General features: G+C 44.2%; 1 protein-coding gene across 1 annotated transcript; it reads left to right on the top strand.

Annotated features, from left to right (window-relative positions):
• The first annotated feature begins 13,448 nt into the window (after positions 1-13,448).
• On the top strand, positions 13,449-53,843 carry LOC138582820 (myosin-4-like). The gene is made up of 41 exons (XM_069654484.1): positions 13,449-13,468; positions 14,200-14,252; positions 20,521-20,737; positions 20,832-20,975; positions 21,837-21,993; positions 23,085-23,112; positions 23,198-23,312; positions 24,598-24,690; positions 26,280-26,343; positions 26,436-26,534; positions 26,653-26,756; positions 28,155-28,293; positions 30,174-30,292; positions 30,386-30,535; positions 30,648-30,818; positions 31,623-31,926; positions 34,863-34,930; positions 35,029-35,116; positions 35,364-35,481; positions 36,344-36,467; positions 37,065-37,201; positions 37,691-37,946; positions 38,670-38,912; positions 39,608-39,784; positions 39,898-40,043; positions 41,019-41,109; positions 42,271-42,660; positions 42,763-42,889; positions 42,978-43,096; positions 43,577-43,773; positions 45,189-45,372; positions 45,952-46,117; positions 46,585-46,709; positions 46,858-47,166; positions 47,259-47,462; positions 48,486-48,611; positions 50,700-50,870; positions 52,134-52,238; positions 52,345-52,440; positions 53,059-53,190; positions 53,711-53,843. Exons 3-41 carry the CDS (start codon positions 20,534-20,536, stop codon positions 53,723-53,725), a joined length of 5,805 nt encoding a protein of 1,934 aa, XP_069510585.1. The 5' UTR covers positions 13,449-13,468; positions 14,200-14,252; positions 20,521-20,533; the 3' UTR covers positions 53,726-53,843.
• The last annotated feature ends 18,246 nt before the right edge of the window (positions 53,844-72,089 follow it).

Raw genomic sequence — 72,089 nt, 5'->3', positions numbered from 1 at the left:
ATTAGCATGGGTGGGCAAGGAGTGGATGGAAGAGAAAGAGTGATGATGGAGAAGGGAGATAAAGTTGGTGGATGTGGCCAAGGAGCGAGAGTAAAGGTTAAAGTCATCTAAGACAATGAAAGGCTGAATTGGAGTGAGTGAGTCAATTAGTGGGAGAGATGGTCAAAGAATTGGCCTACCAGAGGTAAAGTACAGCGATAGCAGAGGTAGTGTATGAGGGAGGATTGATAGGGGATTGGGGTGAAGCAGCGATATGAACTTTGGAATATGAAAATAGAGCCAACCACCACCCCTAACTATGAGGTGGGGAGCATTGCAGAAGTAATAGAGGGGGTCATTGAGGGCAGCAAGTGTAGCAAAATCAGAGAGAGACATACAGGTTTCAGTGAAGGCAATCATTTCAAGAGAGGGGGAATGGGAGTCCGAGTCTCTCCCTGCGAGTTCCCACTTACCGCCACTGCTAGAGGAATATTGTGTAGCGGGATCACCTCCTTAGCCGCACAGAGAAGGTCTCCCCTCTGGGGAGAAGTGATGAGATTGTGGGAATCGTTACATCTGGTAATACCTGAGAATGTTGCAGCCCCATAAACACATAACCTTTGTATTCAGTACTTATGTTCCCATATCAATAGAATTCCTTCTATGATTTTTTTAAGGTTTATGAGTACCATGAAGTACAGGAATGAGAGCTCTGCCACCAGACACTTCGGCATAAAAACTTAAAAAAGGACATTGTGTTCCAATAAATATTGCAGTTTGCCAATGTTTGTAAACCATTGACTAACCTCAGTTTTGCAACTGTTTACAAAGCTCCTTTAAACATTTCAAAAACTTAGTGTTAACTAAAGTTTGCACAATATTTAAATGAGTGTGCACCGTGTTTGACAATGTTTTACAAAAATGTAAACTTCATGCAATACCTTACATTTACAATGTTTACTCTGTTGTAAACCTAACCAAAATTATGGTTTGAAAGGTTTACACATTTTTGTGAACCATTAAAACAAAAGATATGCTAAATTGTTGTAAACTATGTAAATCTTGTGTTTATGGTTTACAGAACATTTGTAAATCTTTCAAACCATAGGTTTGGTATGGTTTACAAACAAGCAAACCAATGTAAACACAAGGTTTTGCATACAGTTTACATTGTTGTAAACTGTTTGCAAACATAGTGTACACTGATTCAAATGTTGTGTAAACTGCAAGTAGACATTATGTTTGCAAAATGTTTACAATAGCTGTGTAAACTGTTGCAAAGTTGAGGTTACACAATGGTTTACCAATCTGAGAACATTGGTAAACTATCATTTTCATGCAGTATCTGTATACCAATGAGGCCCCACGCATTTTTTAAATCTTTGAAGCTGATTACTGTCACTGACTCACAGCCTTTCCGTTAAATAAGGTCTGCTTCAATCGCAGCATATTTTGCCCTGTCTGCTGCAGCCACAATCCCTGCATTGACCTCCTTGAAACATGTGATCAGAGCTGGAAACATTCTCTAGGTACGTAGCTTAATAGAAATTAAAAGAATTGCTTGGAGATTTATTCGAAATAACCCTCATCTGTACTTCTGAATGAAAAGGATATTGATACTTTGGACAACATGACCAAATAGACACAGCACAAAAGTAAAAGCAACAGAGAAACTGCCATAAACAAAACGTTTATTTCATGTAGCAGAACACAATCACATTTGTTTGCAATGCATTGCAAAGTCAGATGGAGTTTTCAAACCTAAGTTGCAAAAGGTCCTGTGGTAAACATCATTTCTACCAACTACAGCTAGGTAAATGTGTGTGCAAGTGCCTGGGTTCCAAACTGGTCTCATATCTGGATTTTCCAGTTAGCCAAAGTGTGTGCTCCTGGGCAAATCATTTTCTCACCTTTACTTGCCTAACAAAATGAGGAGTCTCTATAAGTGATACAGCTCACACTGTCTGCTGTTCCAAAAAAGCCTTACTCCTGATATTGGCAGATATGTCATCACTCATAAACTGAATATCATACTTTATTTGTCTGGGGGCTTATTCCTGTATGAAACGTTACATGAACATGTGGAGTACTACAGACGCATTCTGTGATGTAATTGAAAATGCAAATAACGGGCCTCTACATAGTTTTTGCCACCGTCTCCCAACACATCCTAGGGCCCTGTTTGTTGGCTCAATCAGGTTCCAATTTTGGCAGCTTTTTCTTCTTCCACACATTTTTAATTCGTATTTACTAATATTATTTATTGATTGCATTTAAGTTTATTTTATTCTGATATTAGTTCTTTATTGCGATACAAAATGATGGGAACCGACATACGGCTGTGGTTCAAACTAGTAAGAATGCATTCCGGCTACAAAGAAGTCAAACCAAGCATTTTTAAGGTTTATATCTCTTTCAGGGGCCGCTCGACGCACTCATTATTTGAATGACTTGAAGCTTGGCTCCATCGAGAACCAGTAGATTCCCCCAGCGCCCCCTCCGATCACTCAACCTGCAGGCAGGATCACAGCACCCTCATAGACCGAGATGATTGAGGGCACAGACGACCTTTGGAGCGCGGAAAGGGGAATTGGAGATCTTGTTTCTCCTTTACCAAAGAAGCCACTTGACTCCCTGTGACCTCCATGATAACCTTTAAAATGCAGTGCCAACTTCATAATTCTATTTGCGGTGCCACTCTCAGGCCTCCATGGCGAAAGTGTGCTTGTGAATTCCTGCCAGTGCTCTGTGTTCCTAGGAGGAAGGTTTTTCAGGGTCTGCTTTGCTTTCTTTGCTGCTGGGAGCAGGCTCGGGGATATTTTGTGGGACGGCTGTAACCTTAATTGTAAAACTCCTTGGACTTTCAATGAAAAGGCGCTATCTGGGGATCAGGAGACCCCACGTCATTCCTGATTAACACTGCATTGTAAAGTGCCCTTTTCTGGGGCCTGTGTCTGGTGTGCTCGATCTCTGGCTTTGCTTCTCTGTCATTTTCCCGCTTTCTGAAAGTCGCACAAATAAAGACTCATTTGTTTCCATTGATTTAGAGCGGTCCTCAGGAAGCTGGAAAACGGACATACCTGTGGTGTTTTTTTTTAAATTCATGGCGTTTCACCCCCATCCCCCCCTAAGCTCCCCTCTGCTCATTCCTGCTGTCTCCCCCACACCCTTTTCGTGCACAGTCACACACACAGTCATATACTACCCTTCACACCCGTGGTCCATCCTCTCCGTCTCGCCCTAACTGTGGGCCCTGCGTGCACTCGTGTGTGGCAGGGGCGGGACCGTTCCATTTAGAAAGACCGATCCACGCAAGCAGTCTTTCTAAATCGATTACTTTTCCTGTTAGGAAATTAAAAAAGGGAATGACCTAAGACACTTGGCTTTGCATCTAGTAATCACTTGAAGTGATGACAGTTCAGTATACAAATGAGTTCCTATTTTTCTTTGAATGTGTGTTGAGTGAATGTTTCTGAACGATGCTAGACTGGAAACAAACAGAACTTTGGCTCATGGTGTCCTATTTTAAGGCTAGATCTCAATGGTCTCTTCTGCGGTACAAACTATCCAGTGTGATACACAAACACTCACGCACACACCTGACAGGATCCACCTTGTGGAAATGCAGTTTGGTCTTTTCATATGTTCCGGTCGTTTGTCTATGCCTTCGGTGCAGCACAGCGAGGACTATGAGCAAATGAATGGGTGGATGAAGTGCAGTTTTAGATCAAGGCTTCACAGCACAACATAAAGGGGTTGTATTGTAACTGTTGCAGCTATCACCCTCCCATTCATCCATTCCATTGTATTAATAATATAAGACCAAAAAAGACTTGATTCATGGAACTGTGGAAAGTGTATTTTTGCCTTGCAAAGTCCGGCAAAGTCAGCGCATAGTCATTTTTGCAGTACAAAATAAATGTGTCTGGACTTTGCACGGCAAAAATACACTTTGCACAATTCCATGAATCAGGGTTTGTGTCGGCAGTGCAAAGTCACTTTTCAGCAGTGCAAAGTCACTTTGAACTGGGGAAATATTCCATGAATCAGGCCCTGAAAGTTGAGGAGGCCTGAATACTTAGACCTGCCTGCCATGAAACTGTGATGCAAGTGCAGGATGATTTAGAAAAGGACAGATTTTGAAGGAACTTTTGGGTTGATATCACTTAGAACCCTCGCGACCTGATTAAATGCAAAAATGTGAACTGTCGCATTGGTGTGACATAGAACGGAGACTTCGAGTTCCTCAACTCCGTTTGTTTAATTAGGAAAACAGGTGCTGTAGTGCACCAGAAAAAAATTATGCTGGAGACTGAGTCCAATTAAACTTCCTTATCACACAACAGCAATTGGACTCAGTCTCCAGCATATTTTTTTTCTGGTGCAGTAATAAGGTGTGACCACAGCAGCCTGGTTTCCTGATTTAGAAAAGGCATATCTTTCATGGTGGTGCACGTATTAGCGTGGAGCCATAACTCAAAGTTCCCTCCAGTATTTGTCTTGTGTTCTGAATAGTGACCCATTAGCGCTGGTCGCCCAGCTAATCACCAGGACTCCTGCTTTACTTATGTTCAGCCATATTCCCCTACCACCATGGCAGCTACGCCGTTGAATGGGGCCGGTTACAAAAAGAAAATATTCTGGGGACACCCACTATAGTTTTAAAGTAGTGCAGTGTCATTAAGGGGCAAATGTGTAATATATGTGTGACTCTCACCTGGCACCATCAAGTTAGACTGTGGGTACATGTGATAAAGCATGATTCGTCAGTATGACTACCAGAGAAGGGACATGTGCCCCCTTCTGCAAAGGCCTCAAGCCCTGCCAATGTGTCCCCTGGCATAGCTCCCAGGCCTCTCTGATCCTCAGCCATGTATGTCTGTATTCCTCAGCGGCCCCACACACTAATATCCACCCGGCCCTGCACAAAACTCAGGTACACTCCTACATGATATTCCCACAACGCTGCATATCCACTCGCCGTGCCTACTCAATGTATCCTACAATCCACAACCCCACAGACACCCCCAGTCTAAGATGTTAGATGACACCTGAGCCATGCATACCACCGAGGCCTGAAACCCCGTCGTCCTCAGATGATCCCAGACTCATATGTATCTTCTCGCATTACCACCAATGCTCCACGACTCACAACACATCAGGTTCTAAGGCCACAGCAGAGGTACCCGCCTAAAAAAAGCCCCCTTAGCCTGTATGATCACAAGCCCTTCCTCACTCTGCATGCCCTGCACGAATATCCCAGAAATGCCTACCTCCCCCAGCCCTGCACAAACACCCCAGACCTGCATGCCTCCACCAGCAATGCACAAACACGTCAGAACTGCATGCCTCCACCAGCATTGCACAAACACACCAGAATTGCCTGCATCCCCCAGCCCTGCACAAACATCCCATCCCTGCCTAACTCTGCTAGCCCAGCACAAACGCCACAGCCCTGCCTGCCTCTATGAACCCTGCACAAAGAGCCCAGAGTTGCCTGACTCTCCCAGCCCTGCACAAACCCCCCAGCCTCTTCAGCCATGTATTTATTTATAAAAAGTCAAAGGGAAAGCAATACATTTGTGCTAAGTACAAACAACGCAGCCCTGCACAAGCCTCAGGTACACTCCTACATGATATTCCCACAACGCTACATATCCACTCGCCGTGCATACTCAATTCATCCTACAATCCACAACCCCACAGACACCCCCAGTCTAAGATGTTAGATGACACCTGAGCCATGCATACCACCGAGGCCTGAAACCACGTCGTCCTCAGATGATCCCAGACTCATATGTATCTTCTCGCATTACCACCAATGCTCCACGACTCACAACACATCAGGTTCTAAAGCCACAGCAGAGGTAAACACCTAAAAAAAGCCCCCTTAGCCTGTATGATCACAAGCCCTTCCTCACTCTGCACGCCCTGCACGAATACCCCAGAACTGCCTACCTCCCCCAGCCCTGCACAAACACCCCAGAACTGCCTGCATCCGCCAGCTCTGCACAAACACGTCAGAACTGCATGCCTCCACCAGCATTGCACAAACACCACAGAACTGCCTGCATCCCCCATCCCTAAACGAATACCCCAGAACTGCCCGCATCCCACAGCCCTGCACAAACACCCCAGAACTGCATGCCTCCACCAGCAATGCACAAACATCCCAGAACTGCCTGCTCCCCTAGCCCTGCACAAACCCCCCAGAACTACCTGCCTCCCACTGCCCAGCAAAAACACCCCAGAACTGCCTGCATCCGCCAGCCCTGCACAGACAGCCCAGAACTGACTGCCTCCCTCTGCCCCACACAAACATCACAGACCTGACTGCATCTCCAGCGCTGCACAAACACCCCAGAACGGACTGCCTCCCTCTGCCCCACACAAACATCACAGAACTGACTGCATTTCCCAGCCCTGCACAAACACCCCAGAACTGCCTGCATCCTCCAGCCCTGCACAAACACCGTAGAACTGCCTCCATCCACCAGCCCTGCACAAACACCCCAGAACTGCCTGCATCCGCCAACCCTCCACAAACACCCCAGAACTGCCAGCATCCGCCAGCCCTGCAAAAACACTGCAGAACTACCTGCCTCCCCGGCCCTGCACAAACACCACAGAACTACCTGCCTCCCCTTGCCCCGCACAAACACCCCAGGACTGCCTGCATCCCCCAGCCCTGCACAGACACCCCAGAACTGACTGCCCCCTCTGTCCCACACAAACATCACAGAACTGAGTGCATCTCCCAGCCCTGCACAAACACCCCAGAACTGCCTGCATCCCCCAGACCTGCACAAACACCCCAGAACTGCCTGCCTCCACCAGCCCTGTAAAAAATACCCCTGAACGGATTGCCTCCCTCTGCCCCCACACAAACATCACAGAACTGACTGCATGCCACAGCCCTGCACAAACACCCCAGAACTGCCTGCATCCCCCAGCCCTGCACAATCACTCAGAACTGCCTGCCTCCACCAGCCCTGCACAAACACCCCAGAAAAGCCTGCCTCCCCCAGCCCTGCTCAAACACCGCAGAAATACCTGCCTCCCCCTGCCCCACACAAACATCACAGAACTGACTGCATCTCCCAGCCCTGCACAAACACCCCAGAGCTGCTAGCACCCCCCAGCCCTGCACAAACACCCCAGAACTGCCTGCATCCGCAAGCCCTGCACAAACACCCCAGAACTGCCTGCCTTCCCCAGCCATGCACAAACACCCCAGAACTGCCTGCATCCCCCAGCCCTGCACAAACATCCCATCCCTGCCTAACTCTGCTAGCCCAGCACAAACGTCACAGCCCTGCCTGCCTCTATGAACCCTGCACAAAGAGCCCAGAGTTGCCTGACTCTCCCAGCCCTGCACAAACCCCCAGCCTCTTCAGCCATGTATTTATTTATAAAAAGTCAAAGGGAAAGCAATACATTTGTGCTAAGTACAAACAACGCAGCCCTGCACAAGCCTCAGGTACACTCCTACATGATATTCCCACAACGCTACATATCCACTCGCCGTGCATACTCAATTCATCCTACAATCCGCAACCCCACAGACACCCCCAGTCTAAGATGTTAGATGACACCTGAGCCATGCATGCCACCGAGGCCTGAAACCACGTCGTCCTCAGATGATCCCAGACTCATATGTATCTTCTCGCATTACCACCAATGCTCCACGACTCACAACACATCAGGTTCTAAGGCCACAGCAGAGGTAAACACCTAAAAAAAGCCCCCTTAGCCTGTATGATCACAAGCTTTTCCTCACTCTGCACACCCTGCACGAATACCCCAGAACTGCCCGCATCCCCCAGCCCTGCATGAATACCCCAGAACTGCTTGCATCCCACAGCCCTGCACAAACACCCCAGAACTGCATGCCTCCACCAGCAATGCACAAACACCCCATAGCTTCCTGCATCCCCCAGCCCTGCACAAACCCACCAGAACTACCTGCCTCCCCTTGCCCCGCACAAACACCCCAGAACTGCCTGCATCCGCCAGCCATGCACAGACACCCCAGAACTGACTGCCTCCCTCTTCCCCACACAAATATCACAGAAATGACTGCATTTCTCAGCCCTGCACAAACACTGCAGAACTACCTGCATCCGCCAGCCCTGTACAAACACACCAGAACTACCTGCATACCCCAGCCCTGCACAAACACCACAGAACTACCTGCCTCCCCCAGCCCTACACAAACACTGCAGAACTACCTGCCTTCACAAACACCCCAGAACTGCCTGCATCCGCCAGCCCTGCACAGACACCCCAGAACAGCCTGCATCCCCCAGCCCTGCACAAACACAGCAGTACTGCCTGCCTCCACCAGCAGTGCACAAACACCCCAGACTGCCTGCCTCCCCCAGCCCTGCACAAACACTGCAGAACTACCTGCCTCCCCTTGCCCCACACAAATATCCCAGCACTGCCTGCATCCTCCAGCCATGCACAAACACCCCAGAACTGCCTGCATCCCCAGGCAGGCACAAACACGCCAGACTTGCGTGCATCCCCCAGCCCTGCACAAACATCCCATCCCTGCCTAACTCTGCTAGCCCTACACAAACGTCACAGACCTGCCTGCCTCTGTGAACCCTCCACAAAGAGCCCAGAGTTGTCTGACTCTCCCAGCCCTGCACAACCCCCCACGCCTCTTCAAGCCATTTATTTATTTATGAAAGTCAAAGGGAAAGCAATACATTTGTGCTATGTACAAACACCCCTGGCCTGCCTGACTCTCCAAGCCTTGCACAAATATCCCAGCCCTGCCTGACTCTGCTAGCCTTGAACATACACCCCAGACATGCCTGCCTCTGCACACATACCACAGCCCTGTCTAACTCTCCGAGTCCTGTTCAAACAACCCAGCCTTAATGCCTCCCCCTGCACTGCCGAAACACCCCAGCACTGCCTGACTCTGCCAGACCTTCACCCCTTTCCCAGCCCTGCACAAACACCCCTACCCGCCAGCCTCCCCCAGCCCTTGAAAAGACCCCAGCCAGCTGGCTCTGCCAGTGCCAACCCTGCACAAACACTCGTGCCCTGCCCACCTCTCCCAGCTCTGCACGAACACCCCAGCCCTGCCTGCCTCTGCAAGCTCCAGATGCTCCAAATCGTCAGCCTCCCTCAGCCGTGCATGCATCAACCATCAATGATCCGGATTCTTAGATGCCCTCCAGTTTCCCGTTCCCTGTCAGACCTGGTAGGGCTGAGGATGCATCCTTTCATGGGGCAGACACTGCCCCAGCTGCCAGCATTTCAGTATCCGTGGTAAGTCATAAGAGGGCGTCAGGGCCTTTCAACTTTTTCAAATGAAAGGGGAATCAAGCTTCTGGGGGGACCCTAGCAACTGCCCCCATGTTTCCAGTAAGCAGTGTTGTAACACAGCAATATATTCCTTTCTCTATTTTTGTTGCAGGGGTTAAAATTGAACTTTGCAGCGCTCATATTAAAAGCTGCGTTTCCTGGAGCCTTTCCGACATCACTTCCCACGGACGACAGTGTTACCACCTCATTGCCATTTAACACTGGTTCCTCCACATCAGCCATTTGCTGACAAAGAAGGGTTGATAGCTCTTCAGTGGGCATTTAGTGGTTAAGAGAGCTGCTGGCTGGCCGTCTAGTTTCAACGAATACCTGGCACTTCTTGCCCACTGCATCGCCGCTCTCTGCTTCAACTTTCAGTGCTAAGCGGATGACACTCAGCTCGTTTTCAGGCTCCACTCTGCCACCTCTTCTCCTTCTCTGACTGTCTGTCTGCTATCCAGGAGTGGTGTGCCGCCAACAATCTCTGCCTTAATGTCAGTAAGACGGAGATTCTCCTCATCGGCACACCTGCACCCTCCTTTCCTGTCACTCTCTGGCTGGCTTCCCTTGGGCCTCTTCCTGCTCCCATCTGTGAGAAGAACCTCTGGGTCATTTTTGACTCTACACTCTCCTTTTCTCCTCACATTTCTGACATCTCTAAGAAGTCGAACTACTAACTGCACCTCCTAAGAAGTATTCTTCCATTCCTCCCCTTTTACTTCCCCCAGAAGCTCACTGCACTGTCTCTAGAGCTCTGGTTCTCTCTAGGCTTGACAACTGCAACAGTCTCTTTCTAAATCTGCCTGCTGCTACTCTCAGCCCTCAGCAACTCATCCAGAACACAACAGCAAGACTTCTCCTTGGTCTCAAGCCTAGAGATACTATCTCTCCAGCACTGAAATCTCTGCATTGGCTCCCAGTGGCTGCAAGGATTAAGTTCAAGACCCTCTGTATTGTCCACAAGGCCTTCTGGGGCCTGGGTCCTCAATACCTCCAACCCTCTCTTCGTAAATACCTTCCTACTCAAGCTCTTCACTCCTCCACCGCCAACTCCCTCAGGGTCAGTCACTTCTCCAAGCAACGAGTTGGTGGTAGATCTCTTTCCTCGGCTGGGGCCTCCCTTTGGAACAGCCTCTCTGCCTCTGTGAAACTTGATCAGAACCATCTCCAGTTCTGGAAGCACCTCAAGACCTTCCTCTTTGTTTCTGCCTTCTCTCTTCCTCTTCCCGTCTGATTTCCTGTCTGATACTGCACTGATCACCTGGTTACCCTTTGATTTCGGGCCCAGGTCCCTGCCCGCCCAGTTGCACACCCGCACCGCCTCCCGGCAACCCTTGCACTTGGGTCTGTAGCTGTAACCCTGCAGTCCCTCTACATGCACTTATGGTCATGTGTTCTGCACTTACTCTTGCACTTGCCACCTGCTGGCCACACTTCTTGTTATTGTTTTGATCCCATGTACAGCACTGCTCCCCCAGGCGCAATCTCAATGTCACTTGGCTTAGTAAGCGTTGTCTCAGTCCTCCCTCTGTTCCCCCTTCCTTGCCTCGTTGCGCCTTGAAACACTTGTGTATAGGCGCCTTACAAATGCCACATCATATCATATCATAATCAGCGGCTATTAAGCTTATCTTTGTCGCCATTGCAATGTATGCACAGTGATATTCGGTGGTGCGGCTTTTGATGACAAGTAGACAGGAGGTTTGCTGGTGACTCTCCTGTGCTTTCCCTCCTGCGGCGCTTCAGTGCAAGCCATAAGTGCTCCTAAGAATCACAGTGTGTAGGTGCAGCACTGCATGTGCCATGGTGCACATATCAGCCTGTGGGCAGGCACAGGTCTGCGGCAGGGCAGTTTGAATAACATTTGGCATCAGACACGGGGATCAGGAAGCATCCTGGAAAATAACAGCTGCGTTATTAGATAATTTCCCTAGCCTCGACCCTAAAGCAAATGCCCAACGATGCCATAGGGCTCATTAGCCCACAATAGCCCCAGGTCAATGCGTGGCTACCCAAAACCTTAGCCTTCAGGCACGCCCCTCCCATATGCATTGGCGCCAGGGACCCTTCACCTCCAGGAGTCCCGATTAAAGTGAAAGGTGCAGACAGTGGGGCCATCTGGACCCAGGTCAACAGCCACCCACACCTACCTGATAGCATTAGGATGTGTTCATCTCCCTGCTCTGCGCGCATGGCACCTCTCATCCAGTCTAAGTGGCCTGTGCAGTGATGCATACGCCCCAGTACTCACATGGGGTACGGTGTGTAACAAACCGAGAGACAGAACCTGTACCCCAATGAAAGCCTTGGCTGTGCCCCCCGTCCCCCCGCCCTGTCAAACTTAAGTGGCTGGCGTTTTCACCTGACGTTGGTGGCCTCACTTTTGCCTCGTTATATAAAGAGGCTTGCTCCTCTGCAGACATTTCTTCGATGTGGACGATACATTTGAGCCATGTACTTTAAAAAGCACTCCCCTTACTGTAGTACTGTAGCACTCCCTGTAACACCCCTCTGGACACAGGCTCATGACGAGTGTTGTTAGTGTTGTCATTCTAGTTTATTCCATAATCACAGTCATTATGTTCTGGCCTCCAGCTGCACCATGATATGACAAGTGGGAACCCTGCTAAGGGGGCAGTGACAACTGATATATTAGGTCAGATTGAGTTCCAATTAACGACGCCTTCCTGTACGACAAGGCAAGCTGACGCGGTGCGCGCTTATACACACATACATTCATACATTGGAATGCAATGTTGAATGGCAGTGCAGGCAAGCCCATTCCAGAAACAATGTTGATTAGTTCTGTGAAACTCTGTGTCTGCATCTTGGAAAGTCAGTGTGCTTAAAATAGTCTCCGGATCTCAGCCAGTTATTAAAAAAACATAGAACTGGTGAGAATGGGACGGGGAGACGCTGATCAAGATACGTCTCATACCACATTTCCATTCCTTGATCTTCTGTCCCAAATCTACCCTGTGGCTGGAGTAAGAAGACACACACTGGCCCAAGGAAACATATAACTATGGTGATCAGACGGCAGTTCTCAATCTGGAATTCCACTGCCGTCTCGATACATCCATAAGCAATGTTCACATTTATAGTATGCGGCTTACCCTGATGAATATCCATCTATCCTCACTAAGGATAGAAACATGTTGGGCTTTTAGGGAATGCAGCGGACTGAATGATGGCGAACAGGTGTATCAAAAAGGGACGAGCACCAGCAATCTACATTTCATTCAATCCCAGGCATGGTAACGACTATCTTCATAAATGTGAAAAGATGTTAATACATCAACTAGAGAATGGCCCATGATGTGCAAGTGGCACTACATGTATACATTCACCACTGTGGTAAGAAGCACATGGCACACTCCCCTTTCACAAGCAGGCACACGCATTCTCAAGTAGCAAAAGGTTGCCCTGCCCTGCTGCTCAGTGTTGCATAGGGGCTTCACCTGGGAAATGCGCACTGTTTACAAAACACATTAAATAAATGAAATAAACTCCAAGGATAAGCGCATTCAAACTTAAATACACTTTCCACTAATACAGACTTCTGCAGCTGCTTGTTTACAAAATGCACACCCGTCGCGTTAAATTGCTATCAGAAGCTGCAATCTTTTTACCTTCGACCCATATAACATTGCTGCCCATCCCATTAGGCAAGACCCTTAAGAGTGAAAATCGTACTTCCTAGGAAATTAATAAAATAACAGAAATAAGAACAAAGAATTGGCAAGTCCTCGATGTTTTAGTTGAATCCCCGGTCTGTTTCTTCTTGGATTCTGGCTCTTGCTGTGTTTCCTGGGCTTTCTTAGTTTTCCCTGGTAAGTCTTCCCCGCTCCCTGATCACAGATGCACTGAAGAGAGGGAGGGCGAGCATCTCCCACGACGCTCCCCGCCAGACTGCTCCATGTGGTCGAATTTCAGAACAAGCGAACGCAAAGCATCCATTGGTGCCCAGCATCCATCTGCCAGCCAATTATATCCCACGATGACGAAGTGAAGAGAAATCAAAGCCTTGGGAATTTGATAGACGGATCCCTGGACACTATTTGACCAAATATAGAAGGCCGCCCTGCTGAGTTGGCAGGTCTCAGCTTATAAAAGAGCACCCTTTGGGATGGCCTTTAATCCGCCTGCAGCCCGGCTTCCAGAGGTAATTAAGGACCACTTGTGTGTGTGTGTGTGTGCTCCTTGTGTCTCACTAGTCTGGTGTGTAAGGAGTGGATTCTACAGGCAGTGCCTCCCTGGTACTTTTAAGCTAAATATAATTTGAAGCAAGCCTGCATGTAACCATTGAACTGAAATCATACGCGTATGGGACCGGTCTGCATCCGCGCCTTTCCCATGCCCGGCATGCCTGAAATAATGTCACTGAAACCCAACTCCCAAACACGATGTGCCCGGTCTGTGCCCAGGAGCCGGGAACTCAGAAATGCCCAGTGATGAATGTTAAATGTTAAAGGTATTTGTACCGCGCACCTTCACCAACGGACTTGGTCCACAGGCGCTCTGGCGGATCTGCAAATGAGAAGGTGGGATGGGTTAGTAGGTGAATCGGGAGTAGGGTAGTGAGAGGAGTGGTGTTCTGTTGGCAGCTTCAACTCGTTATACACCGGGTGCTGAGCTTTGGTGCGAGTATTGGATCTGTGTCAGTCCACGTGTGCTGTTGGTGTTGCTTATGTATTGTTGCAGTGTTGTGAATTGCGTGCGGGTTGTTGTGCGAGAGATGGTTGTGTGAGATTTTGAGTGAGATAAGTCTGCAGAATGCTTCAGATGTTGCTGCTAAGCCTCCCTTGGCATGACTCAGTTAAATAAGGATTCACAACAATGCTTGAGACTAATTAGAAAACACCCTGGCCTACACCTGTTCTCTCTCTGCTTCAGTTTTCAGTGTGCCTCGAGGCCCTACGATTTTTCCACCGGGGGAGTAAGTGAAGGTAAGTGCCTTTGCAGAACGCTGCTTATTTTACACAAGTACGCAAACTTTGGATGCGCTGACAATTTACCGAAGTGTGGGCCTCTTTCGAGTTGGGGGGTAATTCTAGATCAGTTACCCCCAAACTCAGTTACCAATGCTGCCACTCGTTCCTGCAGAATTCATGTCAGGTTACATGTGGAAGTATTGGGGAGTTACCCCTGCACCCCCATTCATAGAGTCCATAGGAATCCAGGGGGGGCATTGGTGGCAATTCCACCCACGGTAACACGGTAACTCCTCCAGTTTATGCTATTAAAGTGGGGGAGCTTACTCCAGAAAATTGCTGGAGGAAAATCCCCCACTTTAAGGGTACATTTGTAATTTGATTGCAATAAAAATGGCGGTAATTCCATTCCACCGAAAAAGCTGGTAAGGGAAGTAATGCAATTTTTTTGCCGTACAGTCAGACTCAGATTCTACCTCTACGGTGGGGGAGGGAAGAACATTCAATTGAGGGCCACATATTTCTTTGTTAACATGAAGCAAACTTAAAGCTAAAGATAAAAATGATGCCAGCAGAAGTGGTCATGTGTCCTACTTCAACGGGCACTGGATTCCTACTGAGTTGTGCTGACTTCTCCTTGAGCTAACATGCTATTTCTATCTCTGCGTCTGGGCAGAATCATTTTTTTTGCTGCAATTCCTTTCTTGACATTCCTTTATCGGTATACCACTATAACAGGCCCAGTGACAGTTGAAAGCCATCAACATGCTCGTGTTTTGAATGGCAGGATTGTAACTCTGTATTGTGACCATGGCCGAATTGGTTTTGCTGGTCAAACTTCTTTTAGATACAAAACTATCCCTGAGCGATGCGAGGCCTATGGCAAAATGATGTGTTGAGGGATGCATGGCCTCTAGCCTTTGCAACAACCTTCTGTCTGGGCTTTGACCAGCAAGAAGAACTCATGCCCACCTAGTCATTCATGTCTGATGCCTGGTCAACCCCGAGTACCCGCCTTACACTCTCTGGCTCTGTTTGCTCAACTTGCCTCCCAGCTGCTTTCCACATGGAGTACCATGGCTTAATAATACTCAGCGACTTGCAACCAAGTTTGGAAATGAAAGTATGCTACGTTACCTTATATTTGCATAGCGCCTCCTGCCATATTTAATGGTTTCGAAGTCCTGCATTGAGTGGCATCTTTTCTGAAAGGGATGGCAAGCAGGTGGCAAACTTGCTGCTCGCCCTGTCTGACTCTGATCCCTACATATCGCGGAAACGTACCCCTGATTATCGCAAGTTTGTCCGTCTGGGTTCCTCTTGGAACCTGAACCCACCTGATCTCCAATCTAAAACCCTGGTCACCAAAGCTCATCACAGACATCAATCTACTTCTCTGCTTCAGAACTGAAAAAGATAAATCCGAAAGGTCCTAGTGGGTCCTCTAGGGATCACAATTCCCATTCTAGCTTTCAGGAAGGAGAAACAACAACTTACCTGGCACCGTAAGTGGTTCCTTTCCTGCAGCCCCTATCACGGGTGTAGGTGCCTGCCTACCCCATAAACTGGAAACATACCCTTCGTCTTCCCTACTTGTGTCGAGTGCTGATGCCAGGTGCTCCACCTAAAATGATCAAATATCATGACATCACTTACTGGCAGAAGATACTGAATGCAAGGACCACCTTGCACTGCCACTACATTCGTGTCTCTGTAGTTTTTATTGTTGTTGTTTTAATTCCAACTTTGACCCGGGCTCTGTCTATTTGGGGTTATTGTTGTGGCAACCTGATTGCCAGAGAGCACCATATGCATATACTTTCACCCACTCATCTCTCTCTCTCTCTCTCTCTCTCTCGCTCTCTCTCTCTCTCTCTCTCTTCTCTCTCTCTCTTCCCTCTCCTTCTTGTGTTGCTCTTACTTGACTCTCTCTTTCTTCCTCTTCCTGTTTCTTGCTCTGACTATGTATGCCTTTCAATCTCCCTTCCTTTTCTCTTCCTCTTGGTTTCTTTGCCCTGCTTTCTCTTTCTTCACCTTGCATCTCTTCGCTTCTATCTCCATTTGCATCCCCAATATTTTCTATCTCCCCATCTCTAGCTCTCTCTGGCTTATCATTTCCCTTTTATCTCTTTCATTCATTCGTTCATTCGGTTCTCTCACTCCTTCTCTCTCTCTCTCTCTCTCTCTCTCTCTCTCTCTCTCTCTCTCTCTCTCTCTCTCTTTCCCTTGAGCCCTCCCTCTCTCTTTCTCTCCCTGACCCTCTGTCTCTCTGTCTCTGTCTCTCTCTCTCTCTCTCTCTTTCTTTCCCTTTCCCACTCCCTCTCTCCTACCCTCTCTCTCTCTTTCTCTCCCCACCCTCTCTATCTCTGTCTGTTTATTTCTCTCATTCTCGGTTCCTTGCCCTCTCTCTATCTCTCTTCCTCTCCCCCACCTTCTCTAACTCTTTCCTGTTGCGCCCTCCATCTACTTTCCCCCTCTCTCTTTCTCTCCCCACCCTCACTCTCTCCCTAGCCCCTCCATCTCTCTCTCTCTCTCTATTTCCCTCTCTCTCATTCTCTCTCCCACCCTCTCTGCATCTCTCCATTTCTCTCTCTCTCTACCTTTCATTGCCCCCTCCCTCTCTCTTTCCCTCTCCCTCTTTCTCTCCCCCATCCTCCCTCTCTCTCACTTTCCCTTGCCGTCTCCCCCTCTCCCTCACTCTCTTTCTCGCCCCATTTCTATCTTTATCTGTTTCTCTGTTTCTCTTTCCCTCTCGCTCTCCGCGCCCTCTCTATTTCTCTCTCTCTCTCCCACACATTCCCCTGCCCTCTCCCTCCCTCTTTCTCTCCCCTACCCCTCTCTTTCTAACTCTTTTTCTCTATCTCTCTTTCCTTGTACCTCTCTCCCTCTCTCTTTCCCTCTTGCTTTCTCTCCCCCATACTCTCTATCCCTCTTGTTCTCTCTCTCTCTTTCCCTTACCTCCTCTTTCTCTTCCCTTTCTCTCTTTCTCGCCCCCACCTTCTTTCTCCCTTTCCTTTTTACCTCTCTCCCTCGCTCTTTCCCTCTCTCTTTCTCTCCCACCCCCTCTCTCTTTCTCACTTTCCCCTGCCCTCTACCTCCCCCACTCTTTTTCCCCCCAACCCTCTCTGTCTCCCCCTCTTTCCCTGTTCCCTCCCTCTCTCTCGTCCCCCCTCTCTTTCTCTTCCCCACCATCTCTACCTCTCTCTATTTCTCTCTCTCTCGCTTTCTCTCCCTTTTCCTTGCTCCTCCTTCTCTCTTCCCCTCTTCCTCTTTCTCTCCCCCTCCCTCCCTCTCTCTCACTTTCCCTTGCCCCTCCATCTCTCTCACTCTCTCTCTTTCTCGCCCCACCCCTATCCCTCTCTGTTTCTCTCCCTCTCCCTCTCTTTCTATCCCCCACCCTTCCTTTCTCTCTCTTTCCTTCGCCCTCTCCTTCTCTCTTTCTCTCGCCCACCCTCTTTATCTCCCCCTCTTCCTCTCTCTGTTTCCTTTGTCCCTCCCTCCTCTCTTTCTGTCCCCAACACTCTCTATCTCTCTCATTCGCTCTCTCGTTCCCTTGTCCCTCCCTCCTTTTTCCCCTCTCTCTCGTTCTCTCACCCCTCCCCCACCCTCTCTCTCATTCCTTTGTACCCTCCTCTCTACCCCTCTCTATTTTTCTCCCTGACCCTCTCTATCTATCACTTTCTCTTTCTCACTTTCCCCTGCCCTCAACCTACCTTCTCTCTCTCTTTCTCTCCCCCACCCTCTCTATCTCTCTCTGTTTCTCTCTCTTTCCCTCCCTATCTCTCTTTTTCTCTCTCTCTTTCTCTTGTCCCTCCCTCTCCCTCTCTCTCTTTCTCCCTCCACTGTATCTCTTTCTCTCCCTCTCTTTCCGTGTCCCTCTCTATCTTCCCCCTCTCCCTTTCTCTCCCTCACCCTATCTCTCTCTTTCTGTCTCTCACTTTCTCTTGCCCCCTCCCTCTCTCTCTCTTTCTTCTCCCCACACTCCCTATCTCTATCTCTTTCTCTCTCCCACTTTCCCTTGCCCCCTCCCACCCTCTCTCTTTCTTCCCCCACCACCTCTATCGCTCTCTGTTTCTCTCTCTCTTTCCCTGGGCCCTCCCCCTCTCTCTTTCCCTCTCTCTTTCTCTCCCCCCTATTTCTCTCTCTTTCTCTTTCCCTTGCCCCCTCCATCTCTTCCCTCTCTCTCATTCTCTCTCTCCCCCATTCTCTCTCTCTCTCTCTCTCTCTCTGTCTCTCTCTCTTTCCCTTGCCCCTTCCCTCCCGTCCCCCTCTCTCTCTTTCCGTCTCTTTTTCTCTCCCCCACCCTCTCTATATCTCTCTGTCTTTCTCTCACTTTCCCTTGGCCCTCCCTCCCTCTCGTTCTCTTCCTCTCCCCCACCCTCTCTATCACTCTGTTTCTCTCTCTCTTTTACCTGTCCCTCACTCTCTCTTCCCCTCTCTCTTTCTATCCCGACCCTCTCTCTCTCTCTTTCTCTTTCCTTTGCCCCTCCATCTCTTCCCTCACTCTCTTACTATTCCCGACCCTCCCTATATCTCTCTCACTTTTCCTTGCCCCCTCTCTCTCTCTCTCTTTCCTCTCTTTGTTTCTCTCCCCACCCTCTCTATCCCTCTCTCTTTCTCTCTCTCACTTTTCCTTGCCCCCCCTCTCTCTCTCCTTCCTCTCTTTCTTTCTCTCCCCCACCCTGGTATCAGCTGGGGCAGTTGTGGTTGCTTGGATCTGCCTAGGTCAGCTAAGGAAATCACAAAAAGAGTAGGACTAACTATACCTTTGTTTCCCCCCTCACTGTTATGGGCAGTTCATTTTTTTTTTACTTTTTTATACCTAGCTTTACTTTTTTTAGGACTCCCTTTTGCCATGATGACGTTCCTCTGACATGGTTTAGTCAAAATTAAAACAGCCCATAATATCCCCAATGAATATGGTAGACTTCAAAAGGCAGACGATGGTTGTCGGCAATATTCTAATGTGAGAAATACAGCGGAGGTTGTCTGGGTGTTCAGAACAGATGTTATAAGAGTCCAGTACAGGACACGTAGGCGAGCAGTGCAAACAGAACAAGAGCTCTGGGTGTAGAATATACGGGTGCTGGGTGTATAGAGCACGCTCTCTGAGTGTACACCACACGGGATGTACACAATAAGCACAGTACAATGGCTCTCAGCGTACAGAAGGAGCAGCCTGAGTGCACCGTACAATGGGTTTGAGTGTCCAGAAGAAGCACTGTGAATGCGCCATGCAAGGGCTGGCTCGACTCTAACCGCTTCTGTGCAGGCAGATAGCTGCAATGTGAAACCAGGCCAGGTGTTTGATGCAAGCACCTTGGAGGCCCTGGTGAGGACTCTTGCAATATGTCAGGCAAATGGAACCCATGTATTTAATGGCACACGTGAGATCTAGACATTCCCACAACGTGAATATTTAGCAGAATATTACGCTGAAAAGCAACCTAGAGAGCAAGTGAGAAGTCATAGTCCACCAGTAATGGACGGCCCACTGAGTGAGGAGCTTCAGCCAAGCACGGGCCGATAGCCATCATCCCTCCATTCAGAGACTGGTGGATTGTTGACGAGGGTTCTTTTGACCCAACTGAAGCTCATTGAGTTTCATATCACTACCAGTTGAGATGCAAGAGGGGGAAGTGTTCCCTTTCTGTGCACACCCTTGACGTGGTCTCCATGCTATCATGATAGATATATCAGAGGTCGCCTGAACATTTTACAGTGTCCCTTTGTAGAGGCGGGTAGAAATCACATAACAATGCTATGCAGTGAAGCTCTCGCTGACCAAGGCATCCAGAGTCTTCCATTATCGAAGATATCAGAATGATCAGTATTGGTGGGGACAAGTAGGGTCACACTTCTGACACCGTTACTGACGGTCCACAAATTAGGGGATTGTGACCGTTCCTATCCAGGATTTGGCCTGTTTCAATATTCCAGGAGGGCAGAGACCAAGTTATTTAGAAGCTGACTTTGGTCCATGGTCACTGACTGTGTTGTTTAAAAGTTAGGAAAGGGCAGTTTAGCAGTTGGGCACTGTTTGCTAGAGGGTGCTTTGATCCCAATTTTCTGGCAGCACATATTGTGTACTTGCTAATGTTATAACTTATGATATTCATGGTGGCATTTCCTACATCACTTAATATGATGGCACCGGTGTTATGATTATGTGGCACCTCTAAACCTTCAGCTTTTGTGCGATAATGATCTTTTCGCTGTTTATATACGAATGTAAAATCATTGCTCAGAACCACATTCAAATTGTATCTCCTTGATGCTGCAGGAACTCTCCAGCCATGAGTTCAGACGCTGAAATGGCCGTCTTTGGCGTGGCAGCTCAGTTCCTCCGAAAGACTGAGAAGGAAAGAATTGAGGACCAGAATCGGCCCTTTGATGCTAAAACCTCCTGCTTTGTGTGTGAGCCAAAGGAGTTATTCGTAAAGGGTGTAATCCAGAGTAAAGAGGGTGGCAAAGTCACAGTAAAAACTGAGGGCGGTCAAGTAAGTAGAAATTGATTTAACTTAGTCAATATCCTTTAACAAGGCTCAACTTCAATCCAATATTAATACATCCTATACCTCAATTCCTTCAAAGACTCTCACTGTCAAGGATGACCAAGTCTTCCCGATGAATCCCCCCAAGTATGATAAAATTGAGGACATGGCTATGATGACCCACCTGAATGAACCAACTGTGCTGTATAACCTCAAAGAGCGCTATGCAGCCTGGATGATCTATGTGAGTACACTGAAAAGAATGCAACTCTTCGTGGCATTAGTGATGTGATCGTTTTCATTTTCTACACACATACTCTGGCCAGTGGAACAATCAACTGGCTGTCTTCTTATATGTCCAGAGAAAAAAATGTAAACTGTCTTATTTTATTGCTTAATAAAGGAAATCGAGATTAAATCCTATCTGTATTGTTTGGGAGATTGCTCAATAGCATGCAGTGACTACATAGGTAACGTGAGTTAGTAAGTTACTATCTGGCAAGAGCAGCAGTTGTAGAACTTACTTTTGGGCCCTTAACACCACTCTATCCACAATTCAGAGCCTACTGATAGCTCTACAAAAACCTTCTGTAACATGATCGTGAATTGGTTTACGAGACTGGTTCTGCTGCAGGATATTTTGTAGGACATTTTACACGAGAGTGTGCATAGTTGGGACATTAAGGGCACTTGGTTACACTTCTTCCACACTGCCAACTGGGTCCCAGAATCTTTTGTAGTTTGAAATGTGGGCCCTTGACTAATATGGCCCCGGGGTAGGACAATCCTAGCAATGTGGCTACTAGAAGTGTCGACGTAGCCTAGGAGAACCTAATATGATCCCCGATACATGGACCACTGTGCTTGCGTTCTGCTTTGTAGCACTCTAACCAGTATTCTAAACACTCCCTGTTCTCAGATGCATTGTGGGGCAGCAAGGAATTAGCATTGCTTCTCAATCTTATATGGTACATGCCATGTTGTCTCTCGTGTTTTCAGTTATGACACCAAAACTCTGCTTGTAACCTATATTATGAAGTAGTAGCATTTTCTACAGGGTCGTTGCCCAGGTGGACGATGATAAGCATTTTCTTGTGTTTCCCAGACATATTCAGGTCTCTTCTGTGCAACTGTCAACCCCTACAAGTGGCTACCAGTGTACAACCCCGAAGTGGTGACCGGCTACCGGGGCAAGAAGCGCCAGGAGGCCCCTCCACACATCTTCTCCATCTCTGATAACGCCTATCAGTTCATGCTGACTGGTGAGTGAGTCACGCGATGGACATTGCCTTGGGCAAAATGACCTCAAACAACGTAGCAGAGTCACACAAATTTCTCAAATTATCGAATGGGGGGAGGGGCTATCAATATATTTATTTCTAACATTTAAGAGTTATGAATTAACACTGGCCAAAAGAAAATGCAACGCAGGAAACAACAGTTTATCTCGTATTGGAATTCTTTTTCAAGCTATACAGCAGAGACGTGCCCTCCTCTTGGCAGGGTGTGGGCTGTTAAGAGGGCACAGTGTGCAGCCACCTAGAGAATGCTTAACGCACACTGGGAAACAGCGCTTTCACGAGGAAAAAACACGTGTATGCTGCTCTCATGGTCTGATTCCTGTCATGGGCTTCTGATTAAGCAGCCGGGTGCCCCTGTTTCCCTGGAGACTGGCACAGTGGCCCCGTAGGCTGGGCCTGGGAGTGTCATATCTAGTTCTGTGGCTTGCCATCTGATGCCGGCTGCTCATACCCTCGCGAAGAGAGAGATGTCCCACCGGTAGGTCACACAACCACCTATATACATCAAGTCCTGGAGGAAAGTTCAACATCAACTTAAAGTGAGTGTTAGAGTTCACATTAATGGGAAATACAAACACAGTCAACAAAGGACATATACACAAAAAGCCGGGCTAAACGCGTGCCTAAAAGACCCCTTCCAACCTGTGTGCAGTGCAAAAAATGTGGCTTCCTTGCATTCGATAAGACGGGTGCATGGTGCCCCCCCATATCCTGTTCTTCTGCTTTCCACTTTACCCCCATATGATCTTTGCTTCTCCTGACCTTTACTCAGAGATGCCTCTTGCCTGCATTGGCTAGCAGGATGCTAGACTGGTGAATCAGTCCTGCTAAATCTGAGGTCCGGGGAGTCAAAGGTCGAGGGTGACAACATATAAGGGTCTGAGTTAAGGTGTGGAGAGGTGTGGGATGTCCCCAACATCTGGAGGGCCACACAATGAGTGACCCCTCTGAAACAAGTAGCAATGATTTGGGGTACCATCTATGAAGCTGTCAAATCTGTCTTTTAAGTATTCAAAATGTCATCTGATAAATCTGGTTCTCTTCTTCCCCAGACCGGGAAAACCAGTCCATCCTGATCACGTAAGTATGCGTCCAGGCCTTCCTTGTATTTGCAATGCTTCGCATTGTCCATCAGGATGCAACATGTGTGCGCTTCATTCCACAGCGGAGAATCCGGTGCTGGGAAGACTGTGAACACGAAGCGTGTCATCCAGTACTTTGCATCAATCGCTGCCTCCGGTGACAAGAAGAAGCAGGAGCCGACACCTGGGAAAATACAGGTATTGTAACAGCAACCCCTTTGCCAATTGTAGGTCTGTGATTCTTTAAAAATATGTAGTTCTTGAGAATTCTGCATAGGAACATATTGGAAATATATTCTGTGTTCTTGCTGATAAACCGTTTGCAGCCCTCCAAATTCTTTAGTTAAGTAGTTGGAAATACAGCACCTAAAGGCAATTTAGTTGTTACCCATTCACGGTATATTTTATGTTATGTTATGTTGAATTATACCGCACACCGCTACCATTTGCATGGTCTCCAGGGGCTAGATTACAGAAACCTTGCACTGGTGCAAGTGCAAAGTTTGCACGGTATTAGCACTAGGGCAAAGTTTGTCCTATTTCTAAAAACACTTGAATATGTTAAAAAACCATTGCACCATGACAAGTGCAATTTGGCATGGTATAAGCACCAAGGCAAACATTTCCCCAGTGCAAAAAAGATACATTTATGATGCTTATGTTATGTTATGTTACTAGTGCTATTCAGTATCAGCACTAGGGCAAACTTTGCCCTGGTGCAAAAATGCAGTGAAAAAGTATCTTTTTGTTCACATGGGTAATTTTTTCCCCAATGCTTATGACATGCCAAAATGCACTTGTCATGGTGCAATGGTTTCCTCATATTTCCAAGTGCAAACTCTGCCCTAGTGCAATCTTTGCACTTGCACCAGTGCAACACTTCTGTAATCTGGCCCCAGGTGCTCTAGATAAATAAATAAACACACACATAAACATTGTATATACACATATGACCTCCCCCATATATGGATTTGTAAAAGGCAAGGTATCCAGTATACGAGCATAGTTAACTTAAAGGATAAAGACATGTACCTGCTTAGCTTAAAGTGGGGCCAGCGTGTTAAGAGTACTCTACGACTGGTATTTAAAGGGTGAAGTCACAGTGGGCCTCAAAACCCAATCATACACTGCCAACCATCAAGAAAAATGATATTCTGGAAAATATTTTGATGATGATTGTGGATTGTGGAAGAATAACTTGGTTTTCACAATGGCACCTCTGCCACTCTAACTACTATGCTTCTTATAAAGTATAAATAGGCACAGAATCCTGGGACGCCCTGGATATATGTGCCCAATATATACCCCTTTACTAAAACAAACAAACCAGCATGCAGAGGGTGGTAGAGACACATGTGCTGGTGGTTGCGGTCCGCTCCGTGCTATTTACGTATCACACAAAGCGATCGATTCTATGTGTGTTGACTAAATAATCGATGAGAGAACTTGGGAAATTAACTTACTATGTTTATTTCGGCCCTAGGGCACCCTGGAAGATCAAATTATCTCAGCCAACCCGCTGCTGGAAGCCTTCGGCAACGCCAAGACCGTGAGGAACGACAACTCCTCGCGTTTTGTAAGTATTGATATTCCTCAGCTCTAAAGTAGACAGCAAGAATAAGTGATTTATAAATGCACCCTACACATAAAAGACTTCAAAAACAAAGGGCCGGATTTACAACCATGTTTAGACATGTGGAAATCCCATTGAAAACGTTTTGGTAAATCAGCCCCAAAGACTGGTTAACGTATTCGTGTAAGGAGCTAACATGCAGCATGGACCATGTCCAGCAGAGAGCCTTGCACTCAGTACACTATTTGCATATCAAGAAGTTGTTCCATGTACAGGACAAATTCTATTAAGGAGAGAACATGCAGCATGGACCATGCCCAACACAGACTCTGGCACTCAGTAGCACTATTTGCATACCAAGAAGTTGTTCCATGTACAGGATACATTCTATTAAGGAGAGGACATGCAGGATGGACCATGCCCAACACAGACTCTGGCACTCAGTAGCACTATTTGCATACCAAGAAGTTGTTCCATGTACAGGACATATTACAGGACATATTCTATGAAGAAGGGTCATGCACTCAGTAGCACTATTTGCATAGAAAGATGTTTTTCCATGTACAAGACATATTTATATAATGAGGGGGCATGCAGCATGGACCACATCTGATGCAAAATATTCCACTTAGGAGCACTATTTTCATAGCAAACAGTTACTCCAGGAGCAGCACATATTTTTAAAGGAGAGGACATCCTCTTAGTTGCACTGTTTTCCCACAGCAAAGTTGCTGCAGATAGGCGAGAAATTGATTCAGTGGAAACCCCACATCCATAGGTTGATCTCGTGATGCATGTTGATTGGGGGCCTGATTCAGATGTGATAAAAAGTGTGTGGAAAACCGACATTCTCCCCTCCAGTTTCCGGCACCATCACTCTGAGGTGGGTGGAAATATTGGAGGGGATATGTTGTGCTTTCCAGCAGCAAAAGATGCTAAAATCCCACTTGTGGGGGAAACATGTGCCCTGGTGACATTGTGAGCCTTTCTTAATAGACTGCCACTTTTCTAGTTAAGAAACTTTTTTTAAACTTTCATTAAAATATAAAACTGATGCTGCAGTCTGAGAAATGCATTGTTTAAAGGGGAACAAGTGTGCAGTGGAGTTTAACGGCACCTCATAGTTACCGTATTTGTACTCCTTTTTTATGGTGCTAACCCATTGCTACTGGCAGGAAAATCCCCTCCATGTGGCTGCCCTGCATTCCTGATGGTTGTTAGGGCTGTTGTCAAGCCATAAATCAGGCACCTGCAAAAGCCGAAGCCTTAGTGTCCCTGCACCACATTCGTTCTTCATCAGAATATGGTGTTTGTAAGTAAAGTATTCCTCCATAATGGAAGAACACTTTCTTACATTTGCACGCACCTTAGAATCGGCCCATGGGTGTATTGCTTTAAGTGTCTAATTGTGATCATTTGATTTTGCAAACGCTTTATTATACTTTTCTTTTACTCTACGAGATTTAGTGGAAAACTGTGATATTAGAAATGTGTATATTATTCAACATTCCAAAGTAAACCAATTCCTCCCAATTCAGGATCTCTGAGGGAACATGACACAAATTAAAATATGCCTATTTTTAATTCCACAGGGTAAATTCATCAGGATTCATTTTGGCGCTACAGGAAAACTGGCCTCTGCTGATATTGAAACATGTAAGACCCAGCGAGTCACTTAATCACCAGAGCCGCTTATCTTCCAGTACCATGTTGTGCATTAAATAATTGATGCTATTTATTGTGAACAGATCTTCTGGAAAAATCCAGAGTAACATTCCAGCTGTCAGCAGAAAGGAGTTACCACATCTTTTACCAGGTCATGTGCAACAAGAAGCCGGAGCTCATTGGTGCGTAGGCAAAATGACACAAAAAACAAAAATTGCTTGCATGATTATGACCATTCTGTATAATTTACAACACATGCACATTTCAAATTTAAACTTGACTATAACAATTTCCCCACAGATATGCTCCTTATTACAACCAATCCCTATGATTTTGGATTTGTGAGTCAAGGCGAGATCACCGTGGCCAGCATTGACGACGCAGAGGAGTTAATGGCTACAGATGTAAGTACATTTAGTCCGGCTCTGTCACTCGGCGGTGTGCATGGGGAGCTCTGGAAATAATGCAGGGATGATTGCATCCACACCGTTCAGCCCATGCTATTCAATACCCTCTCTCTGTAAGGGATGGGCTGAAAGGCCCATGAGCTTCTGACTTGGGGCATTGCATTTCACCAGCCTCACTGCAATGCCTCAGATACATTAAAGATCCTTAATATTCCTGCAGGACATTTGCTCAGATGCTCATGCCTGGAAAGGGAGTCCTTTGTATGAGTGCATGCAGTCCTTTACCACCATGCATGTCTCCCGTGCTCAGCCTTTTACCATCATGCTTATATCTCTTGTACAGCCCTTTACCATCATCCATACCTCTCTTGTACATCCCTTTACCATTATGCATATATCTCTTGTACAGCCCTTTACCAACATGCATACCTCTCTTGTACAGCCCTTCACCATCATGCATATCTCTCTTGTACAGCCCTTTACCATCTCGCAAATATCTCTTGTACATCCCTTTACCATCATGCATACCTCTCTTGTACAGCCTTTTGCCATCATGCATATTTCTCTTGTACATCCCTTTACCATCATGCATACATCTCTTGTACAGCCCTTTACCATCATGTGTATAACTCTTGTACAGCCCTTTACCATCATGCATACCTCTCTTGTACAGCCCTTTACCATCATGCATACCTCTCTTGTACAGCCTTTTACCATCTTGCATACATCTCTTGTACAGCCCTTTACCATCATGCATACCTCTCTTGTACAGACCTTTACCATCATGCATATATCTCTTCTACAGCCCTTTACCATCATGCATACCTCTCTTGTGTAGCCATTTGCTATGAACAACAAATTCTGCCTCATATCATCACCAATTACCAAACTTTCAGGCTATAAAAGATCTCTTGGGTTTCAAACGTCATTATATTGAAGAAATTACACTAAAATGATGTATATATTTTTTAAGTTGCCCTTTAGTAGTATACATTTCAAAATTCGACTAACAAAATGTATTTGAACTCCACCTGAGAGCTTTGACACATTCACCATAAAACATTCATATGTTTACTTCATGCAGCTATTTTAAGTGATGGCAAATGATGATTGATAGGTTTACCCAATTAACATAAGAAACTTTGCTAAATCAGGAAGTAATGCTACCAGTATTCTATTTCTGGAATTATGAATTAATTTCCCAGGAAAACGTTCAAGTGAATAGTCACCACTGAACTCAGACACTATAGAACTTGATATTTAGGCATACAATATGACAGCCATGCTGGAAAATGTGTCTATTTGGTATATTAGGTGAAAAGAATAGGTCTAGTTATGTATATTTTTATTGCGAAATCAAAACAAAATGTCTAAGGGTCTTTTTGTTACACCCAGAGTGCTATCGACATCCTGGGCTTTAATTCAGAGGAGAAAGTGGGTATCTACAAGCTGACCGGCGCAGTGATGCACCACGGCAACATGAAGTTCAAGCAGAAGCAGCGCGAGGAGCAGGCAGAACCTGACGGCACGGAAGGTATAAACTGTGGAAATAAGTTACAGTATTTGTCTCTACTACCACTGGAGACTAGTCACCTGCTTTTGATCCGTACATTCGGAGGGGGAAGGCATATGTGACAGGAATTGAAAATGGGCACTCTGATTGCTCTATGAGGCATTTGTAGCCAACGAATGTGATGGGTGCAAGTTTGTGACAGGCATTGCTCTGGGCCACCTCCCACATCATTGTTTTTAAGCCTGTCTGCGCCATCGCTGAGTGGAGCAGCCGTATGCAAGGCAGTCTTAGTCTTGCTACCAATGGGAGCAGTCTTGTCCGAACTGCTAGACCACCCCCCCTCTGCACAGAAACACAAGCAAATCCAGGCGTGTTTCAGCCTGGTTGGGCCTCATCAACGAGGTGCAGCATGGTTCTCGAAGATTAATTCAAAACTTTTCAAAACTTTTCAGCCATCATTCCTTTTGTTTTGCTATAAGGAATTTGCAACAGCAGAATTTAATGTGGACTGGATTAGAGGGAGCTACTAGGCAGTAGAGATGTGCTGTGCCCGTTATCAGGCACAGCTCACCATCATAATTTTATGGAGGATACTTTTTTATGGCCCAAATATATGTGATGTATACATCTGAGATACACTGTATATTCACAACACCAAGAATGTTATGGTGGATTTAAAGAGGTTTGAAAAAAACCTTTCACCTGAAATTTGAAAATAGGAAAGTCCATTTGAGCCAAGTCACACATTCCACAATGCCACATAGTAGCTATCACTCCAGTTCTGAGCCACAACAGCAAGAAATTCTGGGTATGCAAATTAGCTCAAATGCAACCTTTTTCTCCATACAATTGTCTCTGTCTAAGAGGGCAATGCTACGTTATACATGGTATATATTATATATGTCACACATAACATATATTAAATACCAAATAAGGTCATGTACATATGCAGCACGCATGTATCACCGATATTAAACTAATTGAAATGTATGATATATGGGGGCATGATTTACAGAAATGTTTTCAATGGGACTTTCATTTTGAAAATCAGGCCCGTATGTCTTTTAGGTTCTTATATATGTACTACCAGTCCTTAACTGCCAGCCAAAACTCAGCACTTCTGCCACATGCAATAAGTACAGGATTTGTAGTAGACAGAAAAGGAAGCCACAGAAATGCATGGCTTCTTTAAAAGTTGGTCTTTTGCTCCTAGCCTTTGAACAGAGATCCCACAGCATTGGTCTTGTAAAGTTCCTGCTGTAAGGAAGCTTCCAGCTGCCACATGCCTGATATTTACAATTTAAATGGAGAGACTCCCTGCATTGCACTTGCTGGTAATCCCTTAGCGCCATCCGTGTAATGAGGCCCATAATCTGTTTTTTCCTAATGTGTGTGTTTAGGGGTGCTGATGAATCATCTTCTTGGTTCTGGATTATCAGCCTGTACACAACACGCAAAACCAAAAATATGTTCATGATTTTACTCAAAACTGTGTTTAGCGTCATATTTGGAGTTTGAACTATTAGTAGTATGATCTAATGCATAACAATGTTTTATTTGACTTCAGTATAAAAAATACAGTATTGACATAGATCTGAAACTCCAACAAAATAGTAACAGTTTTCCAGTGGCTTTTGGAAACGTGTCCAAACGTAATGTTAGTATTTACATAATGTATAGCAATAGATATGAAACAATGTAAGGCTACATAAGGCTGTAACCTGTTTTATGCCACCTATTTGATGTACCTGCCTATTCCTGAATGTAACTGTGTCATAAAAAGAATCTGTAACCAATCTCGTAAGCTAATGCGCCTATATGCCTTTGGGCTTTGTGCACTGTAGAAATGACATGTAAATGAATAAATACATCCATGAAATAACCTATATCCTTGATTGCAGTGGCTGACAAGATCGCCTACCTGATGGGTCTGAACTCTGCAGATCTGCTGAAGGCTCTCTGCTACCCACGAGTGAAGGTTGGCAATGAATACGTCACCAAAGGTCAAACTGTCGCCCAGGTACAGTAGCGTCGCCCCCATTTGCTATGTGAAACCCAAGGTGTTCTGAAAACCAAAGAAATACTCATTGACGCTACAATTCTCTTTGATCAGGTGTACAACAATGTCGGTGCTTTGGCCAAATCTGTCTATGAGAAAATGTTCTTGTGGATGGTCATTCGCATCAACCAGCAGCTGGACACGAAGCAAGCCCGACAGCACTTCATTGGAGTACTGGACATTGCCGGCTTTGAGATCTTTGATGTAAGTAAATTATGCGATCACTGCAGCTGTAAAATACAAATGCTAAAGTGTCACTCGATTACATGCATGAAATTTCAAATCAACTAAAATATCCTGTATCTTAAATGTTCAGTTCAACACCCTGGAGCAGCTGTGCATCAACTTCACCAATGAGAAGCTGCAACAGTTCTTCAACCACCACATGTTCGTCCTGGAGCAGGAGGAGTACAAGAAAGAAGGCATTGAGTGGGCGTTCATCGACTTTGGCATGGACCTGGCTGCCTGCATTGAGCTCATTGAGAAGGTATGGTTGGTGTGCTGCTCTTAATCAAGTTTGTGAGGCCTGAAGCAGTGACTGGTAGTTTCAAGATAATATATGACAAAATACCTTGCTGCTTCTCCCCATGGGTAAGAAACTACAGCAACTCTGAAACTAGGTAAACCTGTATTAGTTTGGAGCTTTTTTTATGGTATACCAGAGTCCCTATGGAGGCTTCTGAATACATTCACACTTATTACGCACAAGGCAAAAGAGAGAGTACACCAGAGGAATACAATTCATCTTATAGCAGGCATCACTTAGGATAACATGAACATTCATCCTATAACGCTAGAGATCTCTGAGCTCTATTACACTTTGTCTACAGCAATTAAACAAAGAAGCAGAACAGGAGAACCTATTTCCATGCAATTAGAAAGAATTAAAGGGAAAGGGTGTGAATATCTATTCACTAATCTGAAGATGGATCATGATCTACTGCGTGAGATCTCAGAGCTTATTTCTTTATTTGCCAATGATTTACTAGATACCAGCCTTCTTTCAAACCAATGTTTGGGGCCCTTGGAGGGAAGATGAACCTGGAGGCAGCCGAAGGTTAAAAGGGGCACCAACTGCATCAATTATAATTCAAATCAACTTGGTACATTTCAAGAAGGATTAACAAAAACCCCTTAGAGGTGCAATAAGCCAAGCCTCTGCCATTTACCCCACATTAACCCTTTTCACTTAATGTTCTAAGGTTTTACTGACAAACTGCAACAATTCTGTGTGTAAATGTTTAAAACTTCTTTATTCTAAGCTATGTCCATGTGTTCTCCCATCCTCTAGCCCATGGGCATCTTCTCCATCCTGGAAGAGGAGTGCATGTTCCCTAAGGCTACAGACACATCCTTCAAAAACAAGCTCTATGACCAGCATCTGGGCAAGTGCAACAACTTCCAGAAGCCCAAGCCTACCAAGGGCAAGGCCGAGGCACACTTCGCACTGGTGCACTACGCCGGCACCGTGGACTACAACATCAACGGCTGGCTGGAGAAGAACAAGGACCCACTGAACGACTCTGTGATCCAGCTCTACCAGAAGGCCTCTGTGAAGCTCTTGTGTTTTCTCTATGCCAGCCATGGAGCTGAAGGTACTTTAATTAGGACATGTGTTAACGGAGGAAGACTGTTTTACTTTTAGATGCAACCCAAAGTATTGCTTGTGCTGTATGCCGTTCCTAAAAGTTGATCTGCATAAATATTAATTACAATAATTCATAGAACAAACATAATGATGTCTACCTTTCTACTGCAATAGGTTTATTACATGCTGTGCAAGAACATTGCTTTTTACAGGCTGTCAATCAATTGAGGGAAATCCTTTACTCATTTTGTTCTGAATGTTCAGAGGTGATTGCTAAGAAGAGGGAACTATGGTTACATAGAATAGCAGTGTGTTCTGATAGTATACAAAGGTGTCCAGTCATACTTTCAAAAAAATAGTTTCGACATACAAAAGTTCCGAATACAAATTTTCGAATGAAAAAGTTTCGAATGCATTTTTTCATGTTTTAGGTATTATTTTAGTTTCGTATAGATATATATATATATGTATATTTTAAAGGAAATGGGGGTTGGAGGGGAACCACCCCATACATTTTATTTTTTTCAAATGCATTCAAAAATTCTGAACCGTATACAAAGATACAGGCAATCATTGGGTACTTCCACAGATTACACTGTCAAATTAACATTGTTATAACATCACAAACCCAAGATGGCGACCATTAGTGAGGTAACATGTTACACAAAGATGTGCACTGAATTACATCAGGAGATTCCTGTGAGCATTTCAGTTTTGTGTCTTTTAGCCTTATTTCTGCTTCAGAGAGCCCAACACTGAAGCAAACATCTGTGTGATGCCATTGAGCCAGACTATGTGGATCATATTTATATGTGATAATCTAAGGTTTTGGGCATCTCCAGTTTTGCTGTGGTTTTAGGCTTTGTGAATCAGGTATAAGGTTAGCAGGTGCAAATCAGGCATACTGACTGGCATCACCTCTTTTACTCCAGTGGAAGTCTTTGTAAATCAGTCCTATTGTGCTTGAGTCCCCTTATCAATATCACTAGCAATAGATAAACAGGGCAGACCTGTAAGAAGAAAATAGGCATTCTTCTTCAGATATCTACCAGTAATGCACGTTTCGCAACTAAGTTTAAGTTTGTATGGGTACATGTGATACGGTTTTCCCAATCTCTACCAATGCATAACGAGTTCATCTATTACGGGTGACTGTCAATTAAAGCCCCGGATGCTATATAATAATAAGCCACGGTTCATGGAATGGGTGACCACAAGAAACAAAAGGGAGACATTTTGATTGGAGGACCTCTGTAAGATATCAATAAAACACAAATAGTATCAAAAATGGGCTCTGTAAAACAATTATTTGGGAATGATTTTCAAATGCACAAATCAAACAAATAAACAGGACTATCAAAAAGGATCAGTTATGCTTTGGTTTCTTATGGCACTCAGTTCCCACAAGCCCTTCCACCGGGACTAAGGTCTAAGAGTAGACTTAATCGATGCTCTGACTCCACCAGCTACCCTGTGGTCATAACCACTCCAGATCATCATCAGTATGTACGACATTCCCTCGGAATTTTGAACCAACGTCCAAAGCACAAACTAGACTAATCCCCGTACATGGGGCACGGTGAGCAAATACCTCTTTGTAGTCAAACTAGCATTGGGTTGGTTGATCTACTGAATAGTCAAATCAAGTTATGTTTTTAGAACCTCCACAATGAATATAGGTGACAAACATGTACATGTAATGGATTTCAAGGCATACTATTTACATATATTTTTGATCATTCTAAACACACGGTTTGATTTTACTCTACAGTGGTTACAGTCTAGCCGTATAAAATCAGCAATATTTAAAATTCCACATGAGCATATTCTACATGAAGACTGAGCTACAAATGAACACATATGCAAATTCTGCCTAAAATATAAGTATGCTAGTTTCCATTTAAGGAAGTTGCAATATGTGTTAATAAACTCAGGCATTTTAAACATGTTTACAGATTTGACAAGGAATGTTCTTTAAGTTACAGTGACTTGTATGAATTGAAGTATAATTGGTGTTCATTGGGACAATAGGCTACCACTATAAAAACGCTAGATGGAAATTTAGAAATAGAAAGCCCATACACCATAGCTGTGATAGACAATGGTATGAAAGAGAGTTAATGATGTCCCCCCACTAAAGTTATTCTTGTTAAGCCTCTGCGTTCTGAAGTTGCACGCGTAGCAGATGATCACTAGGGTGTTCTTCAAATGCTAGCAAGAATCTATCCATGTGCAAATCATCTAGTCTCCAAAAATGGGTACCCACAGCCTTCATGCATCCATTGGCAGCATCACCTCGGCAATAGGATAGGAGACCTGGGAGTAGCTCCCCATCTTTTGCAAATCCCTTCACGCCAATGAATTGAAATCACTCCAATATTGGTGTCTGGTAAAATGTTTCAGTGTATGGTGAGAGCTGTCCTGATGGGGGTATAGGTGGAGGGACACCCGAGACAAGAACCCCCATTTGGGCATTAAGGCAAGATTATGAGTTCAATCCGTGCTCTAGCCTAACAATGAAGGCATTGAAAGCACCTGTTTGCATTTACGAATTAATTGAAAAACGTTTTTTGAAGAATTATTATGGATTGGTAGGTTAGCATCAAAAGAGAAACGGTAACTAAACTAATATGGAATACATTGTAAGATAACATACAAAACACTGCATTAACCCCCCCATCCCCCGCTCGTCCAAAATACGATTGGCCTTATTTACAAATGTGTTTTTCAATGGGAACATCCTATTGAAAAACACTGTAAATCAGGCCCTATGTATCGATTATGTCCATGTGAAAAAACCTAATCCATAAACACATGCAAAGGACACATTTACCTCATCCTAAATGGGGTTTAACATATTTTGCAGTGCCCCTGAGGCAATCAATCATGTGTGATTAAACTCAACAAATATTTGACCGTGCAAATGCTTGTTTTTCATTCAAGAGGGCGCTGGCAAGAAGGCCGGCAAGAAGAAGGGTGGCTCTTTCCAGACTGTGTCTGCACTCTTCAGGGTGAGTCATTTCTTCTCAAGAATGAACTCTTTTTTTCCAGTTCCAATGCGCCAAATGTACCCCTAAATGCTGACATGCGCTCTTCCTTCAAACTACAGGAAAACTTGAACAAACTGATGTCCAACCTGAGAAGCACCCACCCTCACTTTGTGCGCTGCCTCATCCCCAATGAGACCAAGACACCCGGTGAGTGACAGCATTGACAGTATTGACAACACTCAGACATGTTCATTTGTAAAGCAGATACGCTGACGGATTACCTCAACCGGTATTCCAGGTACATGTTTAGTTGACAATCATATCACAGTTTATTGATTTATTAAGATATGACTAGGTTTCATATATTCATGTTGAGGAATTATATTAGATTGCAATATTTAGATTCAAATGTTTTATTGACACCGACTTAGTCAGTAATCTGCATTGTTTTAAGGTGCCATGGATCACCACCTGGTTATTCATCAGCTGAGGTGTAACGGGGTGCTGGAGGGCATCAGAATCTGCAGAAAGGGATTTCCCAGCAGAATCATTTACGGGGACTTCAAACAACGGTAAATGGGGCATGCAAAATGCCTGTGAACTGATAAATAACTACATCATGTGGAACATTATGTCTTATTACGTCTGAACAATGTAGGTGTACACATTTCTTTCGATTTCTTTTGATGAGTTCGATGAGATCTCTGAAATTATATGAGTGCTCTTTCTCCGAGTTGAGCATAGGACAGGCTCATAAAATAGTTTGCTATTGATATACAGAGAACTTTATTTAGGCGTTTGCTTATTGTAATTTGTATTGTGTACATGCATAGAGGCAAGAACTGGGATTAGATGGGTGGATGGAGAACAGGTCAGGGAGCCTTTACGACATGACCAAGGTTGCTTTCTAGAGTCTCATAACACGATCAACTAAGACACAGTTTCAGCTAATGAAAAATGGTTTCAGCTCCATCTTCAAACGAAACGTAGTTACGGAAACAAATTGCACTCCTACACAATTCACTTTACTCACAGCAACTACACCATATATATATATATATATATATATATATATATATATATATATATATATATATATATATTCCTTGTTTATATTCATCTACAAAGTAGAGGACGTTTAATACACTCGTTTCTGTATGTACAAGAGACAAAGACATTGAAATATGCTTTGATGTTAACGTTATTTGTCCAAACATCTATGGAAATTGAAGTTCATATTGTAAAAATGTTGAACACTTTGGAGCACAAGCTGCGTTTTTCTTCAGACCACATGCCCTGGTTTTGCATACCTGATGATCATTCGTATGCTTTGCCAATATATGCATAATTATTGTAGACTGGTCCTTCAGTTGTCATCACAAGGTGCATGTTTTTCACAATAATGTATAAATACATGTTTCTTATCATCTACAGTTACAAAGTCTTAAATGCCAGTGCTATCCCAGACGGGCAATTTATTGACAGCAAGAAGGCTTCTGAGAAACTACTTGGCTCCATTGATATTGATCATACTCAGTACAAATTTGGACACACCAAGGTAAATATTTCAACTTTTCTTTTCAGTGCTTCCCAACTAATTCGTGTTGCATGTTTGGGCTCCATTGAGATCTTAAAATATGGACACTTGTCTGCTTGCTTTATATTTGCTTTATATTTTCTATATTTCACATCATTATTTTTGAGTATTTGAGAGTATGTGCCTGTCAGAATTAGATATTCTCTTCTTAGCATTTTCAAATATGTTGATGTTTGCTTAGTCTGCTGCACTGCAGAAAATCCAATGAATTTCCTTATAAATATAATATAGTAGAAAGCTAAACAAACATTGAGAATCACATATAGAACAACAGCCTGTAAAAGAACAAAGTACAGCTGCCTAAATGCATAGTAGCTGTATGAATGCAGAAGGACACACGATGGACTTCAGACTGTTACATATATGTTACATAATTCAGCAGTCGATGAATGCTGAGACGTCCCCCGAAAAGGTTAATAAAAACCTTTGCTATCAAATGTTTACCTGTTCATATTTATGTATCAAGAATTTGCTTTGATATTAAGAAAATACATAGGTGGATAGTATTACCAGGACTTATGAAAATATCATGTCTAACCAACTAATTTTGTTCTAAAGGTTTTCTTCAAAGCTGGTATTCTGGGTGTTCTTGAAGAGATGAGAGATGAAAAATTAGCTGAACTGATCACAAAAACTCAGGCCATGTGCAGAGGATTTCTGATGAGAGTAGAATTCCAGAAGATGATGCAAAGGAGGTAAACCTCATTCACAGGAGAACATGAATTTACAGTATGTATGGAAAGCTCATCAAAAGTTAGTTTTGCATTTGTTGGAATGACCGAGGTATAGAGGATTACATTATTTATCTGTTTTTTAAGTTGTACTCCGTTAGTACAGTCTGTGGCATTATCCTTCTGCAGAGTGTGTATAGCATACCACTTGGAGCACTGCAATATTTTGCAAAGAGGCATTTTGACCGGTCAATTTCTCACTATTTCTCACTTGGTATTTCCTGGCCTCCATTGGAACAACCTGTTTTAAATATGAATAAAATGTGTTTTTAATGAGGCTGCTTGAAATGAACCCATCAATACATACTAATCCTCACAACATGTGCAATGTAGACAAACACATACTTTCTTTTGAAACTACTTCAACAAAGAAATGTTTTGATGTTTAATTGAACATCAAATCTCCAGTGGGGTGAACATACTCCATCAATACATTTGTTGATTCATTCTTAGAGAGTCCATCTTCACCATTCAATACAATGTCCGCTCCTTCATGAATGTCAAACATTGGTCATGGATGAAGCTCTACTTCAAGATTAAGCCCCTCCTGAAGAGCGCCGAGTCTGAGAAGGAGATGGCCAACATGAAAGAAGAGTTTGAGAAAACCAAAGAAAGTCTGGCTAAATCCGAGGCCAGAAGGAAGGAACTGGAAGAGAAAATGGTTGCTGTCATGCAGGAAAAGAATGACCTGCTGCTTCAAGTCCAGTCCGTAAGTTCTAACTCTAATACAAGAACAATATTCTAATCTCATAACATACAAAGGCAATACAAAAAGTAAAGATTGTTCTATGAAAAGTGAAATAACTGAATTGAACCCATTTGTTCAAATTTACATTGAAATAGGGAAGAAGATCATCGTTTCATGGTTGCGACACCATGGCCCACTTAAACATACCATATATAGTTTTCATTGTTAGCAGGCACCGTCAAACAAGTAGCTGTTAGGGGCGGTGGTAGAACAATGGGCAACACAAAGAAGTGATGAAAACAGCTGGCATCACAGGATGAAACAGCATTTTCGGGTCATGGTGTATTAGTGAGAGCCAGGGGGGATGGGGATGATGAGGGAGCTGGGCTGGGGGATTAGGGTGCAAGGTGTGGGAGTAGGAAGAGGCCAATCGTGTGCAACAAAAAGAAGGCCTGCAATGGAGAGACACATGATAGGAAGGTCCACATCTATAATTTAATTGAACTGTGACCTGAATGCAATGCTTATTTCTTAATAACATGGCACATTACCCGCTGCAGATTCCCTTAAATGAGGAGGAAACGATCACTTACAAATATTGAAGTATAATGTATAGGACTCCAATTACACTGTCTTATCTTTATGTTTAAATGATATATAACTAACGTTATTTAGTCAAATTCGAAAACCATGAATGGTCTATATTACATATGTGCTTTTGACATTTTATTTAAAATCTCATAGGAAACAGAAAATCTGTCGGATGCTGAGGAAAGGTGTGAGCAGCTCATCAAAAGCAAGATTGGCCTGGAGGCTAAAATTAAGGAAATTACCGAAAGGCTGGAGGATGAAGAAGAATCCAACGCTGAGCTGACCGCCAAGAAGAGGAAACTCGAGGACGAGTGCTCCGAGCTCAAGAAGGACATCGACGACCTCGAGCTGACACTGGCCAAAGTGGAAAAGGAGAAGCATGCCACTGAGAACAAGGTAACATATATGTTTTTATTTGACTTAGGAAACACACAAAAAAAGGTTTTGATCAAATTATTAGGCCATTCTTTGCTGATTGACGAAAAACACACAATGAGAGGTGCCTTCTTGCTTATTGTGAGCTTACTTAGAATGTGCATACTTAGGCGCAGGTGCCGCAAGTGTTACCAAGATAAGCAAACTCAATGTTTACAAAGAAGTTGAAAACTTTAGTTTCGACCCATTTAGCATTTTGAAAAATAGTGTGTAAATGCGAACTATTGAAACTAACAAAACATGGAGGAAGTTGCCTGTGAATAAGGAGCGAAAATGCACAAAATGTTGAGCTTTGTTGATTAGAACAATCAGACCTGAAATGCAAATCAAGGCTATGGTACCTGTTGGCCCAACACTGTGGTCTTTCTGTAAGTCAAATTAACTAAGTTCACATGTTTTTTGTTCAGGTTAAAGTCTCATCTTTAAGAGTGAACATAATTGCTAGAACATTTTTGGGAGTTCCTATTTTCTGCTTAAATATGACCCCAACCAACATTGAAAACTCCACACCAAATATTTGCTGGTTCAAAACAAACAGCACTTTTCTGCAACATTTTTATGAGATGTCCTTGTGACAGACCAGTGCTGAAATGCCGCTGGGTTTCTGAATGATGTATGCATTTAAGATAAGATGAATTATCCATTTGCAATCACAGGTTAAGAATCTTACTGAAGAAATGGCCATCTTGGATGAAAATATAGCTAAGCTCTCCAAGGAGAAGAAGGCTCTCCAAGAAGCTCATCAGCAGACCTTGGATGACCTTCAAGCGGAAGAAGACAAAGTCAACACTCTAACCAAAGCAAAATCGAAGCTGGAGCAGCAAGTGGATGATGTAGGTCACCTCCCATAGAGAAAACGACAGCTGTTCAATGACAGATAACAATATCTCTCACTGTTGCCTGGCATAATCACAATGATCAGTTCCTACCTTCTCTTTTACTGTAGCTTGAAGGTTCCCTGGAACAAGAGAAGAAGCTTCGCATGGACTTGGAAAGAGCTAAGAGGAAGCTTGAAGGTGACCTCAAATTGGCCCAGGAATCTCTTATGGACATGGAAAATGACAAGCAACAGCTCGATGAAAAGAATAAAAAGTAAGTGTATTAAAGGTTGCAAACAGGAATGAGAATTTCATCAAGAAACAGATTGGAATGACAAGTGATGTGTGACCTTTAGTAATTGAGGGCCATTCCCAAACATGCAGTCAGTAGCCAGTGGTAGCCAGTAGTGAACGTGCAGTAAACACGCAGTAACTGAAATTGCAGGTTGGCTTCACTCGGCCTGCACTACCAGTGATCTTGATTAGAGAACCCTGCATGGAGAGATGACTAGTACATGTATAGGGATAGTATGGGTGGGGCAACATATTTTCGTCAAACTCCTTCAGGATTGTGTACTTTGCAAAACTGCATAATAATTGCATAGTGCAATAGTGTTCAATTAATCTCCACACAGCAAGGAATGTATCAATTGTACGTACCATAGCTCCATTATATGTCAGGTAGATACAGACTTTCACGTATCCATTGCTATTCTCCTCTTTAGTGGTAATTCAGTGGCATAGCTTTCCGGGATAGAGAGTAGTTCATTTAGTGGTGACTAAACATTGCTGGCGTCATCGCCAAGAGCATTCATTCATGTGGTAGATTTCAACTCAATCACTTAATCCCAACAAAGCCCAGCTATGGTATAGTGAATTGGTCACATGGTTTGCAACTTCTTATTAAAAACGGATTATCGACACAAGCTAAAACAGTATTTTGGACAACCACTAAGTTAATAATTCTACTTGCTTCAAAAAAGAGGGACAACTTCAACATTTCAACTCAGATATCACTTTTAGGGTGATCTGTGAAAACTGTTTCTTGGCCACAAAACATATACATGTTGAGGAAAGATGAAATGACATCATTGTGCTCATCAGAGTTTTAAGGTGCATAGTACAGGAAACGTGTGTAAGTGTGCACAACACTGCAGTTAATTAACCAGCTTTTGTTCCACCAGGATTATGAATGGCGATAGACAAATCTTGCTCATGTGAATGTGCTTAACTTGTTTCATTTGATCAGGAAGGAGTTTGAAATCAGTCAATTCCAAAGTAGGATTGAGGATGAGCAGATCCTAGGTGTGCAACTGCAGAAGAAGATCAAGGAGCTGCAGGTATGTTTTAATATTTCTGATTTCTGAGAACAGGAAGAGCATAGGGTCTCCCACAGATTCAGATTGAAAAGCTTGAAAGGAGGATGCAGTGAGTAACTGCACAGAATAGACTGCACTATTATGCCATCCTGCCAACTTTGCGGGACTCTGGCTGTGCCCCATCACTCGACTGCACTAGTACTGGATGACCATTTCCATAAGCACCTCCTTGAGTTGCAGATTGCATTCTAAGCGAAGCCAGGATGTATACTGGAAGTGGTCAGAAAGAGGAGAAGCCTGTTGGCATATATCATCTCCTAAACTTGTTTGGCATTTGCCAAGGACTTTAAGAAGTTCACCTCCTCCCATCACAAACTGCTAATATAATAAACACCAGTCACTGGTGGGTGAAGGGCGGCACACATATTCAGCCATATTGAATTTGAAGCATAAAAGGCACATTCCTCATGTTGCCCCCGCTGTAATAGTAACAGAATGAAAGTTGACAGACATCTTGGCACCACGAAATATGCCTTATTAGTCAAAGGTGTGAACACAAGCCACAACTGTCCTCATTATTGTGGTGCCCACCCTCACGGCATTGTGCTTGGTTTAGCAACCATGGGTGGCCTGCTGATAACAACACTCCTGAGCAACAGTCTGACTTTAAAGCTCTCACGTATGAGACTGGTTACAATGCAGCTGGAATGACCAACTGTACTACCTGGTTCATGTGCCCTGACACCCACAGGTTTCAGAAACACACAAATGTAATTCATAAAATAAATAAATAATAATATCTTATTTTCAAGTGAAAGAAGGACATCCTTGGTGTTTTATTCGGTGGTCTATTGATTGTGAAGAAAGAATCATTGGTCATATCGTGTTAGCATGTTTCCTTTTTTCTGTCTTTGTACTAGTTAGAGAAATTGAGGTGGTAGTAATCTAGAGCCATTACCTTATTGGAAAGTATTCTATAGCAGGTGTCTGGTATATACAGAAGATATTGTCTCAATGCATTAATTAAAAACATTTTACATGCATGTCGTAGGTGATAGACACACGGACCAAACAGTGGTTTGCACACATTCTTTAGACTAAAAGACCGTCCACATTACACAAAATATTCCATACTTTTTGGCCGTCATATCATTGAGGCATTTGTACTTCTCCTATTTTCAGGCTCGCATTGAAGAACTTGAAGAGGAAATAGAGGCTGAACGGGCGGGCCGTGCCAAAACAGAGAAGCAGAGGTCAGATCTCTCCAGGGAGCTTGAAGAGATCAGCGAGAGGCTGGAGGAGGCCGGCGGGGCCACCTCAGCTCAGATTGAGATGAACAAGAAGCGAGATGCGGAATACCAGAAAATGCGCCGTGACCTGGAAGAGTCCACACTGCAGCATGAAGCTACAGCCGCTGCTCTACGCAAGAAGCACGCGGACAGTGCCGCAGAACTTGCGGAGCAAATCGACAACCTGCAGCGAGTCAAACAGAAGCTGGAGAAGGAGAAGAGTGAGCTGAAGATGGAGATCGATGACCTCGCCAGTAACATGGAGTCTGTCTCCAAAACCAAGGCAGGTTTATTTGACTTTTGTTGTGTATTTATTGCCGTTGCCTAAGTTATTTTGCAAAACTGACAAATCAATAATGTATATATAATTTCCTTTTTCAAAAAGGCTAACCTGGAAAAAACATGCAGAGCCCTAGAGGACCAATTTAGTGAAGTGAAGTCAAAAGATGAAGAACACCAACGACAAATCATTGACCTGAATACACACAGGGCTCGCCTGGCAACAGAGAATGGTAAAACATGCATACTATTCAGGACTTTTCTATAAGAATGATAATGCAAAGACAACTTTGTTCATTTTCTAAACATCTCTACCTTTAGGTGAATTTTCTAGGCAGTTAGATGAAAAGGAGTCTTTGATTTCACAGCTAAGCAGGGCCAAGCAAGCCTTCACCCAGCAGCTGGAGGAGCTGAAGAGACATCTGGAGGAAGAGACAAAGGTAGATGATGTCACCCTCAAGCAACATTCCTACATAGATTTCAATGTCATTTCAAGATATGCCACTATTTAAGCAAATTATAAAACACAGCTTACTTGTCTCAGTGACATTCTCCAAGTTATTATTACAAGAGGTAGTTACTAATGGAACCCTTAACTCCCTGTTTAAGAAAAGCTAAAGTTGTGATAGGTTCTATCACAAGTAAAGTGTAGGTCTGCAGGCAAAGAGCTTTATGCAAGAATGGACATTTGGGGTGAATTATAACACTAATTGAACATATTTCATGGATGATACGTTATTGGGTCTGATGATAAATGGAGCTCATTGTGTTACATTAACACAAGTGTATTAATATGCATTTGGATGAATTATGTCAAACATTAAGTTCAATAGATTTTCTGAGGCTCTGCTCTATTTGGTGTGAGAAACCCTAATGCCACTCTATTTTGTTCCAACTTGTGCTGTTGCCCCTCCCTGCAGGCTAAGAATGCTCTCGCGCATGGTCTGCAATCTTCCCGCCATGACTGCGACTTGCTCCGGGAACAATATGAAGAGGAGCAGGAGGCCAAGGCGGAGCTGCAGCGGGCATTGTCCAAAGCCAATGGTGAAGTTGCCCAATGGAGGACCAAGTATGAGACCGATGCCATCCAGCGCACAGAGGAGCTGGAAGAGGCCAAGTATGTTTTTAAAGACTCTTTACAATGTTCATGGTTTGCTTTTGAGTGATTGTGTTTGAGAGTATTGTATGGGTTCTTTGCAACATACCCATAATACATTCAATAAAAACATTGTTTGTGGTGGTCTTTCAAGCATCACTGCCTCTGCAATAAAGATAGGGCTTTTACCTAGTGTTCATATTTATAATTATAATTGGTTATTTATAACGCACGTTATACCCAGAGGTTTCTAAGCGCGGACCCGGGGTTTGAACTTGTGCTGCTCTGCATTGTCTTGCTTCCAAGGTGAGCACGTTGCCCCTGAACTATCCTTTCTATCTTAACTGACAGATGTGTTATGGCGATATATCCTAATTACTCTCACATGCATAATAGAATCATCAACAGTGTTGGAATGTATATATAGACTTAATATGTTTTGTGAATTTATGTACTGCAAACCAGACACCCAGGGGTGTTGGAGTGCTGAACAAGAATGGTTTGGTCAACCCTGAGCAGGGGTGAAGTGTGAGGACAGTTCTAAACATTAGTGTAACGGTCATTGCCAAATGGCAGTTACCGATGCAGATGTTTTAAAGGACCGACATTCCACAGAGAATCTGGCAGCTCACCTGCCTGCTACTAAAAAATTAAAGATGGGTCGCCAGCACATTAGACGAGCTGCAAGTGACCTAAACTATAGTCTTTTTCAGTTAATAATAATACTGCGCGTCTCGCAGTCAGCGAGCAGCACTCCCGAACAAGCATATATGCCCAAAACCAGAATCACCTAAAATGTGCTTAATCGAAGAACATTAACCAGTGACTAATACTATTCCTAGCATGGGCTCCAGGGTAGTATACATTTGGAAAATATAATTCTTAGGGAGGGCCCCTGTGATTTCTAATTTCAGCATGGGGAACTCTTCCCTGGATTTGCTTATATGCTCTCTGATTTCAATGTAGGTTGGCCTGCATTAGAAATAGAAAAAATACTGTCTCTAGCACAGGTGCTGCACAGGCTCCCAAATCCTACGGCTAGTGGGTGGTGTTACTCCGAAGCCCGCATTGACCTGCACACATCTCTCTGTTGGGGATAGCTTGCATGGAGACACTGATAATATTAATGGGCCACTTTTTAAGGCGTTTTCCCAGACCTTGTGTGGAGCAGTAAGGAGAAACCTAGCGGTCTAGTGCAACGATTGAGGGAAGAAGACATTCTGACTTGGTGGCTTTGAAAAAGGAGGCGTGTTAGCCACATTTCAAAATTACTAGATAGACTACTGATGGGGACAACAACATATTTCATACAAAACAGAAAAGAAGTTTTATTGACAACCACAATTCTCCATTATTTTCTTTCTTATTTGACCCACAGCTTGCTGCACCGTTTTTAAATGTCCTGTGCTAATAAATAAATGTTTATTCTCCTTCAGGAAAAAGCTTGCCCAACGACTACAGGAGGCCGAGGAACAGATCGAGGCTGTTAATTCCAAGTGTGCTTCTTTGGAAAAGACAAAACAGAGGCTCAATGGTGAAGTTGAAGACCTCATGATTGACGTGGAGAGGTCGAACTCAGCCTGTGCAGCCCTGGACAAGAAGCAGAAGAACTTTGACAAGGTATCGCCAAGGGCAACATAGTTAGCTCTTGGGGTAATATCTACAGAAAATGACTTGAAAAGAGCCTTCCTTCAGATCCCTTGCATTGCATGCTGGTGGCTTCTGAGCTAGTCATCCATTCCAATAAAATCTTTCCCTATATACAGAAGTCTTAGGAAACACATATGCCACACTTGGAACTAGGAAACACGCCCAATCCAATGTTCAGTAATGTGTATTAGACCATGATTTCTTCTAATGGTTAATGGAATACCTTATTGAAAATTGGAACAGACACAAAACAGGGAGATGAACTCGAGCAATGCTTAGAGTCTAGTGAACACCCTACATGTATCCAAAATTGAGCTTTACATATCTTTTCAGACAGTGGACTGATTCTGTGGTTGAAGTGATTATAAAGCACTTACAATAGTTAACAACGAGGTATGTACTTTGTGATGGATTCCAGAGTATCACGGTATCAATAGAATTGAAAGAGTAATTTCACAAATATTGTATAAGTTCATTAAACGCTATCAATAGGAGAGTATTGTGCAAAAGCCCGAATTTCCATAATGTTTGCTTTCCCTGACTCCATAGATCCTGGCAGAATGGAAGCAAAAGCACGATGAAGCTCAGGCAGAACTTGAATCAGCCCTGAAAGAGTCACGATCGCTGAGTACCGAGGTCTTCAAAATAAAGAACGCATATGAGGAGTCATTGGAACATCTTGAGACCCTCAAGAGAGAAAACAAAAACCTTCAACGTGAGTTGCAGTTTCAGCGGTGTGGGGACTTGTTGGCTTTGACGGTTCAGGGGAGCCCTGGATAGAACCAAAACCATCTCAGAAGAAAATAAGCAGAGGCTAATAACTTTCTCTGATCCTTCTCCGGCTATGAATCACTGAGAAAAAATACTACTCATTAAATTTGGCTGTATTTTTCCCTTTACTTTCATAATGTTTTTTGCATAACTAAATCCAATCTATCTAAATAATTTGATGTATTTTCCTGATTTGGGCTTCATTCGATTTTTATTTTGGGTAGGTGCGTGCAAGCACTTGACAACTCACAAAATTGAAATAGCATGTTTCTAACTTTTGATGTGCTGAAGTTTCCATTTTAGATGTGCTGGGCACTATAGAGCTGCCTATATGTACATATTGTCCTAATTTATGAAACACAAACCCAATTAGGTTCTGCAGTAATTTAACAAAATGTATTCCAATTGCAGAGGAGATTTCTGACCTCACCGAACAAATTGCTGAAAGTGGAAAGAGCATTCATGAATTGGAAAAAGCCAAGAAACAACTTGAGCAAGAAAAGAATGATCTTCATTCTGCATTGGAAGAGGCTGAGGCAAGTATAAGACGGACCCACTCCTTGTGCAAATCATTAGAAATGATCACATAACAAATGTGTTATTGTAAATGATAGCGCTTCAATTCCAACTTGCATACAAACAAAGCAATGTTGCCATATAAACCAATCATCTTAAACTCTACAGGCCTCACTGGAACATGAAGAGGCAAAGATCCTCCGCATTCAACTGGAGCTGACCCAAGTGAAAGGTGAGATTGATAGAAAGATTGCTGAGAAGGACGAGGAGATCGACCAAATAAAGAGGACCAGCCAGAGGGCTCTAGAATCCATGCAGAGCACGCTGGATTCTGAGATCCGAAGCAGGAATGATGCCCTCAGGTTGAAGAAGAAGATGGAGGGAGACCTGAATGAGATGGAAATCCAGCTGGGACACGCCAACCGCCAAGCAGCCGAGGCACAGAAACAGCTCAGGAATGTGCAAGGACAGCTCAAGGTAATGCATCATTACAAACATATTTGCTATTGATGTTTGCTCTAGAGAGTGCAATATTACACATTATAGTCTTTCTTTGCTTTCTCATAAAGGATGCCCAGCTGCACCTGGATGATGCTCTCAGAAGCAATGAAGATCTGAAGGAACAGGTGGCCATGGTTGAGCGCAGAAGTAACCTGATGGCAGCAGAAATTGAGGAGATGAGAGCGGCCCTGGAACAGACTGAGCGCGGCCGCAAAGTGGCTGAACAGGAACTTCTCGATGTTTCTGAGCGTGTGCAGCTGCTACACTCTCAGGTACACCTCGTCTGCCCAGGGCTTTCCATTCTCCTTTCTCGTTTGCCCTTCATTTTCCATCCGCTGGACATTATCTGGATATAGTCTCTGGCGCATCTTACTCAGCTTCCTTTCAAACATAATCTGTTTGCCAGATCTTCTGGCAACACCATGTTTATTTCTTGATGTGCTCCCCCCTCGTGGCACTGGCTTAAAGAGCATCTTCATTTGTTTTCTCTGCACAGAGGTTCCTCATGATAGTCATTATTCAACTGTAGAATGAATGCATTGTTTTCCAGACCCATTTGTGAATAAAGGCTGTTGCATGACAAACCTTCCCGAATGACAGAATGTCTACATTCTGAATGACGGAGAGCTGAGAACTAGGGTTTGGGTATGTTTGACCTTTTGCAAGTAGTCCTCAGCAATTTGACCTAAAAACATTTGACCTTTTTACCAATTTGACCTCCATTGTAAAGATGTGGGGGACACCCCTGCAACCCATTTTTGACGTATGAGCGGGGAACACCCCCGCAACCCATGCACCTCATGTTCAGGTAAGTAGGAATTCACCTATTTGACCTAAAACAAAAAGGTCTGTTTGGATCGGATGCAAAAAAGGTCAATTTGAACCACTCAGAAAAGGTCAATTTGGTCAAAATGTCAAATGTTTTAAGTCAAATAGGCTAATACCAAGAACTCGTGCACAAAGATTTCATTACAATATGTCTTCTACATTTACAATCACTGTACCATCCACAGTACACTATTATCCCGAGTTTTTAACTTTGTTATCCAGCAATCTATCTTCTGGAATGCTACTATTAATGGCCATATCACCTGCCATTTAAAAGAACATTTAAATAAGCAGTGTGCCGGATAAATAAGCTTCACTGGTACTATTCTACTATGTCGTGGTTCAGCACCATAGTGAAAGGCAACCGAATGCAATGCATGAAACCAAAGAGATGCTTAGGAAAAATCTTGAAAAAAATATACATACAGAAAATGAATGATTAAATATGATGACATTATTATTCGCAGAACACCAGCCTTATCAACACAAAGAAGAAGATGGAGGCGGACATCTCTCAGCTTCAGAGTGAAGTGGAAGAAGCCGTCCAGGAGGCGAGAAATGCAGAAGAAAAAGCCAAAAAATCAATCACTGATGTAAGTTGTGTTTATTTGCCAAAAAACACTTTCATTTTGATCATGTAAGGCCGTTTTACTATTTTAAAGCCAAGACTTGCTCTTGAACTTTTCTGGGAGTATGCAGTCAGAGGCCATCCTAGGGATGTGCATCTGCAGTGTCTATTGTGACATCAGCTGTGTCCACATGTGTTAATATCGGGGGACGCATGATATGATATGATATGGCATTCATAACGCGCCTGTATACAAGTGTTTCTATCAATTAAAACAGTGTTTGATTGGCAGATACTTTGGATATGGAACCTATTGCTTTTTTATCAGTCAATTAGAATTAAATGGTGTGTAGATTTATTCGAGCTAAAGCATTGGAAAGTGTGCATTGTTAGGGTGTGTCCATGGTGCTTCCTGGAATGAAACACTGGCACACCGAGATGTTCACCAACTCCAATGCTGGGTCATAAAGACAGAGAACATCCGTCTCAGAATGGTCAGAAAAGGTGCCTGCCAAGACAGTGTGTGTTTACCTAAATGGATGGGTTAACCAGCAGCAGGCAATGCTAAGAAGCCACTGCATATAGGGGGAGAAGGAAGAGTGGAGCTGGCATATAACACACCCAGAAAGAGACCATTCCCAACTAGAATCAGAGCCAGAAGTGCATGATCAAATGCAGCAAGGAAGTAGCGAAACAGTGTAACGCGCATGGACAGGGTTATGGACATTGTTACCTAAGAGAAAGAGTAGGAACAGCGAGCGTAGGATTGTTAGCAACACGGAAGCTCCTATTGTGCATAGACCTTCTCACGATTGGAGCTGTGAAAGGGATCTCTCTCACTCCTTGCCCCCAACCACCCACTCTTTCCCATCTTCGCTCTCTGGGGACACTACAGCAAACATGCCCCCTCCCACCAAACGCCCTCCCTCTGCCCCCAGTGCTAATCGCTTATCATCAAAGGGATACCACTGCCACTTCACTCCTCCCACCCTCCCAAGCCTCTCCGTCACCCTTTTCACTCCCCAGTCTCTTCGTCGCCTCATTGGCCCGCCTCACACCAATTACCGCTCCTCGGCCACTTCCTTTCACTTTCTGGATTGCGAAATCGAAATTTCACACCAGTTATGTGCACCAATATCAATTTCACAAACCAGGAAGTACACCCTTGTCTGATAAAAAGGCAGGGTACATATGCCCACTATTAGCAGATGTTATTGCCCTCCTCTGAGCCAATCCGAATCTTCAGATGCTCAATAAATAAGAGTGCAGTCAATAACTACTAGTGTTGACTCCATTCGTAACTGTTTTCTTTAAAAGGAAACAGAAACAACAATGCGATTTCCAGGCAAAGAAGTTTATCAACAAGCATATTCCTCTCTCGGAGGACCATTTGCTCCACTGAAACACACCAACGATAATGCTGAACCATGGGATAATGCTTTCCCTTATCGAGAAACTGTTTGTTTTATTTGACACCTAATGCATGCTCATGGTAAACCCACTCCAGTTTAGCCAAGTTTGCAATTAAACCTTGTTAGTTAAATACAAAAAAATACAAATAAATAAAAGCATATTTAATGTACTGCCTCTCTATTTACTTTACTCACTATTAAAGTAAAATGTTTACTTCACCATCAAAACCCTGAAACTTGTATTGCTATTGCCACTAAGCGCTAATTGCCCTTTGTACCTCGGGAGAGGTCGTGATCGCTTAGGATAATGACCCTCCCCAATTTATGGCCCTAGGACATCAATAAACCTCATCAGCAAATGAACGCTTTTGTTGCTCATCTAAGCGGAAGTGAGCACGCAAATTGTCTTATTTGTTTAATTAATAATGCCTCTGTCAAAATGAGTTGCGATATATATGAACATGTATTCCACTAGGAGTGCCTGCTGCTATGTCACAAGCTATACACTAATGATGCTCGCTTTGTCTTACATTTGTATTTTATTGCTTTCTTTCCACTGTTTCAAAAATTCTCTAAATAAAAAATGTAAAAACCTGCCATTATTCAATGGTACAATAATAGCAGAGATGCTTTTACCTTTGTTAATGCTGTTGGGGAAAGTATTTCAATGGAAGTTACAAATGATGTATTTCGTTCACTAGGCGGCCATGATGGCGGAGGAGCTGAAGAAGGAGCAGGACACAAGTTCCCATCTTGAGAGGATGAAGAAGAACCTGGATCAGACGGTGAAGGACCTACAGCACCGCCTGGACGAGGCTGAACAGCTGGCGCTGAAGGGTGGCAAGAAGCAGCTCCAGAAACTAGAGTCCAGGGTATGAATCACATTAGAAGCGCTTTTGGATTAACAATCACTATTTTAAATGCTCTGGGTTGAAACCTATAGTCCTAAAGTTACTGTGAGGAATGATGGAGCAGCAATTTGTTCTGGCTTTTTGCTTTGACACAACTGAACTGCAAATGGGATCCATAATCCGGTGGTGCCAATGACTCATACAGTTGTGAGCACGTGCAAGGACTGCACCGACTTCTGCCCCACTGCTTTCTTTTGTGTCCAGCAGTAGGAAGTGCCAGTGCAGGTAATGTCACAGTGAACTTGGGTTGCAATAGTGATACATTTCAAGAAGGCAGTGTTTCCTTGGTTTTGACAGTCATTCCTGTACCGCCAATGCTGAAGTACCTCTCGTTTTAGGTTAACCAGTTATTAAACAGTCACTTATTGTAAAGGTGAACACACTTGCAGTGATGCCATTGTGGCGTCCGCTTGCCAACTGAGCTACACTGAACACCTGTTAAGTGAAACTCATTGGATGTGTTAGTACCAGAGCTGGACTTGGATCTCCAACTTTCTAGCCATGTCATTACTAGGTTGTTATACAATTCTAATTCTCTTAGAATAGCCAATCAACATAGAAACAGTGCATGCAAAGGACCACACAATAAAACATAAAAACGCATCTAGGAAAGGTAAAGTGTGTGTTCTTGTATACTTTGAAAAAGCTGTTTACTGTTGTCTCTGTCCCCCTTAAACAAAGCTTAATCACCTTATTCCACACAAAGGAGCGCCCATTGGAGCACACGTCCAATTCACAGTTTACTGCATGGGTCTGCAACCTGTGGCTTTCCTAATGTGTTGGACTATGATTTCCATGAACCCTCTCTATTGGCTATGCTGGCTACGGGTGATGTGAGTTCTAGCCCAAGAAATATGCAGAACCAACTTTACAGACCCCTGTTCTACTGCATCCCTATCCCAACAGTCTCAATTGTTCCTATGTGGAAGAAAACTATTCAAGTAGATGCAGACACTGCACCTTGATGAGCCATAAAAGCTACTTCACCATCCAAAAATATGTTCTACCCTGAAGAAGTGACAAGGGTTTCTGAAGAACATGCCCTGTTTCCTGTAGGGTGGCCGGCCTTGCTCCTTGTTAAATCTTATATCACCGGCTGCTCCTCTTCTCCTGCTGGAACCAGTGCCTCATTCCTAAAGGGGCCTCTGAGTGTGGTGAAACACAGTTCATGGTGTTCTTCTGCAGGAACTAGACTGTTTCTTATGAAAGTACGCTCTCTTGCAGGTGCATGAACTAGAGAACGAGCTTGAGGCAGAGCAGCGGCGAGGAGCAGAAGCTATTAAGGGGATGCGGAAGTACGAGCGACGACTCAAGGAGGTCACCTACCAGGTAATCAGAGAGCCCTGTAGACCGATCACTATGGTCGCCACTAGGCTATTAGCACGTCTTGCTACTCGGCCAAACACTTGTTCATCAACTTCTCTATCATTGGCAGTCTGAGGAGGACAAGAAGAACGTGATGCGGCTCCAGGACTTGGTGGACAAGTTGCAGCTGAAGGTGAAGGCCTACAAGAGACAATCGGAAGAGGCCGTAAGTGAAGAATTCAAGCATTATGTTTTTTTTTACAAGGAGTAGTACTGCCATGAACCGTCCCTTCACCAATGTGGTTGTTCACAGGCCACATTTAGAAGCAGGGTGGAACTACGCTAATTCTACAAAACAGTCATGTAAGATTAATGCTTGGCAGGTTCACTTGGGGAATAGAGTGCCCTGCTTATTCTCTGTAGCATGTCTTGAGATTATCATTAGGGACATAGCTTCTTTCACCTATTGATGATTAGAGTGTGCTCTTCAGTAAGGATGCAAGGGGAGAAAGGGTTGATATAATGGAGGGCCACAAGATTTTGTATCATTTAGTTAAATGCACTGCCAGGTACTGAACAGTGATCAGTGATCAGTCCAGTGTCACAAGACACATTTATATTCAATGATATTATTGAGCAAGAGAGTTAACACGTGTTTCATCACGGTCAACATACTCGTTGCTTGCAGCCCTTCTAGACGTCACATATGTACTCACAAAAATGCATTGCCCGTTCCCATGCTTCTTCACATTATCTTCTACATTTAGCATAATAGGTTGATGCCTACGTTGATGTTGTGCTCATGAATTGCTAATGTTGTGATGCAATGTTCTCTCTGTTTCAGGAGGAACAGGCCAACACCCACCTGTCTCGATTCCGAAAGACTCAGCATGAGCTGGAGGAGGCTTCTGAGCGCGCGGACATCGCCGAGTCGCAGGTCAACAAACTGCGAGTGAAGAGCCGAGACATTGGCAAGGTGAGAGAGACCGTGATATCCCTATCATAGGATGAGAGAGGAGGGCAGCCACCCACCCTGTCCTAGTGGAAGACGCAGCTAGTGTGTGCCTTTCTCTCATTCATTCTCTTAATAATTTCATTGAGTGGTGAGTTTACCCCCCACACCCTCCGTAACGGGCCTGCGCTATCCTAATTTTAGACACACACATTTGTTGAATTGCACATAATTGGGAGGAACATAAATGATTGTGGCGGCTGATTCATGTTCTCTCTCATAATGCCAAGAATGGGAGCGGGGCAGTGGCAGGTGTCTGCCCATTCACCCTTCAAAAGATGGCTGCCCGGGTAGACTCGGAGAGAGGGCCAGCTGCTCTTTTCCCAGGTGGCGGCTCCAGCATGTGCCCAGCTTCGAATCCTATGCCATGCTTGCAATTCACCAAACAGTTCTGAGTCATTTCTGACATATGTGCTATTAAATGTAAGTTAACGTGATAGAAGTGCACCCAATGTAATCAATGTCACGTTTGATTTTCTTGCAGAAGGTGGAAGAATGAGGAGTGGAGGCGGAATGCTGAAGAGGTTCATAGAATATGAACGGCTTTGGGATTCAATGTATATTGTACAAAATGTACCATACAGAGCGTCTAGGTTACAATAAATGTTATGCAGCCACCTGTTTCTGATCAATCTTTGTTGTGTATGCATTGTCTCGTGGACCCAGAAGTGGGTGTAATCCTAAATCTATGCTTAGGATTCAAGATTCCCCGCTGAGGATTTGGACGTGCTGACGCATAGCTCCATGATCGAATTTTAGTTGCTATTTCCCATCACCATAACACACATTCTCCACTCAAATTCTTAAACAAGCTACTCTGGCCCTTATCCTTTCTACTCATTGCTCCTTATTCAAATCCCTAACTCCCCATCCTCACAATGATCTGGATTTGTCGACGGTCTATAGAACAAGTAAAGGCAAGGGATGCAGCGAGTTTTCTATGCATCGCCTTAATGCAGTTGTCTTCAAACCAAGACCCCTTGAATATGTGTTTTGTGGCCCCTGACCATTCAGGCTGCTGTATGAGAGATGGACATCACCTTGCAATAGACCACCTTTACCCATTGTATTGTTTGTATTGTATTGTTTATTTATTTATAGAGCGCACCTGGCCGTTAAGCAACTGGGCGCTTACAGAAAATAAATCTTGGGTTGCAGGTACATAAATAAGTTACATTTCTTATGTTACAGGATCATTTATCAAGCATTTCTTATGTTACAATGTCGGAAGACTTACATGTGAGATATGTTACATATATCAAAACATTTATTATGTTACAATGTTGGATGACTTACATGGAAGATATGTTACAGTTACAAGTGTTTACAGAAAATATATTTGGTACAGTTGGAAGCCAGAGTTTAACGTTAGCTTTGAACACATGGAAGGAAGGGGTGGCTCTAAGGGCATATGGGATGGATATCCAGAGATGAGCTGCCAGAACCGGGAACCTGGACCCACCAGTTCTTTTCAGTTTAAAGTTGGGGACTTTGATACTGTTTGAGAGGGCCTTTCTGATGGGACGTTCAGAATTGTGCTTTGTGAATTTTTCTGTGAGGTATGCAGGAGCTTTGTTGTTCAGACAATTGTGTGTAATGTTCAGAGTTTTAAATGTGTTATGGTCATTGATGGCCAGCCAGTTGATGGCTCATCTATGGGCAGATGTGTTGCCCTTTGGGAATTCCTAGGGCTGTTCTAAGGGCATTGTTCTGCAGGGTTTGGAGTTTGTTGATGTTATGTTTACTTGTGCCTAGGTACAGTGCATTACAGTAATCTAATTTGGAGAGGATGAGGGCTCGCACTATGGTGGTGCAGCTATCTGTGGATAGGTATGGTTTGCAGGCGTGGATAAGTTTGCAGGTGTAACTGGTTGCTGAGGCTGTAGCATTTACTTTCTTGTCGAGGGCGAGAGCTGAGTCTATGTAGAATCCTAAGGTTTTAACTTCCTTGGCTACCTTGATTTTGATGCCATCGATCATGATGGAATTGTACAGCTGGGGTAATTTATTCAGTTTGTTGGTAGACCCGATGATTAAGAGCTCAGTCTTGTCGTCGTTAAGACACAGGCCATGGGTGGCCATCCAAGTTTGGATGATTTGGTAGATTTTATTTATGAGTCTGGTGTCCTTTTCTTAGTCACCCTGGATTGGGATAAGAATCTGGGTATCATCGGCGTAGTTGGTATATGAGACCCCTAGTTTGTCCAATATATCAAAGAGAGGCTTTGTAAAATATTGTATAACGTGGGGGAAACACATGACCCTTGAGGGACTACACAGGTGATGGGGACTGGATCTGCTGCTGATGAAGGTGAGAAGACTCTTATGGTTCTCTGGTTCAGGAATGAATTTATCCATGCCGTGGCTTTTGTAGAGAAGTTGGCTGCCGATTTGAGGTGATTGCAAAGTACCTTGTGATCTACCAGGTCGAAGGCAGCTGATAGGTCTAGGAGTAGGAGAATAGAGATGTCTCCTCTGTCTTTGCGCTCGTCTAGTTGGTTTTTAAGATCAAGGAGAGCCGTTTCGGATCCATGTCTTGGACTAAATCCTGATTGTCTTGTCCCTAGTAAATTGTTGATCTCCAGATAAGCTTGGATCTGAAGATATGCAGCTTTATCTAACAGTTTTAAGGAGGAACGGGACAGTTGTTATGGGCCTATAGTTTGTTGGGACATTGGGGTCCAGGTTAACTTTTTTTAGGAGAGGTAATATCCAGGCATCTTTAAGGTTAGTTGGCACAGAGCATGATTTAAATGAGGAGTTAATAAATGATGTGACGAAGGGGGCTAGTTCGTGTGCAGCCTCTTTAATAATTGTGGCTGGACAGGTGTCACCAAGGCATCGGGACGGTTTCAAGGACAAGATGATGTTCTTAGTTTCCGCAGTAGAGATGGCTCTAAAGCTAAATTGGTTAGGGGGTTTGCCACAGGGGGTAGCTGTGGGCAGCGAGTGTGCCAGGTGGCCAAGTGCCTGCACTCTCATAGATGCCTCTCATCATGGAGTCTATACTGAGAGTGAAATGGAGATGGTCCCATGAGTTCAATATCAAGCAATTGTTCTGCTGCACTACCAAAACGAGGAAGAGTTGAGACGTTTGCTTTTGTTGGAGGAGGGCTGGGGCAGATGCCTGCTTTGGCACACTTATATCCAGAAGTGTTGAGAGTGAGCAGACATTTCCTTACCATTGAACTACAGAGTGTTAGCAACCAATGATGGGATTTGCCCTGTGAAGCAGACCCGCTGGCTTCCTCGAGCACTTATGTCTCTCTTACTGTAAATTCCTTATTGCTGCCTCACTGTCTAATACACGCTTCTTTCTTGCCCATCTTAACCAGTTTCCCTCACTTTAATTATGTGTCTGCTGTTCCCTCTTTTCCTTCTTCACTGCCCCCGTTCGGCCTTCCCTCTTCCTCATCAGTCCTGACTGCCACCTTTAGCCATTCTCCCATTCTTATATCTTCCCACTTGCACTCTCTCTCTCTTCCCTCCCATTGCACAAATTATGTCCTTTATCTCTATTTGTTAGACACTTTCATTGCTTCTTTCTTGTTTCTTTTGCCCTCCACCAGTCCTTTCTTTTTATTCTCTACCATGTGTATTCTCTGTCTCTCCTCTGCATCCTTTATTTCACTTTCCTTCAATCCTGACTCTTCTTTTAGTTGCATTCTCATTCTGCCACTTTTTTCCTGTTCTTTCTCTTCTTTTACTTCTCCCAGCATTTTCCGTCTCATCCCCATTCTCTCTTAGCTTTCTCAGCCTTTTTTTCTCTTTCACCCCTCCTTTCAGTTCACTCTCCTGTACTGTCACCCTCTCATTCTGTATGCCCCAGTTCCCATTCTGGCTATCTCCCTCCCTACTGCCATGTGCTCTCTCTCTCCCTCCTTTTCAGTTTCCTGACGATTCTCTCTCTCCTACCTATTCCACCGTATTCTATCTCTCCCTCCTGTTCTGTCTTATCTCTCTCTTCCTCCTGTTCTTTCTCACCCTCCTGTTCTGTGCCTCCCTCTTATTCTTTCCGACTCCATCTCCTATTTTCTGCCTCAGCCTCCTATTCTGTCTCTCTGTACTAGTCTCTCCCTTCCATTCTGTGCTGCCCCCTTATTCTTTCTTAGTTGGCCCCTCTCATGCTGTTCCTCCCTCCTATTCTGTCTCTCTTTTATTCTCTCCCTCCCTCCTATTCGGCTCGATTCTGTCTCTTCTTTCGTATCTGTGTCTCCCTTTTATTCTGATCTAGTGCGTCCCTTGCATTCTGTCTCCCACCTATTCTGTCTCTCCCCATCTCTGTCATATTCGGACTCTCCCATCTATTCCATATTTTACCCCTAGTCTGTTCCTTCCTCTAGTCTGTTTCTCCCCTTTTGTCGTTCCTATTATGTCTCTCCCTCTTAGTTGGCCTCTCCCTCCTGGTCTGTGTTATTCTGACTCTCCTTTCTGGTCTGTCCTATTTCAACTCTTCCTAATAGTCTGTCTCTCCCCTCCTTGTCTGTTCTAGTCTCTCTCCCTCCTATTCTGTCTCTGACTCCTAGCTTTCTGTCTCTTCCACCCATTATGTCTCTTTCTCCCATTCTATCCCTCCATCCTGGCCCACCCTCTTTTCCTGTTTCTATCCTTTACACATTATAATTATGTGTGCTTTTCTAAAGGATAAGGCTGAATCGTCTGTCCTGCGCAGTCTCACTGTTGAGTCCTCTTTCATTATCCTGTAGTCTCCTTGTTCAATCCATTTCTTTCTTCTCCCATCTATACCCAATTCTGTGTCCCTGCATCCTGTTCCAAGCACCCTTGTTTTCTGTTCTGTTCTGCATTTTCTCCTCTGACTCCCATGCTTTCTCTCTGGCTCCTGTCTGGCATTCTCATGTCTTCCTCATTCTGTCTACCCCCACATACTCCTATTCTCAGCCATTCTCCCTTCCTATAGCCTCTTTCCTCTGGCTATAGTTCCTCCTGACCCCTCTTCTTCCCTCTTGGCTGGGAGCCTGCCTTCCTTCACATCATCCATGCTGACAAAGAAAGGAAACACAGCATGAACGCTCTTGCATGCTGTGTTCATTACTTGAAAGGCACACTTGACGCTGAGGCGGTGAGGGGCTCTTTTGTTGTAAACTGGTGTTTTATTGAAGTTTTTGCAATTTTAATAAATACATGCACAATAATGCACAACAATAAAGTCTCCCAGAGAACCCTCCCCTGCCCCCAAAACTTACATAATGAAAACAAAATACATTGTGATCACAACTAGCATGACATCAGAATTTACAGTGGTATGCCATTATTAGTAGCAGTTGTCTGTCATGTCCCAGCAAACTCTCCTCCCTGACTCTGTGCTACTATTAGGGGAACACCCTCCTATTCTAACTCTGCATCAGATGATATGCTAAAATATGATTGATTATTTATAACGCGCTTAACACCCAGAGGTTTCAAAGCGCGAACCCGGCATTGCCCTTGAGCTTTTCTCCCAAGCGCAGTGTTAACACATCTCGTCATCATTTCTGTAATTTATAAATCCTTTCCGGCCTGTTCCCCAGTCCATCCTAGCCAGCTGCCAGTGGGAGTGTCACCCTAATCATCGTCCAGGGAAACCTCTCATGTAGCGTCAAGGTCCCACTTTCTAATCAGTGGGCCCCATTGTTCATCAGGCAACCACATATGGTCGTTAAATATGGCTGTGAGTTTTTCCATTATGAACATGTCTTGCAGTTTGTGTTTCCACCATCCCCCCTGAAGTTTCAAGTGATTTCCATTTCTGGGCTACTGCTGCTCTCAATGCCCTTATCATTGCTTTATACATCCTAGGGATTAAGTCCTCACCGCCCGCTGGGGGTGTCCCTAAAAACATTTACATAGGATACATTGCTAGTTCATTCCCCGTTAGATCTTTAATCCACTTTAGTTGTTCTCCCCAGTATGTCTGTATTTTCGGGCAGTGCCTCCACATATGCAAACAGGAGCATATTTTACCACATGCCCTTGGACACAGTGGGGATGTGCCTTCAAACATTTTGGAGAGTCTGAGAGGGTCTCTCTGCCAACCAAGTAGCATTTTAAAATCGTGTTCTATAGTTGACATAAATAGGTTTACAGGGAAGGTAACAATAAACATTCTCCTCCAAGTCTCCACGGATATGTCTTTGGCCGCAAAGTTATCCCAGAGCTTTTTAAAGTTCTGCCTATTCCATATATGTGAAGTAGATAGGACTATATAGAGTTTAAACAGGATCCCTTTGCTATTTTCGGATGTCGCTATCACTTTCTCAAAAATGGTCAAATGTCTGGTTAGAATGTCTCCCCATTTTGTATCCATTAATGCCCCCTTTAGTCGCAAATATTCAAAGACAGAAATTGGCTCTCAACCCAGGACACCCTGGAGAGCATCATATTCAATCAAGGACCCCTGTACAAATAGATTCCCTGCTCACTCTTTCCAAACCATCCCTGTGTGTGATGAAAGTTATGCCATGCAAGATTTAGTGGGGATCCCATACCAATGTAAATGGCTAGTACCATGAAGACAAGTCCTGATTTCTGCTTTTCTTCTTCCAGATGTACCACAATACTCTCAGTGGTGGGTGGTTTATCAGTCTCCTAGGGATCAACCTCGATGGAGAACACAATACATCTCTAACCTTTTCGGGATGAGTTTCCAGGTCTTCTAATAAGTTCACTAATTCCCAGGTCATCCCTCATGTGCTCCACTAGGATTTGCAGTTGTGAGGCCTTATAGTATAAGCAAATATCGGGCAACCCTCCCCCCCGTAATCCCTTGGTAATGTTAGCACAGATTGTTTTATTCTATGAACTTACTTTTGCCCAATTAATCTATTTCTCTATTTCTCTAAAATAGCTATCCAGGAGGATAGTATGTATAGCTGTAAAGAGACAAAAAAAATCAGAGAAGGATATTGATTTTTTAAGGTTATCATTTGGCCGTACAATGATCGCACCATTGTAGCCCAACGGTTAAGATCTCTTTTAATATTATCAATAATAGGATTGAAATGAATATTTACCAATGTTGATCCCCAAGTACGTGATGGCATGTTTCTCTACCTTCATCCCACAAGTCCTATAGTGACTGTGTTCAAATTAGAGCCCATTGAGCAGATCAGCATCACACTCTACTTTCCTAGATTGATCTTTACCAAAGAAAAATATCCATCTGTGGACATGTGTGTCATGAGAGCATGGAGAGAACCATGTGTATCATCTATAGAAGCTAATATATCATCTGCAAATAGTGACTGCTTAAATTCCGTCCCTCCACATTGGATACCCCTCATAGCGCGGTTTGCTCATATTGCGAACACCAAGGGTTCCATTGATAAGGCATATAATAGCAGGGAAAGAGGGCAGTCCTGTCTCTTCCCCCTTGATAAGGCTAGTGGTTCTGTTAAAGAGCCATTAACTTTGATTCTTGCTTTCGGGGTGCTTTAGAGGGCTGATACCTGATTTTGAAAATTCACCCTGAATCACATTTTTATTAATACTGTTGTTAGGTAGAGCCATTCCACCCTATTGAAGTCCTTCTCAGAGTCTAATGAGACCAATGCTGCATCCAGGCCCTTACTTTGTGATATGTGCATGTGGTCAATGATTTTTCTTATATTGTCCGACCCTTGCCTTCCCATTATAAAGCCTACTTGGTCACCATGGATTGGACATGGTAGGGCACTGTCAATTCTGTTCCCCAGCAGCATAGCCAGGAACTTCACATGACTATTTAATGGGGATATTTGGTCTGTATGAGGAGCAGGATGCCGGGTCCTTGCCCATCTTGTGTATAACCACTATTGTGCCACTGACCATTGTTTCTGGAAGTGAACCCCCTTCCAGAATGTTGATGAATACTCAAACTAAGTGAGCTAATGGAGAGCGGTTCATTTTATAGAATCCAACAATGAATCCGTCATCCCCTGGCGTTGTAACACACTTCATATTTGTGATTGTACAGACTACCTGCTCCTCCGTGATGGTCTCCGTTATACCCTCAGCCTGTTCTTGGGATAGGCCAGGGATCGGGATTGAGTTAAGACAGTTATTTATATGGGATCCACCGCCCTCATATTCTGACATGTAAAGTTGTTCATTATAGGCCCTGAACTCTTTGCCCATGCTTATTGAGTCACAAACCGTGTTTCCCTCCCGTCTCTTGATACCAAACACCATTTTGGATTTGCAGTCACCCTTTTCATGGTACCTTTGTTTTAAAAACAGGAGTTTCTTTTCCGTCTCCTGTACCAACTGCCTTCACTGTGCTTTAAACTGTTTTAGCTTTGCAAACCGTGCTTGTGACACAAAACCTCTCTACTCCCTACAGCCCCCGAATGTGAAATCTCTATGTTTCCCCTTAAGTCTATTTCTAGCTAGGCACTGTCTTTCCCACGTCTTCTGTGCCCCAATCCGTATGAGGATCCCATGCAGAGTCACTTTAAAGCCTTCCAATAGAAACTGGGCACTCGTTTCCCCCTTGTCATCAAACTCAAAGTAGTATTTAACTTCCGTCAGTGAAATCAGTGCTGTTGCCTTTTTCTTAAGTAGGCAATCATTGCAGCTCCATCTCCCTATATTCATTCAGGATAACCAACTCCCCAGATTCTCTCAGACTAAGAGACGTATCCTTTTAGGCTGAAATCAACCAATATGATATCTATTCTAGAAAAGGAAGCATGTGTTTGGGAGTGGTAGGTGAAAAAGGGGTCCCCCATGGTTGGATGAATCAATGAGTCTGTCAGATCTAACTCCTGAACAATCAGATTGAATCTATTAGCCTCACTCATTTGAGGGGCAGTTACTGTTGTGTCCCTCATTCTCTTCCTATCCCTAAGAGGGTTGAGAACCATGTTAAAGTCCCCTCCCACCAGCAGAGGCCCCCCTACAAACTCCTTGAATTTCTCTTTGACTCCATCCCAGAATGTAATCTGAACCTCATTCGGGCAACAGACTGAGCCCGCCGTTATTGTTTTCCATTGTAATGAAACTGCAGCGTCCCTCAAGGGTCTCTAATGATCTTTTCCACCACCAGCCAATCGTACTAGATACAACTAGTGCAACACGCCACTCTATTTCAGCGACTGAGGCGTGGAGGACCTCCCTTATTTCTTTGGTTCCTTTCCCCTCAACCAATGGATTTCCCTTAAACAGTGCAAGTCGAGCTTTGAGCATAAGAATTCTTGGACTAGCATTTCATGGGGGAGTTGACCCTGCGGGTGTTGTGAGAACCAGTTACCAAGTGTACCTATGGACTTACCATTTTGACAGGGAAGTTGAACCTACTTGATGCCCCCACCTTGACTGCCATGCCTTCAGATAGTAGTACGCACACCAAATGTTGTCTTTGGTATCCGGTCAAAGGTTCGAAACCAAAAGGACCGAATGCAATAGGGTCGAGTCAATAGGACCTAAAAAAAGGGTTGAATGCCTTTTTTTAAATGTATTTTTTTTTTTGGCATCAGTATAGGAAAAAAAGTGGTTTTTCAGCCCTTTCTATCAACCGGCACCAATATTCCAAAAGTGGCGTATTCAGTCCGAAATAATTCACCACCTTCCTAAAAGGTTTCAATTATCAAAAATGTTGTTAACACTTTTTATGAGATTTTCTGTAATTAACACCCACTTAAGAATCGTTAATAGCAGTCTCTCTACATGATCGCAATAAAAATCACAAGCATTAGAAATGCTAGCCATCTGCCAACTGTCTTTGTGCAATTCATCCCACTCCAAAGCGGTTGTGGTTTTCTTTCCAACACCAAGAGGAAAGCAAAACACACAATCGTGTTTCATTCATGCCAAAAGGAAATAATGCTGTAATTCAAATGTATTGGGCCTCATTATGAGGTTGCCGGTCCGGATACAACGGTACCGGTAAGCTTGCCGGTACTGTTGTATCCAGACTGGCAAACTCTGAGTTGTGCTCGCGGGTGCCTTTCATTCTGCCAGGCCTGGCCTGGCGGAATGAAAGGCACCCGCGAGCGCCGCAAAGCCTGTAGCACCGGCACAGTAATGAACCGTGCCATTGCTACAGGCATCCACATTCCCAGCTCCCACGAAAGGGCACTTACCATGAAAATTATAGCTATAAATTAGTCACTGAAGATGACATCCAGAGGATCACAAGCGAGCTTGCACCTAATATGGATGAATTGCCAAAGGACTCTGAAGGCGCTCACAGAGAAGGATTGAGGCGTCACAAAACAGCCAAGAGACATCATATACCAGGATCGAGGCAATTTAAAAGCTGAATACACCCCCGAGGGGGAGTACACAATCGACTTGAGAAATTGCCAGCAACTCGAAAGGGGTGCTCTCACCCAGTCTCCATCACCGTAATCAAATAATATTTCAGTGAAGTTAACCAGCGTACATAGGGGCTGGGTGAACCGGGAGTTGGGTGTTTGGTATTAAGTATGGATGCTTTTGGTAAATGTCTAATTGGTGTGTCTTAGGTGGCATATCCTCCTAGTGGACCGAGCAAAAAAAAAAAATCGACTCTATTGCATTTCGGTCCTTTTGATTCGAACCTTTGACCTATAACCGTTGTCTTTGACACCGCGAATACCCAATATCTTTCACAGTAAAAATAAATGTTATTTTATTAATTGAAATCATGACCCCTTTGATTTGTCTCCCATCTGCCCCCCCCCTGGTGTCCAGTCTTGCTGCACTATCATTATAGGCTATGGACTAGACCACCAGCTGATCATGGTCCTCCAGGTCATATAGCAACAACAACCTCCTATCTGTTTCGAGGCCCCCCTATTCAATCCTGACTTATCTATGAACTCGAATTAACTAAGATCACATTAATGAAAATCTACTGCTCGGTCCACCAGGAGGATATGCCACCTAAGACACACCAATTAGACATTTACCAAAAGCATCCATACTTAATACCAAACACCCAACTCCCGGTTCACCCAAACCCTATGTACGCTGGTTAACTTCACTGAAATATTATTTGATTACGGTGATGGAGACTGGGTGAGAGCACCCCTTTCGAGTTGCTGGCAATTTCTCAAGTCGATTGTGTACTCCCCCTCGGGGGTGTATTCAGCTTTTAAATTGCCTCGATCCTGGTATATGATGTCTCTTGGCTGTTTTGTGACGCCTCAATCCTTCTCTGTGAGCGCCTTCAGAGTCCTTTGGCAATTCATCCATATTAGGTACAAGTTCGCTTGTGATCCTCTGGATGTCATCTTCAGTGACTAATTTATAGCTATAATTTTCATGGTAAGTGCCCTTTCGTCGGAGCTGGGAATGGGGATGCCTGTAGCACTGGCACGGTTTATTACTGTGCCGGTGCTATAGGCTTCGCGGCGCTCGCGGGTGCCTTTCATTCCGCCAGGCCAGGCCTGGCAGAATGAAAGGCACCCGCGAGCACAACTCAGAGTTTGCCAGTCTGGATACAACAGTACCGGCAAGCTTACCGGTACCGTTGTATCCGGACCGGCAACCTCATAATGAGGCCCAATACATTTGAATTACAGCATTATTTCCTTTTGGCATGAATGAAACACGATTGTGTGTTTTGCTTTCCTCTTGGTGTTGGAAAGAAAACCACAACCGCTTTGGAGTGGGATGAATTGCACAAAGACAGTTGGCAGATGGCTAGTATTTCTAATGCTTGTGATTTTTATTGCGATCATGTAGAGAGACTGCTATTAACGATTCTTAAGTGGGTGTTAATTACAGAAAATCTCATAAAAAGTGTTAACAACATTTTTGATAATTGAAACCTTTTAGGAAGGTGGTGAATTATTTCGGACTGAATACGCCACTTTTGGAATATTGGTGCCGGTTGATAGGAAGGGCTGAAAACCGACCTAACAACCAGCCCTTTTGTAATCTGTCTTTTTGCATGGGTATTCTTGTGGCACTCCTCCAATTTCCTAAGTGTGTGAAACCGGCCCCGAAGTACAATACCAAATTGGTGCCACCAGAAACATCCCTTATTATGAAATACTGAACAAATATTGGTAGCTGGCTGGGGAATCTTGCCCCTACTAGGTCCATTTGAAATATGTAATTTCATTACAATTGGGCAGGGAAAAATATGTAAATGCGTTAATTACTTGTTTTGATCTCGCCAGCATTTTCGTTAAATAACGAATCCCTCGTTGCAGAAATTCTGCAATCCACCTGTTTTCACTAGAAACAGGCGGATTACAAAGAAAGCACTTTTGTGCTTTATGAAGACGCCCAGGCCCACTTCAGAATAGTCGTGGCGCCTGAGCGTCAAGATATGGCGCAGTGAGATGTGCTAATTAACACGCTCACTGCTCCATCATTAGAATTAGCCCCTAACTGTAGGTCAGACTGAGGTGGGCAAGCTAGAAAAGTGTTTATGAATAGTGCTGGGCTGATCGTACCACTCCCTCTCCCTGGTTATTTATTTTTATTTATTCGCATTTGTATAGCACACTTGCAGCCCGGAGGCATCGAGGAGCTGCAATAAGAAATTGTAAGAAGTTTTGATTAATTTGAAAAACGTGCGTCCAGAGGTCTCATGGTTACAGGTACACACTATATGCAGTACGGGAATGGTAGGAGTTGCAAACATAAAGTCGATACAGTGACATGATACAGTTACATCATAATACAGTTACATCATAATACAGGCAGTCATTGACATTTTACTTTCAGACAAAAAGCTTGGTTTTGATTGCTTAACGGAATGCTTGGTGAGACTGTATCATTCGTAGGTGAGTGGGGAGTGCATTCCAATGGGTAGTGGCCAATGTGGGAAAGCTGGAGCCCCCCGCGCGGACTTTATGAGTCCTTGGGGTGAGAATCATGTTGCAGTATCCCTTCCTCAGAGGTCTTGTGGCGGTGTGCATGGTGATTCTTTGAGCCAGCTACGGGGGTGCCAGTTCATGGAGGCATTTGTGAGTGAGTGCAAGGGTTTTGAACACAATTCTCTCTTTGACCGGGAGCCAGTGGGCGTGCCTTCTAACTTCGGAGATGTGATCTTTTCTGGAGGTTCCTGTGGCTGCCCAGAGGGCGTTGTTTTGAACCAGTTGTAGTTTGGCAAGATTTTTGCAGGAGGTCCCTACAAAGAGGGCATTACAATAAGCCAGCCTTGAACCAATTATTGCACTAGCAATGGTGAGGCAATGCTGGCGCGATAGGAAGGGTCTGGCAGCATTAAGAACTTTAGAGTAATATGCTGAGATGGCATTCATCTGTCTGTCCATGGTAAGATCTAAGTCTAGGTAGACTCCAAGTGTCTTGACGTTGCTGGAGACCTTGATGGGGATGTAGTCGATAGTAAAGGATGAGTACTTGCTGATCGAGGTTGCCTAGGGTGGTGGGTGACCCAATGAGAAGAAGTTCAGTTTTTTTGCTATTGAGGCAGAGCCAGTTGTCTGCCATCCAGGATTGGATAGTAGAATAGATGATGGTGAGCGTGTTCATATCTACTTCATAGTCATGAGTGGGATAAGCACCTGTGTCATCTGCGTAATTGGTATATGAGATGCCCATGGAGTCAAGGATGCTGAACAAAGGCCTTGCGAATAGGTTGTACAGTGTGGGCGCTATGCAAGATCCCTGTGGAACAGCACATTTGATGTGGATCTGGGTTGCACAGGCTGAGTCAGAGAAGACTTTCATGACCCTCTCTTGGAGAAAGGAGGTAACCCAGTCACACGCTTTAGGGGAGAAATTAGCCTCAGTTGCTAGGTGGCGGCACAAGGTCTTGTGATCCACCAGGTCAAAGGCAGCGGAAAGGTCCAAGAGCAATAAGAGTGCAGGTTTGCCTGTTTCTCTAAGATCATCCATTTGGTTCTTTAAGTCTAGGAGAGCCATTTCAGTGCCAAGTCGTGGGCAGAAGCCCGATTGCCGCAGGCCGAGGAGACGGTTCTCTTCAAGGTATTTTTGGACTTGCAGGTTTGTCCAAGATTTTGAGTAAGAATGGGACAGTAGTGATGGGCCTGCAGTTCCCTGGGACCATAGGGTTGAAGGATGTTTCTTTTAGGAGTGGGCGTACCCAGGCTTCCTTAAGACCAGTTGGGACATGGGCCACCTGGAATGATGAGGGTACTAAGATATGTGCCGAGTCTTTGATGAGTTGGGCTGGGCAGGCATCCCCCTTGCAGTTGGAAGGTTTGCTGGATTTGAGCAGGACGATGACTTACAGGACTGTCATGTCTTTGAATTCAAAGGATGGGTAAGGCTTCGCTATGGTGGGCCTGGGTGTTTTCTTGTGCAAGTTAGCTATGAGAAGGTTCAGCAATTTTTGATGGCCGAGGATTTTGGTTTGTAGAGAATTTACCTTGTCTAGCATGGCAGACTGAATACTGTTGCACCAGATTTCATCCTTGAGGAGAGAGGGTGGGGGTTGTGGAGGGTATTTCTAGTTCTCTAAAGATGGTGAAGATGTCTTTAGACCCTGATTTGGCATCATTAATCCTTGAGTTGGAGGACACTGCTTTTGCTCTCATGGTGTTGGCTTTGTATGCTATGGAAATGGCTTTGAAGGCGCTTCTCGTCGCTTCGGAGGGGTTGGCTTTCCATGCTGAGAGGGCAAGCCTCATCTGAGAGCGTTGGTCAAGAAGTTCTTTAGAGAACTAGGCATTAGAGTGTTTAGATTTTTTGGCTTTTATAAGGGCGATGGGGGAAATGGCTTCGACAGCTGGGGGAACGGTCTGTTTAAAGGTGTTGGCTAAAGTTTCCGGGTTTTTGGAAAGTGGAGCCTGCAGGACAGGCACACATAGGAAGGGTGCTATGTGTTCAGCTATCAATTGGAGTGAGCTTCTTGCAAGAGCAGCTGGACATGGGGTGGTGGGCCTGAAGGGCTCTTTTTTGGAGTCAAGGTTAAATTGATGATAGTGGTGGTCGGATCCAGGGATGGGTGTTTTGGCAGTGATTTGAATGGAGCAGTTATGATGGCTAATCCAATCAAGAGTACGCCCTTTGACGTGGGTGGGTTCAGAAATTGTTTGTGAGAAGCCCAATGTGGATAGGGCATTCTTGAGGGTTTTGGCGTGAGAATCCTTAGGATAATTGTAGCCTAGGTTTAGGTTGCCCAGCAGTATGACTTGGGACATCTTTTTAATGTTGTCAGACGGTGAGAGGATGAGGGTGTCCTGAAAGTCTGAGATTGGCCATGGAGGTCTATAAACAATATGCATAGTAATGGTGCAATTGTGGGAGACATTGATTTTGAGTAGGAGGTAATCACAGTGCTGGCCGGGTTGACCTTCAGCCTTTCTGATAGCTAGGATTTCCCTGGCGATAAGGGCCACTCCCCCGCCTCGCTGTGGAGTGCTGTCTTTTCTGAAAAGGGTTTACCCTGTAGGGATGGCGAGATATAGAGCCGGGCATGAGCCTTCATTAACCCAGGTTTCTGTGATTATTAAGATGTCAAGGTTGTCTCTAATGATGAGGTCATTTATGTCGAGGGCATGGGCAGGTACCAAGCGTGCGTTGACCATAGCACAGCTGAAAGTGTGGGTCATAGGGTGTGCGGAGGCATGCAGCAGGGTAGGTGGGGAGTTATTAGTACAAGCAGACAGTGGGGTGGTGAGCGCCTCGGATGGCTCAGACATATGGCATAGTGCAGTGATAACATTGGGCATAGGTGCATAGAGCGCAGGCACAGGGTGAATGGCAGTGGCATTGTCAGGCAAGGACGCCTCAGAGGGCTCAGATACAGAACACAGTGCAGTAATAACATTAGAAACAGGTGCATAGAGCGCAGGCACAAGGTGAATGGCAGTGGAATTGTCAGGCATGGGCACCTCAGAAGGCTCAGATAAAGGACACAGTTCAGTAATAACATTAGGCATAGGTCCATAGAGCGCAGGCACAAGGTGAATGGCAGTGGCATTGCCAGGCATGGGCGCTTCAGAAGGCTCAGATACAGGACACAGTGCAGTAATAACATTAGGCATAGGTGCATAGAGCACAGGCACAAGGTGAATGGCAGTGACATTGTCGGGTATGGGCGCCTCAGAAGGCCCATGCATAGTAGATGGTACATGTGAAATGGGAGAATCGTGGTAAGGTATGGGTGCTGTGGTCCATATAAAGTTACATCTGAGGACAGAGACCCTCCTCCAATTGCATAATTAGCCAGAACATTGTTTTAAAAATATCAGCCGTAGAAGGAAATGGATTACTGCACATTTGAGCAGGATTCCTTGGTTATATAGACCTATGTACAGACTCAAATCCTGCGCAGCCTTCACAGTACAGAATGCAGACACCAGCCCTGGGAATCTAAGAGGAGCTTTGAAAACCATTTTAAATTGCTGAAGCCAGCAAACATGAGTATCTCCAGAAACACTGCAGTGTGCAGTTTCACACAAACAGGACTAAACAACACTGACCTAGAGTTGCTTTGGGAAGGCACAACATGTGCGGCAAAGTCTGCAAAATAGGGCTGATCTCTCACCCCTGACCCAACCCCGAGGTCACCATGTTGCAGGGACCTGAACTACAATCCAGGCAGTGGGCCTGCCTCTGCCCAGCAAAGCCCTTCACGACCAGGAGCCCAGTACCATGGGCACTACAACAGATGACGCGTGCCTTCTTCAAAGCAAGAGTCCCAGAGCATCAACAGTAAAGCAAAAGCAAAGTTAATCATTCATTTCCTATTTGTTTAGATACATACATGTTCAGTTTTGGACTGTGTTCTGTCTTTCATGCCAATAATCCAAAAACAGGGTAGGTTGGTAGCAGAAGCCAGACGTCCAGAGATCAGGACAAAGACTGGGGCAATGAGGTTTGATGAATCGTGATGCAAATTGTGCATTTTAAAGAATATGTATTTAGCAACACTGGTCCAAACTACTAGCCGCATGGTGAAGTAACTTATCAAACTGGCCCACATGGCCCAAAAAACGGGCCCACACTAGTATTTTGCATTTTTGATTCAGACATTGGACTTTTGCGCTGTAGGCCAGTCCGAACCTGCATAGGACAGATTTCTGTGCTGAGACAGCGTTGTACCTTTCATGTCTGTAGATTTAGCTTGCCTTGTAGTGTCAGGTGGTCCTGTCATATATGTAATTATTTATTTCCAGCATATTGCATGAACTCACGACGGTGGGTGTTACAAACTTGATGCCCTTTGTAATCCCCCCAACCACCACCTGGGGCTTCCGGTTGTCACTGGCCGCCTCCTTTACTGTGTAAAATGTTTAGAGTTCAAAGCCTCACTTGTGGCTTAGTCTGAGCAGTGGGGCCCAACCACCCGAGCAAGCCCCTGAGGCTGTCCATCTGTCTCTCGCTTCCCCCCTTTCTTAGCAGACTATGCCCATCCCTCTCTTTGTTACTCAGCTGTTTCCTCTATTATCTCAGCTCTTTATTCATGGTGCACCCGTTTGCGTCCATGTGCCGCTAAACTTCTCTTTTAGTCGCAGGGCAGTGTCAAGGCCCAGGAATCATCAGGCAGGTATGAGTGTATGAGTGTATTGCTGCAAATTGTATTCTTTTTTTATTTACACAAACGAATGGGGTTCATAAATCTCAGACATAATTAAAATCAATGAGGCCATTTAGAGAGAGTGCGCCGAAGGTGTGAGAGGCCCCGGTGAGATGCCCACTCAGTGAGAAAGACTTGAGGTGTCTTCGATGAGGAGGAGGGAAGGCAACATACCACATATGCACGGTGCACCAAAGAATGCGATAATATCGTACAACCTCGATTTTTTATAGTTCTCGTTTCAGCCTCTGATGAATTCTCAATGATCTAATTGGCTTAGCATTCCCGAAATCAATGGCAATCTTCCAAGATCGTTACAGCGCCTAAGACGGGGCCTGAGAGAGGCATGTAGCAGCACCCGAGCAAGCGCCTCTGCCAGAGCCCATCGCTCTCCCGCCCTCCAACTCTCGCGTCAGCTCTCGGCTCTGCAGGTCAATGTCTATGGGAAGTCGTTCATGTCAAAATTACACCTTTTACGAATGTGACCTATTGAAATGAATACAACATGCAATTAAATGATTAAGTTGTGCATTAAGATGACTATAGCATGTATTGAAATTCAATATATAAGACATTCATTGAAATGAATAGGACATGCAATGGAATGAATATGACACCCATTGAAATTAATATGGCACACCTGAAGTGAATTTAACATGCATTGGAATGAATAGGACATACATTGAAATGAATATGAAACCCATTGAAATGAAGTGAATATGACATGCAATGGAATGAGTATGACACACATTGAAGTGAATACGACATGCAATGAAATGAATATAACCTGCATTGGAATGAATACGACATGCATTGAAATTAATAGGACATGCAAAGGAATACATATGAAACCCATTGAAACGAATATGACACATATTGAAGTGAATAGGACATGCAGAAGGAACACATATGACACCCATTGAAATGAATATGATCCCTAACCTAATGAAATGTATGACACCCATTGAAATGAATATGACACATGATGAAGTGAATACAACATGCAATGGAATGAATGTAACATGCATTGGAATGAAAAAGACATGCATGGAAGTGAATAGGACATGCATGGAAATAAATATGACACCTATTGAAATGAATATGATACACGTTGAAGTGAATACGACATGCAATGGAATTAATATGACACCCATTGAAATGAATATGACACACATGGACGTGAATGTAACATGTGTTGGAATGAATGTAACATGCATTGGAATTAATAAGACATGCATTGAAATGATTATGACACTTATTGAAACTATTTTGACACCCATTGAAATTAATATGACACATTGAAGAGGATACAACATGCAATGGAATGAATATGATACCCATTGAAATAAATATGACGCCCATTGAAATGAATATGACATACATTGAAGTGAATACGACATGCAATGGAATGAATATGACACCCATTGAAATGAATACG

The sequence above is a fragment of the Ambystoma mexicanum genome, chromosome 3q (genome assembly GCF_040938575.1).
Source record: "Ambystoma mexicanum isolate Mex_15411 chromosome 3q, UKY_AmexF1_1, whole genome shotgun sequence".
NCBI classification, from domain to species: domain Eukaryota; kingdom Metazoa; phylum Chordata; class Amphibia; order Caudata; family Ambystomatidae; genus Ambystoma; species Ambystoma mexicanum.
The sequence above is the reverse complement of the archived record's forward strand: the minus strand, read 5'-3'. Positions and strand labels throughout refer to the sequence as shown.

Excerpts from the sequence above, each read along its gene's own strand:
- LOC138582820 (XM_069654484.1), top strand. The coding sequence starts at position 20,534 with ATGAGTTCAGACGCTGAAATGGCCGTCTTTGGCGTGGCAGCTCAGTTC. Across the intron at positions 43,097-43,576 it reads ATCTGGAGGAAGAGACAAAG|GCTAAGAATGCTCTCGCGCA; the intron begins GTAGATGATGTC and ends CCCTCCCTGCAG. Across the intron at positions 52,441-53,058 it reads AGAGACAATCGGAAGAGGCC|GAGGAACAGGCCAACACCCA; the intron begins GTAAGTGAAGAA and ends TCTCTGTTTCAG.